Source organism: Neovison vison, chromosome 5 (genome assembly GCF_020171115.1).
Source record: "Neovison vison isolate M4711 chromosome 5, ASM_NN_V1, whole genome shotgun sequence".
In the NCBI taxonomy this organism is placed as follows: Eukaryota; Metazoa; Chordata; class Mammalia; order Carnivora; family Mustelidae; genus Neogale; species Neogale vison.
The window spans coordinates 114780877-114852965 of record NC_058095.1 but is presented as its reverse complement, the minus strand read 5'-3'; the positions used below and the strand labels follow the sequence as shown (position 1 = coordinate 114852965).

At 44.7% G+C, this 72089-nt stretch overlaps 1 protein-coding gene across 3 annotated transcripts; it reads left to right on the top strand.

The window, feature by feature from the left end:
• The first annotated feature begins 41193 nt into the window (after positions 1–41193).
• On the top strand, positions 41194–68935 carry CNMD (chondromodulin). 3 transcript variants are annotated; one of them, XM_044249837.1, is made up of 7 exons: positions 41194–41361; positions 41796–41936; positions 47269–47409; positions 54154–54267; positions 58196–58349; positions 62126–62292; positions 68623–68935. In XM_044249837.1, the coding sequence occupies exons 1-7, from the start codon at positions 41209–41211 to the stop codon at positions 68632–68634; spliced, it is 882 nt and encodes a 293-aa protein (XP_044105772.1). In that variant the 5' UTR covers positions 41194–41208; the 3' UTR covers positions 68635–68935. The 3 variants fall into 3 exon arrangements, with proteins under 3 accessions (XP_044105772.1, XP_044105771.1, XP_044105770.1); XM_044249836.1 differs by lacking the exon at positions 68623–68935 and adding an exon at positions 65867–66409; XM_044249835.1 differs by lacking the exon at positions 68623–68935 and adding an exon at positions 65864–66409.
• The last annotated feature ends 3154 nt before the right edge of the window (positions 68936–72089 follow it).

Below are 72089 nucleotides of genomic sequence, written 5' to 3'. Positions count from 1 at the left end.
TGCTCACAATAATCCTATAAGGTATCTTGTTACTCTTCCCCTTTTACGGGTTAGGAAACACAAACTTTCTCTGCATTATCCTTGCACCCTTTAGATCACCTTCCCCTTTCAAAGAAAGGAGGAATGTATTTATTCTTCGGACAGAATTCATACACACATAAGCCATCATCCTGTGGGTCGCCATCATGAAACACAGCAAGATTCAGGGAAGAAAATAAAATGTTCATTTAGCTATTATCGTGTGAGGTTTCCTTCTCTGAGACAACTCTCAAATATCTATGTAATGATCCTTGACTCTCACTGGAAGCTGGGTGATTTGAAGTTTGTCACTCTTCTTCATCAGTCTTAGAGCAGAACGCATCAAACAGTGAGGAGGGCTCACGCTTGACAAAGCACGGCAGCTAAAGGATGGCATTCCAGAGAGAAGTTGTGACTTCTGCAACTGAGTCAATCAGCCCCATCCATTACCCTCTTACTAAGTCTCTCACCAGGACCCAACCCAAAGGAAACTGGGCTTACCCTATGCACACTAAATTAGAACAAAGAAAAGTAAATGATGATGATGCACAGAGTTGGTGACATTATAGTGAAAATCCATCCTTCCTACAGAATATATATATATTTATATAGATATAGATAAAGATATAGAACTTATATATAGATAGATAGATATGACTGCAGATTGGTACAAAACTTTCATGAGGCAACATAACAAAACCTAACAATAAAACTCAGCAACCCCACTCCTGATCATCTACCTCTAGAAAACTTATCAATAAAGACAAGTCATACATGAAAATTGCCCATTGCAGCATTGTCTACAATGGCAAAATATTGGGGCCAACATAAATACACACACACACACACACACACACACACACACACACAGAGTCTTTTGGTATTCACTGAACACCTATTACATGCCAGGCACTAGGCTAGACCCCAAGATGAATGTGAGTCCTTGATGAGTGTGCTGAATATTGAGGTTATTTTGTTTTGGTTTGGTTTGGTCTATTTATTTTCAACAACTGGTATTCACAGTTGGTATTCACAGCTGGACTTCTGGCATTCCTATATATCACGAGGCTGGAAGATTGGAAACTATATAAAAACCTGGATCCTGACTCTGATTTGCATTCTGCCAACACGATGTGTTTGCATGAGATTTGGAAGGCAGAAAGGAGGCAAAAGGACGTATTATTCTTCCTCCAGCACCCATGGTGGTCGCATGGGCCTCATCATGTGCGGCTCTTTGTAGAAACCAGCAAAACTCTTGCCAACCACCCACCTGGGTGCTGGAGGCATCTGGGACCATTAGTAGCATTTTCCTGCTTTCTGACCTCTGCTTTCTGCAGTACTTCCTAATTCTCTGAAAGTCAGTCTTGAACCTGAAAGTTAAGGAGATCCACTCTCCACGCTCACCCCTGCTGCTAATTTTCATTCCTCCACCCTTGGTTTTGTAAGCACCTAATGCCCTGTGTTAAATCCCTCTCTGATCAAGATTCCTAGAGTAATATTTATTTTCCTTGATCCCTAACCTATTGCAAAAAGATAATGATCTAGAGCAGTCCTGTCCGGTAGAAAAATAATGCAAGTCACACATGTGAGCCCCATGGGTAATTTAAATTTTTTAGTAGCCATATTTTAAAAATAAAAATAATCAGGGGCGCTTGGGTGGCTCAGTCAGTTAAGCAGCTGCCTTCACCTCAGGTCACAATCCCAGGCTTCTGGGATCGAGCCCCAGATGGCATGGGGTTCCCTACTCAATAGGGAGTCTACTTCTCCCCCTCTGTCTGCCTCTTCCACTTCCCTTCCCCCTGCTTGTGCTCTCTCTGGCTCACTCTTTCCTTCTCAAATAAATAAAACCTTTTAAAAATGAATAAATAAAAATAAAAATAATCAGGTGAAATTAATTTGTTTTATTTAACCTAATATATCAAAAATATTATCATTCTAATATATAATCAGTATCGAAATCTTAATCAGAGCATTTACTTTTTATACTGTCTTCAAGGGGCAAGGTGTATTTTATCACTAAGTCATTTCTCAATGCAGACTGGCCGAATTTCATGCACTTAATGGCTACACGGGGCTAGTGGCTCTGATACTTCATAACACAGAACTGTACAAGACACTCCTGCTATGATGGCAGATTATTGTGTCACTGTTTAAATGAACTCTGGGGTTTGGCAGGGGACCTTGTTTCTGCTACTGTGCTTGGCTCATCTCTCCACCCGGTCCATTAGGTGTCTGTCAGGTGAGACCTGTTTCTCCCCACGTGAAATCAAAGGCAGCCTCTCCAATGGGAAAGAAGAGAAGCTGTGTAGGCACCCCCAAACTTCATCAAATCCCAACAGGCAAGAAGGGACCAGGTCTGGGGTGCTAGGCGTGGTCTGCCGGGTGCCGGAACGTACTCAGGAGCCGACCCATGTAGCTCTCTGCTGAGACAGCAGACAGGCTGGCGTGAGCTCCTCGGTCATGCCCACAGGGAAGGGGAGGCTGACAGACAGAAGAGAGTCAGTGGGACTTCTTTGCAGAGCTTCCGAGCTGGCAACATCAGCCTAGAACCAGAACCTTACTTCCAGGCATGCCCAACAAGCAGGAGCAAGAGACACCTGGCTCTGGAGACCGAATCTTGCCAATGGTGAATCTGAAACAGATAAAATCAGATGTGAGGCTGGATTCAAGAAAGAGAGCAGTCGCCAAGGTCAGGGCAAGCCAGGATGGACACGTGCTGATCGTGGACTGCAGGAACAGGCTGAGAACGACTGCAGACCCAGCCAGGAGAACGAGGTTAGGAACCAGGGTGAGTGCGGTAAGGCCTGGGTGTGCCTGCCTAAGGTGAGGAGGGCTGGGGTGCTCATCGGTCCCTGCTGGCTGCCTGTCCTCCAGCTTCATCCCCGAAGAGCTGTGTGCAGCTTCCCACGCACCCTCATAACAACCCCCCCGCCACCGCTGATTTGTGAGTTCTCTCCAGTGGGGGAGCAGTGCCAAGAACTTTCCACACATAATCCCAATCTAGTCCTCCCGGAAGCCGGATGAGGAAAGTACTATGATTAGCCCCATTGCATAGATAAGAAAACTGAGAGCCTCGGAACCTCACCTGAGGACTCGTACTTAGGAAATGTCGAAGCTGCGATTCAAACTGCAAAACTTCTGGGACGCCTGGGTGGCTCGGTTGGTTGGACGACTGCCTTCGGCTCAGGGCGTGATCCTGGAGTCCCGGGATCGAGTCCCGCATCGGGCTCCCAGCTCCATGGGGAGTCTGCTTCTCTCTAACCTTCTCCTCGATCAGGTTCTCTCTCACTGTGTCGCTCTCAAATAAATCTTAAAAAAAAAAAAAAAAACTGCAAAACTTCAATCCAGAGCCTCCCACATAATCGTGGGGCTGGGCTGCTCCAGTGAAAGTTTGGGGGCTTGACTGGAACTGGAAAAGGAGCGATGTAAAGGCAGGGGGCAAATGGTCAAACCCCAGTTTGGCCAAACTCGCAAATTGCATGCTGCGGTTGGACCTGGGGGGTGGGGGGACCGTGGGAAGCAACTGGAATGACACTTTGCCCCCCAAGGCTAGTGGCGCCCTCCGTTCACATTCCAGAAATGACCACCAGTGTCCCTGGTGCCCACAGGGACCCCACCTACCAAGCCCTGGGCTGAGGGGCAGGGGGGGTAGCAGATGCTGCCTTACTCTGAGAGAAAGGAATCATTCTTAGGTACAGAAGGTGCTGTTACCATGGCGACCACAAAAATCTTGGCCCAATCCTAGGCCAGTAGCTTGACTTCTAATTCAGAGAGGCTTGTTTTCCAGGCTTAGGGGCGGGCTGTGGGGATGAAATTGAATTTAAAAAGAATCAGAGTGTCTCTCCACACAGCAGCCTTGCACAAAGGGACAGTGTCTCTTCCAGGCTCAAAATCTGAACAGGTACACCACAAATACCCAGAGACCGACGGAAAGCCCCGTGCAGAAGGTGAGGCGTCCTTTCACAGTGGACAGTGTCCCAGCTGGGGCTCAGGGCCGACTTACCAAGGAACCTGCCAGAATAAATACGACTCCTCTGGAACAGGAGCCGCGTGCCCGTTGTGGGCTTCCTGCAGCAGTCTGCGGTTGGGCCCTCACAATGCTGGCTTTTTCCCGACCCGTCAACCCTCGCTGATGGGACCAGAGTCAGCCCTGGCAGCTGTGGGTGCTTTCCTACTCAGCCTCACTCAGCTCTGCCTGCAGCTCCACAGATTCCTAAAAACCTCCCTTTTAAACACAGCCTGGGTCTGTCCTTCCTCTGCAATGGTGGCTCACCCATTCCGTAAGAATTCTGGGCTGGGAGGAGGAATGCAGATGCCACCCAGATGCCACCTGTCCCTGGGGGTATTTGTTCACTGCCCCACCTCCACCACCAGGCAGGCATCCGTATACCATGCACATGCCGGACAGGGCACCCCCAAGTCCTAGGACCAGGAGCCCGGCCACAGGAGCTCCCCTTTCCCATCGATGGACCCACCACCATCGGCCATGCTGTTGCAGGCCATGGGGCTCCCCAGAGATTATACGAACCAGGTCTGGCTTTTTCAATCTTTTATCCCTGCACCAAGGAGCCAACAAAAGTCCTTAAAGATGCCTAGAATGGGAAAAAAACAAAAACACATACATAAAAAACCTTGCCTGAGTCCCAAAGTTTCCTGTACCTAGGAAGGGGTCAAAAATAGTAGAGCCAATTAGTGAGAATCATTCGACAACAGGTTCCATATGCTTGATGTTTCCATTTATATTTCAGTCATGCAAAAATTATTGAAACATTAAACGGAATTCTAAATAGGTGCAAGAAAAGCTTTATCTCATTTTTGGATCCCAGTTCAGTAAACTACTTTCATTTGTCTGCTTTCAGCTGCTGTTGACGTTTTCATCTTTCCGGAGGACGTTTATCATTATATCTCATCTGAAGTTCAACTAAGCACATGAAAAGAGAACAGGCATTATTAACCCCCATTTTATAAAACAAGCCCGGATGACCTAACCCAATGTGACGGGCTCAACCGTTCCCTCAAGGTCAACACCAGAGCACAATCTTAGCAAGTCTAGATCTAGGGCTCTGTCCAACTTTCCAGAATCTCAGATGTATCAGGAGGCTCGTGTCCTGGGTTGAACCCAGTGGATTAGAGAGATAAGTTTTCTTTCATAACCAGTAAGTGTGATTGCCACTGGGAAGGAGAGAAGGTAGCTGAAGCCATGGGTGAGGGGAAGATTTTCCTTTCACAGTAGACCCTTCTGTGCCTTTAGATCGTGTACCATATATGTGACCCAATGACCCAGAAAATAATTAACATTTAATTTGAAATGTTAGTTTAGATGTAACTTAAAATTCAAATGTAATTTTAAATTTCCTATTATAAATCAATGTTCTCTTACCCCAAATTAATGGAGTTGAAACACACCTTGTGATTATTGTGACCCTTAAGACTTGTGAGAGCCACACGTGGGTAGGCCCACAGCCAAGTTCACAAGAAAGAGACTTAGGTGAGAGACACTGGCCGCAGTCACCCCTCTGCGCCCGAAGCTGCATCATTCAGTGGAAATAAAATAGCCAGCTTGCAATGATCTCTTTGGTGAAGGAGAGTCATGGCGTAGGTACTTTAAAATGTGAGTAAAGATTTAAAGTTGCATCTAATTTATAGTTCACATTGGAATGTGTTTGCACACTTTGGAATATGAATCTGTTTTACTCCATGAACTTACAGCACTGTAAACTAAAGAAACCCAAAACACTGAAATATTGGGAAACTGTCCATATTTTCTCTCTGTATCTGTTAGAATGCTTCTGGCTACAGGAAACCAAAATGCTGGCTGAAACTGACCTAGACAATAAGGGAATTTACTGCCGCACAAAATGGACGGACCACAAGTCTGGGTCTCGGGCTTTGTTGATCTAGCTCCTCAGCAGTGGCATCAGGGTCCCAGCTCCTTCCAACCCTCTGTGCTGTGTGTTCTCAGTACCGGCTTCATCCTCGGCAATATGGCGGCAGGGCTCCAGACACTGTCTCCGACATGACAGATTCAAGCAAAAAAAAGGAGCCATTTTGTTTTCTTAGAACAAGGGAACCTCTCAGAATTCTCCCACTGCTACCCCACCCCCAGACATCACTGCCTGCCTTACTTCATCACCTGCCATTCCAGAACCAATCATTAGCCCGGGGGTGGGTGAGGATAATCAATGGGAGAAGAATGGTTGTTGGCCAAACACAATATCCGCTATGTACATCGTCCTTCTCCCAAGAAGCGCCTCCCTACAGTCACTCAGTGAGAAGCTTCACAAGAGAATGGACTGAGGGTTTTGACTAATCGTGAGCCTCTGTTTACATAGAAATGCCTGATTATCACCTCCTTCCTTTTCGGATTTACTCCTGCTGCGAAGTGGTGAGAAACTATGCATTTTAGTTTCAGGTTTCTTCTACCTGTGTGTACTATGTGTTAGAAATAAGTTTAAACAAAGATAATACTCACATCACTAAAAGACAACTTGGACTGAGTAAGTGGGAGTTCAGTAAGCCATTAAAAGCAAGATTCACCATGAGGGAACACCATAATAATAAGCAGCCAGCGCATGTTCAACGTGAATGTGTCTGTTCACATGGGTATCGTGTTCATTATTGTCCTTCCCAGAAATCTACGTGAGCCAAAGGTATTTTTCAAGGCTAATGATCAAATGAAGTATGTAGGATACAGGTGTCAGGGAAGAGTCTCATTGACTCAAATGCTCCTTATGCTGAGGTCTAACCCTTGGCTACTGCACCTGCCCTAGCAGCTCAGAAGTGGATGGACACTCAGGGAGTATTCTCATTAAAGGTATACGAACCCACAGGAGAAAAGATGGATTGATGTCACTAACTTGCTGAGATAATAACCACCTCGGCTGCACAAAGCCTCAGCTGGAGGTTAAGAAGAGAATTGCCTACAAGCAATTTACACAGAGCTGCTAAGAAATAAAACAGTGTCAGATGGGCCACTGAAAACCAGCGTGGGAATCTGTTCCTTTTTTTTTTTTCTGGAAAGAGACAGAAGGTACAGCCACTGGCTACATTTATTTTTGGAGCAGGGAGAAGGGAAAAAAAGATAAGTAGATAGAAAAAGATGTAGACATATGGACTGATCTGATTCAGCCCTGGAGAAAACATCCATCTCAGCATGTCAGGGTTAAGAAGGACCATACACTTGTGACATTGCCATCAGAAATGCACAGTTTAATAGCAGAAAGGGCAAGAATGCCAGGACGGGATCATTCTAGAGCCAAAAATTGAAAAAAGCAAACTCCTGATTCATCTTACAGCTTACACAGCTGCACTATGCTCTACGACAGTGTGGCGCCAGCTTCCTGAATCACCTGCGGTCCGTGTTCAAATGCAGATTCCCACTCAGAAGCTCTGGGGTGAGGTCTAAGATTCTGCACTTCTATCATGCTCCCTGATAATGCCCATACTGGCAGCCTGGGGACCACACTTTGAGTAGCCACTTTCTAAGCTATCTATGACAGGGCATAGCATTCATCTGAGTTCATGGTTGGTATAGTTTTAATGTGGTTTTAATATGTATAACTGTTGGAGTCAGAGGAGTGCGCGACTCTTGATCTCAGGGTCATGAATTTGAGCCCCACATTGGGTGTTGAGATGATTTAAATAAGTAAAACTTTTTTTTAAAAGAAACCAAAAAAAAAATGCATAAATGTTAAGACAGAAAGGAACCTTAAAAAGATAACAAGGGTTGGGGTGCCTGGGTGGCTCAGTTGGTTAAGGCTCTGCCTTCGACACAGGTCATGATCCCAGGGTCCTGGGATGGAGCCCCGCATCGGACTCCCTTTCGGCAGGGAGACTGCTTTTCCCTATCCAGCTCCATTAACTTGTGCTCTCTCTTTCCGTCAAATAAATAAATAAAATTGTAAAAAAAAAAAAAAAAGATAACAAGGGTTAATATCCAGAGCATATAAAGATGTCCTACAACTCAACAACAACAAAGAAACCATTTTATTTTTTTTTAAGATTTTATTTATTTATTTGACAGACAGAGATCATAAGTAGGCAGAGAGGCAGGCAGAGAGAGAGGAGGAAGCAGGCTCCCCGCTGAGCAGAAAGCCCGGTGCAGGGCTCGATCCCAGGACCCTGGGACCATGACCTAAACCGAAGGCAGAGGTTTTAACTCACTGAGCCACCCAGGGACCTCCAAAAAAAATTTTTAAAAGGGGCAAAACATGAGTAGACATTTCTCCAAAGAAGATACATAGATGGCAAATAAGCTTATGAAAAATATTCAACATCCCTAATGATTAAGGAAATGCAAATTAAAACCACGGTGAGATACCACTTCACATCAATCAGGATGGATATTATTAAAAATAAATAAATAAAAAATGTTGACGAGGATATAGAGATTGAAACTCTTGTGCATTGTTGTTGGGAATGTCAAATGATACAGCCTCTATGAAAAACATTATGGCAGTTCCTCAAAAAATTAAACCTAAAGAGAGGATTCCGGGAAGATGGCAGGGTAGAAGGGACCAGGAATTGATCTCCCCAGGTAGACAACAATTGCACTGGCAGAATCTATCTGATGCAACTGTTTTGGAAACTCTAGAGTCTATTGAAGGTTTGCAACTTTAGATTTAGATAACAAATGGATGAATTTCAGTCAATTTCGTCTCTTAGAGCCTAGCAGCTACCCATTCCCCCTTCCTCCCAGGAATGTGCCAAGAAGTTTTGCATGTGTTCCTGGAGTAACTTACACACAGCTTGCTAGAGTCACACTGGGCAACAAGAACCCTGTCCTTCAAATATCAAGGACCTGTTCTCTGATTGCTGATTGCTACTTCTTATCAGAGGGGCCCACAAAGAGGCAGGCAGCCATTGCTGGTGCACCTGTCCGCATTTGCTCCAAGTCACTCCCCCTCCAACTACAGTGACTTTCCAGGGATTTCAAGTGCTGCCATCTTCCCCCCGGCCCCAACCTTTATTTTTCTCTTTTTCCCCTTTTGGGAGTCAGACTTTTAAAACTTTGGAGAAAATTTATGGAATTACCATATGATCCAGCAATTCCACTTATGGGTATAGACCCAAAAGAATTGAAATCAGGGTCTCAAAGAGCTATTTGTACAGCGTTATTCACAGGGGCTAAAACATGGATGCAAACCCAACAGTACATTGACAAATGAAAGGACAAGCAAAATGTGGTTTATACATACAATGAAATATGATTCGGCCTTATAAGGGAAGGGAATTCTGCCATGTATTACAACACGGGTGAACATTGAGCTCATTATGCTAAGTGAAATAAGCCAGTCACTAAAAGACAAAAGCTGCATAATTCTACTCATAGGAAGTACCTGGAGTAGTCAAATTCACAGAATCAGAAAATAAGACGAGGGTTGCCCGGGACTAGAGGAGTCAGGGAACAGGGAGTTTGTGTTTTATGGGTGTGGAGTTTTAGTTTCGGAAGATGGGAAAGATCTGGAGTTAGAGGACAATGATGGTCGCACAACACTGTGAATAGTCTTGATGCCACTGAACCACACCACTAAAAGTAGTCAAAAGGGTGAAGTTTTATGTTGGATGTATTTTACCTCAATGCTTTTCTAAAGTCGGCTAATTTCACCATCTGGTTTCCTAGATGAAGAGGGTAAGGCAAAGGATTACTGTGAGGGAAGAGGAGAAAGGCACAGCTGGTTGGTGACGGAGACCAGAAGGAACCCCTGAAACTGAACTCCCCATTCCACGTTCCGTGACCTTTCGATTCTGACGATGGGCTGATCTGGAATGAGATACAGATGCCAAATGTTGTAGAGAAGAGAGAGAAAGAAAACTAAGTGCTAAGCATGACTCTGGCCTTGTGGCTGTGACGCTTTAGATAAATACTTAACTTCCCTAGGGTTAGACCCCTTGTCATAAAATGCTGAGACGGACAACAGTCTCACCAGGAAAATACAGAAATTGACTCCCCAAATATTTTACTTGCAATACTAGTCTCAAGAGAGATCTGTGGGAGCAGAGGATACAGATTTGTAGGCAATTATTTGGGAACTGCTGCAGACAGAATATCCCTTTTAAGTAGTCACAAAGCGCATTAGCATAGCAAAGGCTCTGGAAAGTTCTATCGTAAAGAAATTCATTCTTTTTTTTTTTTTTTTGTCTTTACCCAGTTATCTTACTTTGGGCTCCTGAAGCAGGATCTGAGATAGGGATTTGAGTGCAAGGAATTGATTTGGGAAATGAAGGGAGAACAGCAAGGAAATCGGGTAGCAAGACAGAGACAGGAAGGTAGCCTTGAAGAATGCATTATTAAGGCAGCCTTGGGGGGGGCAGGGGTTGGGGATGGGCAGCTGGAACAGAGTCCCAATGGGGAAACTGCTGAGCCAGTGTGGAGCACACGCCTCCATCGTCCCACCTGAGGGGCAAGACTGCTGGGATGTTTGTATGCCGACGCTCACGAGTGGGAGTTTAAGGGTTGCTTTGGGTGGGTGTCAAGTTTTTGGAACTCATGGCCCACTATGTGAGGGCAGATGGGCTTCAGGAAGGACCTTAGACATTCAGACAAGAGTTGCTGAAAGTCAGTGTCTTGTGCTGAAGCAGGACACCAACAGCTTCTGCTCCATCCAACATTTCTTAATCTCAAGTGGCTGTGGAACGCCTCCTCCCTCATTTCTGAACACCTAAAAATATCCCGCAGAACTTTGGGAAACAAGACAATTGCTAAGATCCCTTCTGGTTCTAATGATCTAATGTACTCTGATTTTAAGTTACTTAAAAATTACTTATGATGCCTATTCAGAACTAAATGGCCATTCTGTTTCTGAGCCTTGACCTTATGCCTGCAGGCTAAGCAAGGCTGGCCTCCTGTGGAGTGGGGAGGTTGAGGCAGGGGTGTGGGAGTTGTTGTGGGGGCAGACTCTGTCCAGGCCTGGCAGGTGGAAATCCGAGACTGCCATCTCTCAGATCCATAGGTATCTGTTTCTTAAGTTTCTTCCCAAAAAACTGAATGGAGAGTTGGCAGTCTTACTTTAAACACAACCATGCCATGAAAACACAGAGTTCTAGTCTAGGTTCCCAAGTTTGCACATCTGAATTTTTTTTTTTTTCCAATACTAACCTGACCACCTAAAATGTTTTCTTGGGCATGTGGGTAGCTCAGTCAGTTAAGCATCTGCCTTTGACTCAAGTCATGATCTCAGGGTCCTGGGATAGAGCCCCATGTTGGGCTCCCTGCTTAGTGGGGAGTCTGCTTCCTCTCCTTTCTGCCCCTCCCCCCACTTGTGCGCACGCTCTCTCCCTCTCTCTCCAAGTAAATAAAATCTTTTAAAAAATAAAGTACTTTCTTGTGTTCAAAAGGAGAAATCTTGTCTGAACCTGTGGAAAATTTGAGATTGGAGATTAATCACTCAGGTATAATATCATACCAGTTTGTGATGAAGAAAAGAAAGAACACATCTTTAACCAAGAAACTCAGCCAATCCCTCTAGACAGATGGGTTGTCTATAAAGAAGCGCTCTGACGAGCCCTCCCCCCAACCCAGGGCTGCTGTCAGCGTTCTTGCTCATAGCCAGGCAGTCTGAAGGCTTGCGTTGGGTGGAAAAAATTGCCTTGGCCTTGGTTCAAGTCTCTTCGCTCTCTCTCGCTGACAAGTCTTAAAAAGAAATCAAGAACCAGAAAGAATGAAAGGATTGCCCATTTTTCCCGATTTGGAGGGTTTACTGCTTCTAACATGCATCCTGAAGTTCTACTTTCGATCTTTTTCCCCCCGCACAAATCAATAGTTATCCGAACCATATTTACAAAATGAAAATAGTAATACCATTAATACATTAATAATTAGTTTTGGCAAATGATATCAACAGGGTGAACAAGTGTATAAATATATGTGAAAAATATATAAATATAATTTGTCATATGAATATGTGTTCATGTGAAGCAGCAAATCAGCCGATTTACAAATACCAAATGCCAACATGAAATCAATTGAAGTCAGTCCAGCCATGAGCCAGGCTCCATGCTGAGGACAACTAGACCCAACCCAACGGATCCGCCAATTCTGCAGGCAAAATAGGGTCAGATACTGGCATTTGACTATGATTCAACCTCAACAAAAAATGAAAGACATAAACCCAGGGTTCAAGGGGTTTAGGGGTCAGGAGGAATGATTAAGATGTTAAACACACAAGATTGAAACAAGGACTTAAAAAGTACAAGCAATGTGTTAAGGGGCTGATGGAGGAAGCAGAGAGATGTCCCAAGGAAGTAGATTTTCAGCCTTTTATAGAAAATAAAATAAAATAAAACAGGGGTGCCTCAGTTGATTAAACGTCTGACTTGGGCTTACGTCATGATCCCAGGGTCATGGGTTGAAGCCTACGCTGGGCTCCGTGCTTAGCAGGGAGTCTGCTTCTCCTTCTCCCTCTGCCCCTCTCCCTGGGCTCATGCTCTCCCTCAAATAAAGAAATAAAGTCTTTTAAAAAATAAATTAAATATTACACAAGTATCAGAATAATGAAAAAGTCCCTCATAGTGCGACCCTCCAAGGATAATTTACTTTATCAATAGTTTAGTATATTTCTAGACTTTCCCAACGTGTATGTTTCTATTTCTTCTACTTGTTTTTTAAAAAAATTTGTTCATACAACCCATATTGTTTTAGAACCTGTTTTTTTTGTCCATTTAAGTATATATCTGGAACATCTTTCTGTGTTTGATCTATCTCATTCTTTCCAAACTGCTGCACGGTATTCCACTGTGAGGCACTGGAATTTATTTCACTCTTCCTCGTGAATGGACAATCAGGTTGCTTTCACTTTTTGACATTTCAAACATGGTTGCAGTGAATATCCATGAACTTAGATCTTTGACTCCTTAAAATTAGTGTTTTCTAGCTTAAAACCCTAAAAGTAGAATCGTTAAATTGAAAGATACAAACCTTTTACTTCTAACGAACATTGTCAGATTAGAGGAAATGGATTTTAAATTGACCTTGGAGATCAGGAGGAAAAGGGGGCTAGGGTTTCCAGCCTGAAGTCGCTGCCTGGAAAAGGGCGCAGAGCTCTAAGAGTAAGCAGCATGCTGATTCCTGGAAACTATGATTTAGGGCACTGGCAGATGAGGCCAACATGCAGCTTGGGTCCAATTGTGCTTGGAAGGACCAGGCAGCCACAGCATCTCATTAGGTCTTAGTTTCTGTCCCTGTGATTTTTTTTTTTTTTCTCAAATGCCCACCCATCTTTGTTGTCGGTGACCGAGCTGTGATGGTGCTGAGGACAGTGGCTGGACAGTGGCTGTGGCTATGGCCCTGTGTGAAGTAGTGTCTCTCTATTTCTAGGCAAGTCAGTAGGAGGGGGACTTCCCCATCCCTCCACCCGATTCTGAGCCACCTGAGCTCTGGCCCTTGGCTGCCCATCAGGAACCAGATGGTCAGGGCTTGAATCCAGCTCCGGATGCTCATTCCCAGTAGGACCTCAGGTCAACCCGCTACCTCCCATGTCTCAACTGATAAGTGAAGATAATATCAGCCTTACACCCTGTGTTGTTGCCACAAGGACAGCGTGAGATTTTACCTACAAAACCATCGGAAGAGGGCCTGGCATTTACAAGAGCTCCTGGACTGTCAGTTCTTGGGGTGATGATTCAGTGACAGGTAATCTGCAGCCCCTCTCCTCTCCAATGACAGTGATCCAACACCTCTCAGTGTGCGGGGAAGGGAAGAGCAGGGGCTTTAGCAGCCAGTGGCCTCAGATGTAAAAGGGAGAAAACACTCTCGACTTCTACCTTCAGGCTTGTGGCAAGAATCCAGATGAGCTACGTGAGGGACCTTGCGCCCCGCTGGAACTCAGTAGCGCCTAGGTGGAAATATTATTCCTACTGATGTTATCAGAAGCGCCAATACACTGTTGTGTACGTGTCTCCTTCGTCTTCAAGGAGTTATTAATTCCCTGAGCCTCTCCAAGGTGGTAGGCAGAACCAAAGTCCATATGTGATGCTACTGATCAAGCAATAGAGCAGAAAGTGTTTAAGGTGGACAAGAGCTATTTGGAAATCACAGAGACAATGATAGGAACAGAAGCGAGGGGCCGTATTCCGTGATGGTTAATTTTATGTGTCAACTTGACTCAGCCAAGGAATATCCAGATAGCTGGGAAAACAAGGGAGCTGTTTCTGGGTGAGTCTGTAAGGGTATCTCCAGAAGAGATTAGCATTTGAATTTGCACACAGAGTAAAGAGATCACCTTCTCCAATGCAGGTTGGTACCATCCAATCCCAGAGCTTGAACAGAAAGACAAGATGGAAGAGAGATGATTTTGTTCTCTCTGCTTGAGCTGAGACATCCATCTGCTCCTGCCTTTGAACACTGGACATTGGTGCTTCTGGTTCATCAGACCCTTGGACTCAGACCAAGATTCTTGGACTTGGACTTACACCATCAGCTTTCCTGGTTCTCCAGCTCGCACAAGGCAGATTGTGGGACTTCTCAGCCTCCATAATTTCATGAGCTTATTCTTATAGTAAATATCCTTTTATATCTATCTGCCTGTATCTATATCTTTACCATACTGGTGTTCTTTCTCCAGAGAGTCCTGACTAATACAAGAGCGGTAGGCAATAATGATAGAATTAAGAGAGACAAATGGAAGCTTACCTTCCTTTTGCTTGGAGGCTGTGGAAAAGGTCTCCACTTGCATCTGAAGGGAGAGAAGCTGTTGAGGAGGAAGGGAATGCCCTCAGAAGTGGAGAATTTCAGAGACAAAGCATATGTGGAGAGGAGCAATGTTTAAATGAGAGAACCTGAGCCCAGGAGTACACAAAAGCTTTCCAAAGTGTATGTGGGCACAAATGGCTCAGAGAAAATTAAGTTTCACATGCTCCATTTCCTTACAAACTCTCTCCTAGAATTAATATTCCCAAGAACACGTCTGTGTCCCACTCAGGACAGGGACAGAGATTTTCCTGCCCTACCTTTCCCTTAACAAACACCCATTCCCCATTTTTAGCTATTAATTTGTTGTGGTGGTTGACTATTCCCTAAATGCATAGATTTTCTATATTGGGGCATGATTTTGCCCAGAGGGGAGTCTTGTAAGAGTCTCATGGGGAGATCAAGAAAAAGATATGATCAGTCAACATCAGGAAACTGGGAGAGGTGTCCTAACCCCTTGTGTGTGATGGAAGATACCAGATCAGAGCTCTCATTACACTTGGTCCAATCCATGTATCAGAAGGGATCCCGACACATGGTGGGCTGTATTCTGTAACCGATGGGAAATCGTCAAAAGCGATTTTTCCAATAAATTTCTTAGATGACATTGCACTTTGAGAAAAATGACCCTATGTTCAGAAAAAAAAAATCTCATTTTTAAGAGAAGCAATTGCAGTAGCTAAATATTTGAACGTAGTTAAATATTTATAGATTCACAACGTTAAATATTCAGGTTACCTCTGGTAGGCAGATGCTCCCTGGCATCAGTCACGGCCTCACAGATGCGTGTCTCTCTCATTACCTACTTCTTTCGTTATTCTTTTAAGCCCTTTCAAGTCACCTAATTGCTCCAGCAGCCAGGACATTTTTTATCAACCCCTGTTAATTAAAAGGCTTAACTTGCAGTGCTCTGTGCCTAGAGCCAGAATTCGTCTGGAATTCTTCAGCTTGGTCCTCAGCCAAGGACCTACTACCATGACCCTGTACCTCCAGCCCCGTCCCCCACCTGTTCATTCCTAGCCCCCTCTAAAGCGCCTACTTCCCCTGCCCCCGCCATCTGGAAAAGAAAGGGGCAGGCTCTCCCTGTGGGTCTGCTTCCTCTGTAGGAAACAGAGGACAAATTAGGGATTGTCCTGTAAATCTTATGGCTTGGGTCAAAAGTAATAGGACAGAGCTCAGTCATCTACTTAATCATCTTCTGTGACCATAGGTGACTCAAATGATTCTCCCCCTTCATCCCTCCCACTCCTTATCCTCCCCCCTAACCTTATATGTGCTGCTGTAGCGAGTCCTGCTTCCACCTTACCTTAAAGTTAACTCCCAGACAGAAACTAAATGAGATCCAAATAATGCCTACACAACACACAGAGCTGTCGATCTCTGTCTCTGAGGTCCTTGGGACTACCCTGGATAGTTCGTCTTCCTCCTCAGTTCTACAAATGTGTGTCCTTCCAACAAACCCTTTTCTGTCTAAGCTGGCTTGCACTGCGTTTCCTTTCACACACTCATTCATCAATGAACATGCATACAAATATAGAAATTTCTGATTCTTTATCATCACGTTGGTAGAACAAGGGGCCGCAGTTCTATTCTTCCATAAAACGATAAGGCTGCTCTGATAGGCAATACATACCAGGAATGCACAGATGGATACCGTGGCCATTCACCAGAATCAACAGATGTTTTTGAGTTCCAGATAGAAGTCACTGCCCCCATGGATTTGCTATCCAAAGAGGGCACTCACCACTAATTTTGACAACTGTTATAGAAGAAGGGCCAAACTCTTGCCATGATAGTTCAGGACAGGAAGAGTATTACTCCATTTGGGGACAGGGGAAAGCCTTTGTGAAAGAGAAGCCTTCTTTGCTGTGCACTGAAGGACGGTGAGAGTTCCAGCCGGCCAAGATCCCAGAAAGGAACATTCCAGCCAGAGCACTAGACACAAAAGCAGAAGAGCAACTAAAGGCAAGTAGGGAAGCAGCGGCCATGCTGTGCCTGCCTTGTGCGAAGCCAAAACAGCGTTCTCTTAATTTAATAAACAACCAGAAAAAGTCATAAAATGTTTCTGAGCCAAAGAATGACACGATCTGAGCTACACTTTAAGAAGATTAATCCAGTGGAATTATGTGGGATGATCTCAAAGGCAGAGAGAAGGCAGGCAGAGAAAGGAGGAAGAAAGCCAAGGAAATCATCTTAGGCGGCAGATAATGAGGGATTGAATTAGGACAGTGGGAATGGGAAGGAGGGGGTTGATGGACGGAAGGCATACGGCAGAAGTAGCAACTGACAGGCTTTGACAAATGTACGCATGAAATCTTTCACCAAAGTGTATATCGTTCTTATTTGGTGTTACTTAGGGTAGTCGAGATTATAGACCATCTGTCATCGATGCTAAGAAGTGAGACAGATTTGGGGCACCTGCGTGGCTCAGTTGGTTAAGCAACTGCCTTTGGCTCAGGTCATGATCCTGGAGTCCCAGGATCAAGTCCCACATCAGGCCCTCTGCTCATTAGGGAGCCGGCTTCTCCCTCTGCCCCTCACCCCTTTCCTGCTCTCTCCCTCTCTCTCTCAAATAAATAAAATCTTAAAAAAAAAAAAAAAAAGCGAGACAGATTTTATCCCCATCGAAAGCAGGCTGTTGGACACTCAGGGGCCCCTGCTTACAGGGGGTAGAGCTGGGAAATATCACAGGGCAGGGCATTTCCAGGGCCGGCCACCGACTCGGTGTGATGTCAGGGATCACATCAGACTCCTAGGCCCCCAGCACCTCCAGAAGCGGAACAGCCCGTAGGCAGCTGAATTATCACTGAGTTCCTAAGTTGGCTGGGGATCCTGCTGGGCTGCACTGTACTCAGAGACTAGCCTGCTTCCCGGTGCCCCCTGGGAGCAGACCCAGGACTCAGGACAGGGACAGAGTTTATATGTTAGAGGACAGTGAGTGAGGCTGCCTGTCTCTCACTGGCATCCCAAGCACCCAGCACACAGCCAGCAGATACATAGAGACGCCCAATAACTGAACACATTAGGATTTCTAGAATGTCCAACCCTACTATGGAGTCACCCCCACCCCCAGCTGCCACCCCTCTAATTCTGCTAGCATCCTGTCTGCCCCCGCTCCTCTCCTGAAGCACCCCAGAAAAACGGAGCTTCCTATGGCTTCCGCTGCAAGCTGAGAGGGGCCAGAGCATGACCCCCACTGCAGGGAGGGCAGCAGCGGGAGCAGGAGAGAGGGCTGGGAGAGGGCCGGCTTGCAGAGACAGGAATCCAATGCAGCCCCACCCCCGTCAACTGGGAAGGCCGAAACAGTCGCTCTCTCAGGAGCAGACAGAACAACTGAATACATTAAATAATCATTTTTTTAATTTGAGTCAGTAAAGCATTTGGGAATAGCAACAGTGTGAACAACCCTCACAACCCAATAACATTCCAGGCGGACACCGCGGTGACTGCTTGTCTCAACACTTGTTCCCCCCTCTTATCTCTCTATTGCTTCCAGCCACGATTTGATGAATCTCTGTGCCAGGAAAAAAATAAAACTTATTAAAATTATGCTGTCAAACTGTTGTAATTTTCTTTTATCTTGCTCTCAGCTGTTTAAAAAAAAAAAAGAAAAAGAAACAACAAACTGTTCCCTTCCAGGCCCCGGAGCCCTTGGAAACAGTATAGGTTTCAGGTCCTTCTGCTTCTGCCTTGCACAAACAGGGGGGTGTCTCGTGTTCTAATGGGGGTCTACAGAGGTCTAGAGAGAGAAACCCCTTGTGGTTCCCCTCCCCACTGCTGACTCTATATGAGTCGTCATTACATATGTGTGAGGCATTTTGAAATAGAGAAGTTATAATGATCAGAATTCTGCCCCCCGCCCCACACACAAACACACGCATGTTCAGGCAAAAAGCCTCGACCTCTACTGGGCGGCAGTCATGTCCATGATCTTGGTCCTACAGGTGAGGTCAATGGGAGCTACTCAGGAATTGCTGAAGCAATTACCTGGACTGTGGAAGGTAAGGGGCCTGCCAGTCTTCTTTGGGGGACAGGGACCTTCATCAAGGATGCCCTGGAGATCACATGGCCTGATGAGCCTCAGCCTTTCGTGGCCAGTGAAATGAAGACCACAGAGGTGGGACCTGCCTCAAGAACGAGCTGGTGAAAGCACCTCCGGGAAGCACTTTCAGCCACAGGCTGGGAAAGAAAGAATAGGTTTGGGGGCCTGGCAAGTAGCAGCAGCTATACTGGTGGAGCGCTGACCTTTCCTGAAGCTAAGATAAAGAATCAACTCTCTATGGTCACATGCATCGCCTCAACTCTTGTATTTCTGGGTTGTTTGCTTTGGATTCACCGTCCATGCATTTCCTCATAAGATTCTTTGGGGAAAAATCCATCCTCACTGCAGCTGAACAAAGGGAGTAGAGGGTATAGGCTGCTGGACCAATGTACCCATGGGTGGTCAGGCCACTGCTTGGCCACTTGGAGGAGTGGTGGCCAGGGCAGGCACCCAGGTGGAGGCCAGGCAGATGGGTGGGGGAGAAAAATGAAATGTGGGGGCTGGAGGTCAGAGACCCGTCCTCCTGGGGACAGCCCCCTTTCCCCCTTTACCGTCTCTGCCTTCTCACCTCCATTGGCTGTGCAGGAGAGTGTGGCTGGGGACTGGGGAAAGAGAGGTGTTTAGATCAGGGACTTGCATTTGGACAGAAGGGGCGCAGCAACTCACTCTGCCAGGGTTGGCTGAGGGACCTTGGACAGGATACTGAATATCTCGAAGCCTCAGTGTTTTCATTTGTTAAAAGGGAATAATGTTTTTGTTGTTGTTGTTGTTGTTTTTGAAGATTTTATTTATTTATTTGACAGACGGAGATCACAAGTAGGCAGAGAAGCAGGCAGAGAGAGAGAAGAAAGCAGGCTCCCCGCCAAGTAGAGAGCCCAATGTGGGGCTCAATCCCAGGACCCTATCATGACCTGAGCCAAAGGAAGAGGTTTAACCCACTGAGCCACCCAGGCGCCCCCAAAGCGAATAACGTTAATGCCTACCTCAGGGGCAGGTTGGTGCTGGAATTCAGTGACATATTCTATGTAAAAACTGAGCAGGATTTCACTGCCCCGTCAGCACATCACCCCTTCCTCCCCTGAAAAGCACCCTTCCTCTTTCAGGGAACTGCCTTTCCTGACCCCTTCACTCGGGTGGCCACGTGCGAGTTGCTACCTTTAACACGACCTGGACCGCAGTGACTGATGGAGAGGCAATTATCCTTTTTCAGCCATGCCAAAGCTAATAGACACCCTACAACTATAGTCATTAGTCCAGAGAGGGTGTGTGTCCCTAAGCAAGTCATTGGAACTCTTCAAAAGGAACAGGGTGTACAGATGTTCTAGTCCTTGGCTCTAGGCCCCCGCCCTCTGTGATTTAGCTCTATGCTAATTCTGTATTTTTATTATTGTTATTTCCAGTTAGCCACTGAATAGTATGTCGTGAATTTTTGATGCAGCGTTCAATTGTCGTCAGTTGCTTGTAACAACCAGTGCTCATCTCATCCAAATCATGTCAGGAGCAACCAAAGAATCCTACAAAAACCAGAAGTGGGATGTGGAAAGTGGCAGACCCTAAAAAGGGTCACTGGGTAGGTGAAGGTCAGGAGAGTGGTTTTGACATTCCCTTGAAACTGGGCCGGTCTTGGTGACTGTCTCCACAAAGCGAGTGCAACGGAGATGACACTTTGATTTCTGAGTTTGGGATAGAAAGAGCCACGGGGCTCCTGCAGGTTTATCGTGGGACACTCAGCCTGGGAGCCTTCAGTTGCCATGCACAGAGCCCAGAGCCCTAAGGCCACCAGACGGAGACGGCTCAAGGAGAGAGAGTTGCCTGAGGAGCCCAGCCATTGGAGTCTTCCCAGCCAGGCAAGCTTGTGGGATGAAGAAGCCTTTGAGATGACCCCAGGCCCAAGTGCTGTCTGAGGCTGTGGTCGAGAATGACCCGGCTGAGCTCAACCTCCAGAACCAGGAGCAAAATAACTAACTGTTATTGCTGTCACCATTGAAAACTGAGGTGGTTTACTGTGCAGCAACAGATGGCCAGAATAGCAAATGGAAGGCAGTCAGCATCCCTTCACTCTGCTAGAGATCTTACCCGAAGAGTCAGGTAAGCTATTTGTTACCAGATAATCTGCCAGGTCTGGGGACTCAGCCCACTGAGACCAAAGCTCTAGGGGCTTGAGTCAGTTGAGAAAGAGTAATTGTTCATACTGCCTGTAAGTTTCAGAATCACAAGAAGCTACACCTGGGGCACCCAGGTGGCTGAGTTGGTTGAACGTGTGACTCTTGATTTCAGCTCAGGTCATGATCTCAGGGTCCTGAGATAGAGACCCACAGAGGGCTGCCTGCTCAGCAGGGAGTCTCCCTCCCCTTTCTGCCCCTCCTCCTGCTCATGCTCACTCTTTCTCTCCGACTCACTAAAATAAATAAATCTAAAAAAAAAAGAAAGAAAGAAACAGCAGCTACATCTAGAACTAATGAAAAAGAATGATGTATAGGAGTGGACATGACTTTGAAACATTTCAGAACGTGAAGGAAAAAAGCATGTTTGTGGTTTTGCACAGGTGGATGCATTTTGTGGTTTTGCACAGATGGTGCACATGCACACCCAGGTTCCGAAGAGCCAATGGCATAGGATAGCAGACTTCCCTACCATGACCGATCAGGAGATACAAACGTGGCCCCCTTGCGAGCCATCCCAGGGCCTTCCTGGCCGTTGTTCATGCTTGAGCTGGGATGAGACTAGTAGGGCAGAGGGAAAGACCCTTCCTGTCCAGACTCGAATCTATAAAGACAGAGGATCAAATCTGACCGTGGAAGCGGTTCTAGCCTCATGAAGAAGGACGCCAGCACACAGAGAAGAGAACTGGGACAAACCGGGGAAACCCATCTGGGGCTTGAGGACCTGCGTTTTCCACCGTTATTTATGCCGGCCAACAATTCACTGCCAAAGCTGTTTAACTCAATCATCTGCAACCAAAAGAACGTTTAACACCATTCCAGGGACACAGAAAGCCCCAGTAAATGCTTTTCACACGTAGCTGTTGCCCTTTGCTGTGCTTCTAGCAAGAAGGGTAGAAGTCAACTATGTATGAGGAATGTATTCAAAGCCGCACCCCATTGGGGCTCAGTGGCCCATGAAGTCAGCTCACCTCATCCCCCTACTGGGAGCCCGTAAAATACAGGAATGCCCGATCCCGTCTCACACCCCTTAATGAGAATCTTTAGGGATGGGGCCTCGGTGTCTGTATCTTGTTAAAATTCCATTATTGGACTTCTGATTATATAAACACAGGTGTTTATCTCTATTTCCTCCCCAAACCTGATAAAATGACAGCAAAAGAATTAAAGAGCTAAAAATATGCAAACAAACAACAAACAGGAAAAGACTAAACAGATGAGAAATGTCAATAACATTTTGTACCATGGAAATTGTATGGGAAAGGCAGCAAAGAAAGCCGAATCCAAGTGCCTGCAGGGGAAGGCAACCAGAGGCAAACCTATTTATACTCCAGGACCCGGGAAAGCTCAGGAATTCATAATACTAGGTTCTCTCCTGAAGGCAGAGAGGCACAAAGCAGGTCCCCATGAGGAGGTCTGTGTCCCAGGGGCCTGCCCCACCTTGGTAGCCAGGCAGGAGCCCTTACTCTGCCAGGAAGAAGATGAGGTTCATTCGGAGAGGATCAAGGAGCCAGGTGCTGGAGTCTGGGCCTTAGGCACACTTGAGGGCAAGAAGAGCTTCATCCAAGAAAAGAAGAATGAAAGGAAACACCGCACAGACTCTTAGATGCAGAGAACCAGCTGGTTTCCAGAGGGGAGGGGGCCCCAGGGAGGGGCAAAGAAGGTGAAGGGGATTAAGGAGTACAGTCTTGCAGTTATAATATAAATAGGACATGGGGATGTAATGCACAATATGGGGAATACAGTCAATAACACTGTAAAACCTATTTCTGGTGACAGATGTTAACTCTGGACTTACCAGGGTGACCGTTTCTATGTTGTACACATGAAACTAAAATAATACCGTGTGTCAATTACACTGCAGTAAAAATTAAAATAGGAGGCCCGAGGGCTCAGTTAGCTGAATGTCCCACTCTTGGTTTCCATTTGGGTCACGATCTCAGGGCCATGGGATCGAGCCCCAGCTCTGTTCCACACTCAGTATGGAGTCTGCTCCAGATTTTCTCTCCCTCTCTTCCTCTGGAGCACGCCCCCCCCCTCAACCCTCTGGCACGTTCTCTCTCTCTAAAAAAAAAAAAATTTTAATAATATTAATTAATTAATTAATTAAAAATAAAGGCAATACTACAGGCTGAATGGAGAAACTTCTGCCCCCTTCTATTCTTGCTCCTCAAACTTAACTGAAACTCTGAAGGCAAGAGTAGAAACAGTGTTCCATTCTGAGAAAACTGCTAGGATCCAGAGAAGGACACACAGAAGAAAACGTTTTTATATCCCCAACAAACAGCCAAGTCCCCATCTGTTGACCATACCAGTTCGCAGTCCTGCCCACGCACACAGAGCTATCACTTCGCTTTGTGGGGGCCTCACACTCCAGTATCGGTGACAGTCAGATAAGTGAGGAAAACCACTGCAGGGGAAGAGAGGCCAGAAGCAATACACAAGACAAGGAAACCTAGAAGAAATAAAGACAATGCAGAGACTAGAAGAAAGCTTCTGTAGTATTTACAAGCATGTGTGTGCACACAGGCACACACATGTGCACACACACACACAGGGATCGTCTCTTCCTCTCACTTCTTCAGTAGCTGCTAACAAGTTTTACTAACTGCTTTTTTGGGGTTGTTATTTTACTTTTCAGAAAGATTTCGTCCTTTCTGCAGCTTCACAGTCTCAGTTTTCAAATAAATTGACCATTTTCTGCTTTTCATTTGGGAGCTTTGCACACAGAAAATGTCAGTCCTGGAGTCTGCCATAACCACTCTTATGGCCCTTTAACCTCCCGTCATTCTTTGGAAGTGAAAATCCCCTGGAAGAGAAATGCCAGCTTTTGTCCATTTGACTAGCTAAGGACCCGCTCGGGAGGGCTCTGCGGGGACACAGACAAGCACAAACGCCGGTACCTCACCTCCTCTGTGAAATGCAGAGACCAGCTTGGGAGCCAATATTGATAGATCTTGGGATAGGAACAAGACTGCCTTTCACCAAGGAATGTTTCATTTGAAATTACGAAGATAATGCCAACAGTGCCTGTCTTTGGACTTTTTCTGAAGAAATGGTATATATTCAGCTGGGCTGAGCCAACCCTCTCCTCATAAAGGCAAGAAACTTTCAAGATGCGTTGGCTGTTAGGCACAACATAACTGTGTTAGAGCACCCATAAAACGCCCCTCAAAGAGTACAATGTTGCTGCACAGCAAGAAGAGGATTTTCTTCAAAAATGCAAATATATGTGATTTCTTAAGTTCTATCTGTCCCTCTACGTGATCTCAACATGTTGGTTTCGACAGTGTCTCGAAGGCCCCCCTCCCGCTCTGCAGAGGTCCTGAGCAGCTCATGCCCAGTTTCTAGCAGAGATCACCTCTTCCAGAGGAGCGATGACGGAATTAGGACTGGCTCCAGGCCGATGTGGCCACCTGTATGTCGCTGAAGCAGACAGTAGAGAGATTAGGAAGCAGGGGGACATAACTACGCAAAGGAGAATTGATGGGTACAGTGATGGGCCAGTGGTCATGAAGCGGTTCTCCTGCGAAGTAGTTAAAAACAACTCTGTGGTAACATGAGAATATTATTTTCCTCAGCCACTAAATTGTATTTATGCCGTAAACCACCTTATAGATTATTAGAATACCGGAAACCACCTGTGGATCAAAAGAAACAAATGGCAACATTCAACAAGCAGTAGAAATCATTAAATCATCCCAAAGTGGATAATATTCAAGGTGTTTCACTTGACTATTTTAAAATTGTTCTCAATTGCTAAAATAACAAAGTCTTTTGCCATACGCCTAGTTTTTTTCCCCATCATTTCATTTTAAGCCTTACAATACTTTTAGGGAATGAATAAGACCTACCATTACTCTCCCCAATTTACGAAGGAAAATAAGGCTCAGGAAAGCTAGGAGGTTGTCAAAGGTTCCGCAATTAGCAGGAATAATACCTAACCTGGTACAGTACTTTGTAAAACGCGAAGCACCTTCGAAAACATCAGAGCCCCTGGAAGCCTCCCAACAGTCCTGTGAGGAAAATGTTACTAGTAGGTTCGTTTCTCAAGCAAACGGAGGCTCTGAGAGGTGAGAATGTTCATGGGGGCCAACACTGTCCACAAAGACCCAGATCCCAAATCCTAATCTCACCCTCTTCCCATTTGAACTCAAACCCAGGTCTATTGCCCACAAGGCAATTGTCCTTTCTGGTAAGTCATCTGCCCTTGAAGAAGATAAAGAAATAAATCCTTCTCCTCCTTGACTGGCAATAGTTTAGCCAAATGCTTTGAAAGCCTTAGCGTTCTTGGGTGCTACGTTGACCCTTTTAGCAACAGTCCACCCAACAGTCCGTGTAAACTGATTTACAAATAGAGGATTCCTGAGAACCTGTAGAAGTCTTAACATGTCCATGGATAGCACAATATTTGGCATTTTAGATCCAGCCAAGAAAGGCTGTGGCTTTAGAAGAGCTAAGTGTGTCTTGGCATGCCATCGCTAAGCCCTGAACCAAGCCTACGTCCTTGAAAAAGCATAGGTGAGGTAATAATAGCAAACCAGGCTATATTAAGTGTCCACCTGCAAAATGTCGAGCTGTCTGTGTGCCCCAGACACCCCCCCCCTTCACGGTAATCTCAGTCAAGGTCCCTGTGGGAGACAAGGCAGTGGGGAGGGGGATGCGTCTACTCACAAAGCCCAAAGGTCATTAGTCTTCACTTGGCATTTTGTTCATTTGGTTACTTCTCTTATTTTTCCATTCAAAGCTAACCTTAATTCGGCACTGATTTGGGTGTCTAACATATTTTCATTTTTCAAGCAAAATTTATTTATTTTTAATATTTTATTTATTTATTTGACAGAGAAGGAGATCACAAGTAGGCAAAGAGGCAGGCAGAGAGAGGGGGGGAAGCAGGATCCCCACTGCGCAGAGAGCCCGATGTGGGGCTCGATCCCAGGACCCTGAGATCATGACCTGAGCCGAAGGCAGAGGCTTAACCCACTGAGCCAACCAGGTGCCCCTCAAGCAAAATTAAAGACTGCCATTTCTACACCCCTTGCCCCCAGTAAGAAGCAACTTCAGTGACAACTTTTTTATGAAAGTTCCTCATGACCCAACAATGGTGCTTCATTCATCTGACTTGAAAGACAGGGTTGTCAGAAAATCTGTAAGCTGTTTCCACAGAAATCCCCGAGTGCTGTGAATAGTATGTCTGTCCGGCTCCAGCTTCAGCACAAAACTTGGCTTGGTGGAGTTCATAAAACCAGTCTTCAGATGCCATAAATGCCCCATGGGTTTTGTGTTGACTCTGGAAATGCCATACTCTGTATTTAATCTTTCCACACGACGTGCTCATGAGTTCAGTTTCCACATTCCTGAAATACCAGAAGTTTCTCATGTGCTTAGTGTGCACTTTTAGGAAATCGAAATGGTTTACTGCTTTTTAAGTTTTGTACAAATATTAACTACTACTTCTCCTTTCAACATTTTTACTTTTCCTAAACAAAGTGAAGGCAAAAAGAAAGAAAAGAACTGAATACTGCTTTGCAAAAGTCCAAAGTTTTTCCGTTTTATTTTATCGAATTCTGATGTCACTAAGAAACTAGTCTTTGAATTAATACTGAGTCTCAATGTCAGTGGAAATCTTGGTCCCAAGAGAATTGCTGGGGCTTTAAAACAGAAAATAGTTCACATGATACATGTAACCGCCATAAATCTGAGAAGGCAGCTTATTAGGGAAGCTTCTCTTTGAATTGCAGCATGAAAGACTGATCTAGTTAAGAGAGAAATCTTGACTTCGAAGAGAGAAGGTAGAGTCGGTGCCTATGGTGATTCTCAGATTATGCATTTGATTTTTTTTTTTTTTGCAATTAAATAAAAATGTAGGAGCCTCTTGATTGCTCATGTTTGCTTCTGTTACAGCTGCTCCCTGGGGAAACGGTATTTTCGCCATCTGTAAATTGGCAGTAACTCCCAGCTTTTCTTTATGTCACAGCATATGTTATCAACAGTTTTCTGTTTCGTCTGCACTGGATCTGCTCCTTTAAATCCTTACTTAAAACTCACTTTTCCTGTGCTTCCCTGTGTTAAGGCCCACCAGCCTCCTTCAGTCTGTCACTACCATGTGTCTCATTCCTTCCCATTTAATTCAGCACCTACTACATGCCTGCTTATCGCCCAGCTCTCCACAACCTGCACAGGTAGGTTCTGATGTCCCAATTTTACAGATGACCGAACTGAGGTCCCGAGAGATGACAAGTAACTCATCTACAGTCACAGAGGTTATTGGTGGGAAAAGTAGGGGGGCTACAGACCACAGAGCCTGGCCCATTCATTCCAATGTGCTCTATGTTAAATGACGTGACACGTCATTCCTGGAACAGGAAACAGCACAAGAACGTCTAAGAACCTCAACACCTTATAGGAAGGTCACACCGAGGGGCGCCTGGGTGGCTCAGTGGGTTAAAGCCTCTGCCTTCGGCTCAGGTCGTGATCCCAGGGTCCTGGGATGGAGCCCCGCATCGGGCTCTCTGCTCAGCAGGGAGCCTGCTTCCTCCTCCCTCTCTCTCTACCTGCCTCTCTGCCTACTTGTGATCTCTATCTGTCAAATAAAATAAATAAAATCTTTAAAAAAAAAAAAAAAAAAGAAAGGTCACACCGATCATGGGTGAGACTCATAGACTCAGCAGGTCCTTGAGATCATCAAGTTCAGACTTCTGATCAGCACTCCAATTAGCAATTCTCTCTGCAACAAGCCAGGTATATGATTTCCCAGCCTGTGCTTGAGCTGTTTTTAAATTAAAAAGAAAAAAAGTGGAGAATCGCTGTGGATTGGATCGCATTTATGTATCAATATCCATCCAGTGGTTGAGTTTCCGCAGCAACGTTGCGCTTGGGAACAATTGTGCAAACGGCCCTGCTCAGGTTGGATCAAAATATTCCCACCAGCAGAGCCAGGCACCCAGGAGAGACCTGGCAAGTGAGTGGACAGCGACACATGTAGCTGTTCATGTGCCTTCCAGGGACCAACGCTCTCGAAAGTGGGCCCCGAAAGAGCTAAACAGCATCCTTTCAAAACGGCACAAACAACGTGATAAACACCAATTCCAGAAGATGAGGAATCCCTCACGATCCCACCAGCCGAACTAATCTGTTTTCATTCTTCTTGCTTCCTGCTAGTCCTTACCCACATGTAAACACGATGTTTAGAGTTGTAATCAAGTATACGTGCAATTTGCTCTTCTGCTTTGCGTGCTTGACATTATATCATAGCCATTTTCTGTTGCTACACAGTCTGCATAATTATAATTTTTAGTGACTGTACAAGAGTCCATCAAATTGGCACAACATAATTTCCTTAACTACTCTTGTTTTAGTTTTTCTTTATTATAAATTACTCCACTATGATCATCTTGATTTTTATTGACTTTTCCCCCTTCTTTTGGATTATCTCCTTGGAGTCAAAAATTAGCATACTCTTTAAAAAACAAAGTCAGTGCAAATGGCCTCTGTTTTGAATTTTGTGACATGCTAAAGATCCCTGTCCTTAGCAGAACTGACATCAGGTGTGGCTGTTCTTTTATGTATTAATACTTAGGTGTCCCACAACTTTGTGTCATAAAGAGATAAAACTTTGCACTCCATGAGCATACTTTCTAAAAGAAAATAAAAAGAGAACTTTTTAAAGAAGAGTAAAATTATTTTCACGTCTTCCCCAAAAGAAAGTTTTTCCAAAAGTTTTTGTTATCTTGGGGTGCCTGGACGGCTCAGCCATTAACATCTACCTTTGGCTCAGGTCATGGTCCAGGGTCCTGGGATCGAGCCCCGCATTGGGCCCCTTGCTTGGTGGGAAGCCTGCTTCTCCCTCTCCCACTCCCCTGCTTGTGTTCCCTGTCTCGCTGTCTCTCTCTCTGTCAAATAAATAAATAAAATCTTTAAAAAAAACTTTTTTTTATCTTTCCCTTTTTAAAATCTGCTACATTCACCTCCTATACTCTTCAAACATGAGTTTTTCAGCAGGAGCTTGAGGTCACTGGATTTGTTATTCAAGGAGATCACTTGGTCCCCAACATGGGAGGTGCCTTAGACAGAGTTGAGGCATAGCTGGGGTCCGGTTGGGAGATCCCAGCAGTAGGTCAGTTAGGATAGCGTGAGTCTCCGAGGTAGGCATGGTAGGTGGAGTGGGGATGGCCAGAAAGGGGCAAATGCTGGTGACACTTCTTAGAATGGTCAGGACTTGAAGATCAATTTGGTGTGTGCATTGGACAAGTGCACCTGTTGGCCAGCTCTCTGGAGATTTTCAGAAGAATGATCCTGTCCCAGGCTCAGGTGAGGAAAGCTAGATCACTGCTAAGTCAGAATCATTTGAAGCACTCCAGAATCTCTGAGCGCACTTGCCCAAAATGTCTCTAGAGAGAGTCATTCATTGAAGGTGACATCCTGCCTCTCTGTGGGCCTTCAATTACAAGGCAACCTGCTCCTGAATGAATGACGCACTGTGACATGTTTCCCAATGTGGTGAGGAGGAAGCACTGGGCTGGGGAGTCAGAGAATGGAGTCCTAGTCCTTCATGTGTGGTCATGGTAAGTCACTTGATCTTGCCAGGCCTCAGTTTACTTAGCTGTAAAGTGGGGATAATGAGGACTGTCCCACCTGTTTCGCAAGCTGTTTTTGAGTATCATGTGAAATGACCTGTGTGAATCTCTTTGTAAACTCTGATGTCGGATGGCCTGGGGAGTAGAAAGAGGCAGGAAGTTGATCACATCACCGGTTGTTGCTGACTGATAGAAAGCAAGGCCTTAAATGAATGGGACATGGGACAAGTAAATTTTGGTGAGTGTGCCTGAAGGGTTATCTCTGTCTGCTTGGGCTGCCATCACAAAATACCACAGACTGGATGGTTTAAACAACAGACATTTATTTCTGAAAGCTCTAGAGGCTGGAAAATGCAAGATCAGTTTGCCGGCAGATTCAGTTCCTGGTGAGGGCCCTTTTCCTCAAGGAGGTGTTCTCCTTGCCAACAAACACCTCTTGCTGTGTCCTCATAAGGTAGAGAGAGTGAGCTTTGATGTCTCTTCCTCTTCTTATAAGGGCATTAATCCCAACATGGGAGCCACACCCTCGAGACTTTATCCAAACCTAATTACCTCCCCAAACCACTACTTCCAAATGTCATCACACTGGGGTGGGGGGGATGGGGATCAAGGCTTCAACCTCTGAATGTGAGGGGGACACAACATTCAGTCCATAACAAGGGAGAACACAGCACTGACAGGAACAGACCCACACCGGAGGCTGATGGAACTTGGAGTACCTAGTACAAGAGGATGCCTGAGGACAGTGAATGAGGGTGTGAATCCCAGCTCTGTCCCTTTCCAGAGCTCCATGACATGGACAAGTTACCTCTTTGTCACACCTCAACTACCTCAACCAAAATGAAGCCTGGTTCCTTCACCAAATATTTTATTGAATAGCTACTATGTGCCTGACAATGCTCTAGGTGCGAAGGATGAAAAGGTAAACGAGACTGGCCACGTCCCTGCCCTTGCGAGGTGCCCATGACCGTGGGGGATAGGGGTGCTCTGAAGTCCTGTGGGGGTCCCGTGGGGGTACTCTGAGGAGTTCCTGGTATAAACTACATGGCACGGTGGTTGTCAGAATAAGTGTCCTAGAACTGTTAGCTTCTATTATCATGTGTCATCATTTTTCCAGGGTTGGTGCTGTGAAGACACTATATGAGTAGAACAAATGAATAGAAATCAGGGGCATTAACCCCGAGATCCATTCATATATTCCGCTCTGTTTGTATTTGCTGTCATGGGTAGAACTTGCGGGGTCACCCCCACACCTCTCCTTCCACTGGGGAGCCAATATCTGCGCTGCTTAACCATTCATTCTCTGGGCTTCCTTCTCCACTGCGTCCAGAAGGGCATTGCTTATTTAGAAAATGACATGTTCCGAGTTATTAATACATTCCAAATATTAAAATTTCAGTGGAAGCACTGGGAAAATCATGGCAGGATCATAATTTAGGAAGGCCAGGTGGCTAATGAATGCTTGGTGCCCAGGAATATCTTGATTCCTCTGCCCCTCTCTCCCAATTAACAAAGGCGCTGATGATCTCGGGGCTGCTTCTGGCCAGCTGGGATAAATCAGCCTGCTGGCAGCTGCCCAAATGATGTATTTTAAGGGCACGGGCCATGTGGCTCTCTATTGCAAAGCAATTGGGGTCACCGTGTTTGCATATGGATTAACTTGCTGTGCAGGGATCCTACGCACTTACTGAGCACGCTGTGGGTTGACATGCGTTAGCGATTCAACAGTGATAAAGAGGAGGCAGACCTAACGACCCTTCAGAATGCCCCCATCTTCATTTCTCTCCAATCCTATTTTTAGAACTTCTAGCAAAGAGAATGCAATTGACTTTCCCTATCTATTTTCTCAGCCCCTATTCTTAGAAAGAATTTCCCACAATTGACAGAAAAAGGTATCTGGATGAGCATGGATGGAATAAAGAAAACCCATAAAGATCCATACAGATGGAACTTGAAAATTATCAGCGTGGCCCATATTCCTAGTGATTCTAAGGCAAGTACGTTAAAGTTATGGTCATGTTGAATACACTGTTAACTGGAGGAGTCATTCTCCAGGGGTCCCCAGGGCTAATCCCAGTGGGCTCAAGTGGTAATTGCTCTGTTGTGAACAGTCTAGAAGTCCCTGAATATTTTGTCTCGATTCCCCTGAGCAATCATGTGTGACACAGGGGAGATGACTAAATTAGTCCTTATTTAGCCATTCAATAAACTTTTATCAATGACCTACTATGTCCAACACACCATACTAAACATTGGAAGGATCCAAAGACATAGGAGGCAGTCCCTAGCAAGCCAGAAACCTGCCATCTTAGAAGAGCAATTAGGAATTCACAAAATAACCACCACACAAGGTCATACAGTTCGCATGCCAACTTTTCTGTGATTCCTGGGACCTGTGATCATAGTTCCCAGATTTTCTGAGCTAGTTCTGACAGTTCATGATCTATGTCATTTTCCCCTCTAAATCTTGGAGGTACTCCCAAAGTCAGAACCCAGCCTCTATTTCTCAGACTATCTCTTTGATGTGGAAGCAAAGCAAAAATCCTCTGATTCTTAGCTAAAAATTGTGGTCACTGAACACACGAGTAGCTTATACCAGAAGGCGACTGACCGTTCATAATTCTGCAACAAGCACTTAATGAGGAGCATGAGCCCTTTCAGCAAGGTTTTCTGAACCATGACTTGGCAAATGTTTTCGATGGCCCTTGCACTGATTTTCTTTTCATTTATTAATTAACTATGCATCTGCAAATGAACAACAGTGAATAAGACACAGTCTTGACCTCGCAGAAGCTTAGGTGACAGTCTAGTGAAGAAAACAGACTCCACCCCCACCAAAAAAAATAGGGAATGATGTTCCTGGGGAAATGGCCAGAGCGTCTTCCGTGCAGTCAAGGACTTTTTTTTTTTTTTTTTACAGATTTTATTTATTGGTTTATTTGAGAAAGAGAGAGAGAGGGCATGAAAGTGGGGGGAGAGACAGAGGGAAAAGCAGACTCCCTGCTGAGCAGGGAGCCTGATGGAGACCTTGATCCTGGGACCCCAGGACCCTGACCAGAGCCCACGGCAGACATTTAACCGACAGAGCCACCCAGATGCCCCTCATTCAAAGAGTTTAGACTTGACTCCGATGGCACCGCCAGCCACTCTGGGTTCCTCCTAAGCGGAGGTGTGAAGCGGTATGAGTTGCACTTTCGAAGAGCGGATCTTCAGAGGGTACCGAGAGAGAAGGGGGCAGGGTCGGAGGGAGGTGTGAGGATGGGGAGGATGGTCGCGTATCCTCCTGGGGATGACGGCCACAGAAAGCTCCATTGAAAGGGACGACAGCTCATAAGAGCGGAAGGCTGAGGTGGAGCCAACCAGCCATGAAAAAGCCCCTGGGCGGGGGGAGGGGGCGGGGGGCGGGCAGGAGCAGCTATCCGTCCAGTTACTCACCCACAGTTCGGTATCACTATGCTCTGAGCGCTTTCCCTACACTTTGGCATTTAGCTGAGGAGAAGGAAGCAGCAGCAGGGGGATGAGTAGTTAAAGATAACTTGAAAATTAACTGATCTATGTGGACGGACACAAATTTGAAAGCCTCAACATTGGCTAAATTGAAGGGAAGGAACCCTGCTTTGATAATCCCCAAAGGCAAACAATCCCTGCTACTTAGCATTGGAAGAGGAAGCTTTTTTTTCCTCCAGTGCATCTACCATCAGTGCAAATGCTTTTTATTATGCCGATACAGGAGTACTTGCTATATTCACTCCAGACTGGCCAGGTAGCAGAAAATGGGAAAGGAGAAGCAAATAGGACCCGTGAGCCAATTAGTTCATGAGTGCAGGGATACAGGGACTCTAGAATAATGCGCTAAAGTTAATTGTCCATGATAGCTTTACGTCAATGTCCTCTTCGTCTCTCTAAGCTGGGGAGTGTCACCATCAGAAATTTCTAGGAAGAATCCTGCCACCTGTGTGGAGTAATTCCATGTTAGTGGCTCTGTGGAACCCCCCTTCTGTCTTCGACGACTTGTCCCTAAACCGCTTGCCTTCTCCTCCTAAATGACCAAGTGTACAGAAGGAAGTCATGGCAGAACTAGTGGGTATGATGCCAAGCATAATAAGTCCGTCAGAGAAAGACAATTATCATATGATCTCACTCATATGTGGAATTTAAGAAACAAAACAGAGGAGCATAGAGGAAAGGAGGGAACGATAAAACAAGATGAAATCAGAGAGGGAGACAAACCATGAGAGGCTCTTAATCATAGGAAACTAACTGAAGGGGAGTGGGGGGACGGGGTAACTGGGTGATGGGCAGTAAGGAGGGCACTGGGCATTATGTAAGACTGATGGATCACTGAACTCTACCTCTGAAACTAATAATACACTATATGTTAATTGATTGAATTTAAATTTAAAAAGAAGAAGAAGAAGAAGTAGTGGCAGAAAGCTGTATGTAAAATCCTGATGTCAGAGCTCTGTGCCCTTTTCCATGCCTCTTCTGGAGGAGGGAGGCTCTGTGGCCTCCATGCCCCAAAGACAAGAGCAGGTTCTGATTGCCCTTGTCCATTCCAGAACTTCGTCTCACCACGTTCTTGCCACAGGCTTTTCTTCTAAAGTTCCCACATCCATTCATACGGCCTTTGTCATGCTCTCGTCAATGGCTGGGGAGTCCGTGGGGAACATTCTCCTGTTTTCCTTAACTACCTCTGCAATTCCTTCACGGTTTTCCTTTGCCACGTCCCTATCGAGCCTAGTTGCAACTTCAAACCCACAGGGACTCTGAAGCCACACTTCAGTAGCCTCAGGTCCTGGAAGCCATCATTCCCACCCTGCCTACACGTGAGACCATGTTCCCACACGGAGCCGGTCTACCTAGAAGATCTCAAAGACTAAGTTCTCCCTCTGTGGTTATCTCTGGAGCTCTCCCTTCTCCTGTCCCTCAGACCACGGCCATCAGGCCAGCTCTCCCCTCTCCTCCCAGTTCACCAGCCCGTCCCTACTTCACAACCTCCCCTCCCAGCCCACAGCCTACAATTACCCGGCCCCCCGACCTTCTGCCCTTCCTAAGACCATCTTCAACACCCAGGGTGATGGCTAATTTTTTTTTCTCAGCTTTACTGAGGTACAGTGGGCATATAAAACCATAGAATATTTAAAGTATACAATGTGAAAATCAAATAAAAATTAAAGTGTACATTGTGGTGATTTGATATACATATACATTGCGAAAGGATCCCCCCACCCCCACTGAGTTCATTAACACACTGTGATGGATAATTTTATGTGTCAGCTTGACTGAGCTTAGGGATGCCCAAAGGGGCCGGTAAACATTTCTGCCTGCATCTGTGAGGACGTTTACATAAGAGATTAGCATTTGAATGGGTAGACTGAGTAATCATTGTGTGAACCCATTCCTCATAAGGATCTCTCTTTCTGTATTCCTATAGGTATCTTATTGGTTCCGTTTCTCTGGAGAACCCTGGCTAATACACCCAATTTCCCCCAACATCATCCGTCATCCTCTCTCTTGCTCTGAGTTTGTTCAGTGCCAGTTGGCCAATAGCCAGTTGGTGCCAATGTCTTGTTCTCCAGCTGCAAAGGATCATTGCTTTTGTAAATTCCGTATTGTAGCTCTCATATGTTATCAATTTCTCCCCTACTTTGTAAGCCCTGCTTGGTCCCCTACCTTTCCATCTCAGCAGATGGCCTTCTCTGCCTCTTTACTGTTACTAGGTATCCCCTTGAATTTTCATAGCTCTCAAACTTAATGGACCCCAAACTTAGCCAATGCTTCCTATATCTACCTAGTTATTTGTGCTTGAAATGTGAGGGTCATCTTGACATCTCCCTCTTCCGTGCACCTCACACTCCTCAATCTCCAGAGTTTGTTGATTCTACCTATTAAACAAACCTCAAGTCTGTTCTTCCCGCCTCCATCACTTATGATTGTTTTAGCCACCATCATCCTACTCGGATGCCCAAATGATGTTTTTAAAATGCAAATCTGGGGCGCCTGGGTGGCGCAGTCAGTTGAGCATCTGACTCTTGGTTTCAGCTTGGGTCATGAGCTCAGGGTTGTGAGATCAAGCTCCCCATGGGGCTCCGCACTCAGCACCGAGTATGCTTAAGATTCTCTCTCCTTGGGGCCTGGTGGCTCAGTCAGTGAAGCATCTCCCTTCAGCTCAGGTCATGGTCCCAGCGTCCTGGGATCAAGTCCCACAGCATTGGACTCCCTACTCAGTGGGGAGCCTGCTTCTCCCTCTCCCTCTGTCTCTTTCTGTCAAGTAAATAAATAAAATCTTTTAAAAAACAAAAACAAAAACAAAACCTCTCTCCCTCTCCCTCCACCCCTCTCAAAATGAATAAATAAATCTTATAAAAAAATGACTTCGATTATTAGGAGGAAAACATTCAGCATCCTTAACATGCCCTAGCAGACCCCATTTGCTCTCTGGAGCCTGCCATTCTTTCCTTCTCTGCAATGCACACTTCTTTCCTTCTTTCTAGTGGCAAACTCTTCACCACCACATGGTAACACTCTGTCTCTCCACTCTTCCCACACCTACACTCATCTCCCCCTGGAAAATTCCTATTTGTCTTTCAGTTCTCTGCTTAAATGTCACTTCCTCAGGTGCCGCCTGCCTTCCTCACCCAGTGGAGTTAGATGTTATTTTGTCTTCAGTACACTGGGCTTTTCTCTCACATTGTTTATCACAAATGTAATGACACCATTATTTTGTGATTACCTGCTTAATGACTGTCTTTTCCACTGCCCTAGAGGCAGCTCAAGAGCTGGGACCCTGTCTCATTTGCTTGTTGCTGCATCCCCAGACCTGACACAGTGCCTGACACAGGGCAGAGTTGGGCTGTCACCTCCAAGGGAAGAGCCTATGAATCAGGTCCATCAGGAGGTGGGGGAGGGGAGCAAGTCTATGAAATGGGCACCCTTTGACCCCCTTCTCCACAGGACTCCCCTGTGCTGCTCCTCCCATCTTCTCATCACTGTTGACCATCTTCATGTAAACATATTCCTTTACAATTGTTGAAAATATGCCACTTCAACAGAATGAGCTCAGAGGGTGCCAGTGGTCTCCCCACCCACTGCTTACCCCCATTTGTTGTAAGAATGAGACAGAAACTTGCATTTCAGCGGAGGAGCAAGATGGCGGAAGAGTAGGAGACCTAAATACCATCGGATCCCAGGAGTTCAGCTAGATAGTTATCAAACAATTCTGAACACCTACAAAGCCAACAGGAGATTGAAGAGAAGAATAGAAGCAGTTCTATGAACAGAAAAGTGACCACTTCCTGGAAGGTTGGACGTGCAGAGAAGTGAATCTGAGGTGATATCAGAAGATGGACCACGGTGGGGGATCAGGGGGAGGTACCTGCTTCCAGTAAGTGGTGGAGACCCAGAGCACAAAATCAGAACTTTTAGAAGTCTGCTCCACTGAGGGACGTCACACTAGGGGCTAAGCGGGGTTGGAGCCCTCACGGGGACAGTGTGGTCTCAGGTCTCCGGGGGTCACAGAGAGACTGGGGGGTGTCTGAGTGCAGCAGAGCAGGGAAGCCAGCTACAGAGACGGAGCCAAGGAGTGAGCTTTCAGCTCGGGGTTACCTTAAACTGTGATCCAAGGCACAGTCAGGCCACTGCTCTTTGGGCAGGGACCCTACAAGCGGCAGAACCAGGGAGACTCACTTTCCTCCTCCAGGGGCAGGGAGCGGCGCATGAGCAGGCTACAGGAACCTGCAGGGGTTGGAGACTCCCAACGGCGCTGTGTGCTTGTGATAGAAATGCTCAGTCACAGGCCAGGGGAGCAGGGATCATGGGCCGCAGACCACAGAGGCAGGAGGGATTGACCACTTTTCTCCAAGGGCGCACTGAGGAGTGGGGCTCCAAGCCCTCAGCTCCTCCAAGCCAGAGATTGGGAGGCCGCCATCTTCATTCCCGTCCTCCGGAACTCCACAGAAAGTGTTCAGGGAACAAAAGCTCCAAGACAGAACCCAAGCATATTACTTAGCCTGGCCCCTGGCAAGGACAGTGCAATTCTGCCTTGGGGAAAGACATCTGAGAAATCACTGCAACAGGCCTCTCCCCAAGAAGATCAGCAAGGACAACCAAAAACCAAGCTCACTCATGAACAAGAACTGCAGAACAGCAGTGTTCGGGGAAAACAACACATAGAATTCATGACTTTTTCCCCATGGTTCTTTAGACTTTCAAATTTAATTTTTTTTTTAAATTTAAATTTTTAAAATTTTATTTTTTTATCCTATCCTTTTTAATCTTTCCTCATTCCTGTTTTAATGTTTTTTAACTATTTTATCTTATCAATACATTTTTAGAAAAATTTTAAAATTTTCATTGTTATAGTCATATTTTATCCTTTCATTGTATTTAACTTTATTTTTCATATACGTATAGGTTTTTCTTTCTTTAAAATTTTGGGATGAATTTCTTCTAATAGACCAAAATATACCATAAATCTAGTGGACGGCTTTATTCTAATCTCCAGCCTAATCACATTCTTTCCTCCTTTTTTTTTCCCCTCTCTTTTTTCAACCAAATTCTTATCTTACCAATTCCTTTTCTGGAATACTTTTTAATTTTCATCTTTACAGTCATATTCCATCCCTTAATCATGTTTGCCTTTATTTTGTGTGTGTGTGTGTATGATGTTTTTCTTTCTTTAAAATTTTGGGAGGTAGTTTCTACTAACAGACCAAAATACACCCCAAATCAAGTGTGTGGCTCTGTTTTAGTCACCAGTCTAAGACACACACACACACACACACACACACACACACACATTTCCCCTCCTCCTTCTTTCTTCTCCCCCAGTTTCGGTCTCTTCTGATTCACTTAGTATCTATTTTTCTGGGGTTGTTGCTACCCTTTTAGTATTTTCTCTCATTCATCTATTCTTATCTGGACAAAATGACAAGGTGGAAAAAGTCACCACAAAAAAAGAACAAGAGCAGTACCGACGGCTAGGGACCTAATCAATACGGACATTAGTAATACATCAGAACTAGAGTTCAGAATTTTGATTATCAAGAGCTGGGCTCAAAAAAAGCATGGAAGATACTAGAGAATGACTTTCTGGAGAAATAAAATCCTTTCCTAGAGAAATAAAAGGACTAAAATCTAATCAAGTTAGATTTCAAAAAAATCAAAATCTTGCCATTTGCAATGATGTGGATGGAACTAGAGGGTATTATGCTAAGCAAAAGAAGTCAATCAGAGAAAAAGTTCTATATGATCTCTCTGGTAAGAGGAATTCGAGAGGCAGGGCAGGGGGTTGCGGCGGGTAGGCAGGGAAAAAATGAAACAAGATGGGATCAGGAGGGAGACAAACCATAAGAGACTCTTAATCTCTGAAAACAAACTGAGGATTGCTGGGGTGTTGGGGGGCAGGGAGAGGGTGGCTGGGTGATGGACATTGGGGAGGTATGTGCTATGGTGAGTGCTGTGAATTATGTGAGACTGACGATTCACAGACCTGTACCCCGAAGCAAATAATACATTACAGTTAATTAAAAAGGGGGGCTCATTAAAAAAAAAAAGAAACCTGCATTTCTCCCCCACCCCTCACCCTTCCCTAGTGCACCTCTCTACAGAGCCCACGTGTCCCCAGAACATCCCTACCATCTCTTACTCCTACCAGTCCCTCTCTCTTCAAGCTTTATCTTCCTGCTTGCTTTGGCCTCACCCCCTCCTTCCCTATCTTTCTGTTCTCTCTTTCCCTGTGGCCCTCAGAGGTCTTTCCAGCTTCAGGGAACCAGTGGGGGTGTGGGAGTGGGTCAGGGAGAACTTTCTTGATCCTACAACTCCCCCTTTTTTTTTTTTTTTAAGATTTATTTATTTATTTGACAGAGAGTGAGAGAGGGAACAAAAGCTGGGGGAGTGAAAGAGGGAGAAGAAGCAGGCTTCTCGCTGAGCAGGGAGCCCCACAAGGGGCTCGATCCCAGGACCCTGGGGTCATGAACTGAGCCAAAGGCAGATGCTTAATGACTGAGGCACCCAGGCACCCCTATCCTCCAACTCCCTTGACCCAGCCCCCTTACTTTATTTTTCCCCAAAGTTCTTGAAAGAACTGACTTCATGTGTTACGTGCACTTCCTCCCCACCTCGCAGTTATTTATTATTTCATTCACTCATTTTTTGAAGTAAGTGAGTGTTCTCAATACAGAATTTGAACATTCCAGAAGACACACGGTGAAGTATCTTCCTTTCATGGTGTCCCCAAGCCACCCAGATCTCCTCAAGGGCAACCCCTGCTGTCAGTATCTTGTGTATCTTTTTAGAGAGCATATACATACATATAATCTTGTTTGCAATCTTTTTGATACAAAAAAGGCATTTATACACATTTCCAACTCTTGTCTTTTTTCACGTAAAATATGTTAGGAAGTGTTTTACATCAGGAAATCCAAAGCTGTTCCCTTCTTTCAAATCGCTGCCAAGAACCCTCTGTGAGGATGCACCATAAATTCTCCACTGTGGACACCCAGGATGTTTCCAGTCCTTTGTTCTAATGAAGATGCTGCAATGAATATCTTTGCATATATAGGATTTTTCCACCCTTGTGAGTGTGTCTGTGGGATGAATCCACAGAAATGAGACTGTATTTTGCATTTTGGAATTAAATTATTTTCCATAAGGGTCGTACCAGTTCACCCACCCACGACATTAGATGGGAGGCCCTCTGTCTCTCCAGCCCAACAGCTGCCAAGTCCTACAGATATCTTCTGTGGGCGCCGGTTCCATTCTTGCCTCCTTTCCTGGCCCCACTGCACCCTGCTTGTCACACGTCCTCCCTCTCCAGCATCCCAGAATGGAACACTTCCTCCTGCTGCCGCCCTGCCCATCCAATCTCCCTTCGGTCAGGACACCTGGGTTCTCCTGGACCCTTGCACCTGGTGACTCAGCCAGCAGAGGCCTCTGCACGAAGCTAGAACTCAATATGAATTAATGAAGCTGGGCTCCAAAATGAGGTGCTTTGTCATCCTAAGACTGGCAGATGGCATTTCCAAAAGTGAAAAATACTTTCACTCTTCTGCTTTTTAAAAAATACATGTTTCAGGTATTCCTTTGGACATAATGTTTTCGAGGTGCATGTGTGTTGCCATTGTTGATTTGTTTAACTCACGAAGTCGACCAAACATTGCACTGTCATTCTGGTCTCCCCAACTCCTTCCCTCCAGCTTCCTCTGCTTGGCTTTTGATTTGGCTAGCGCTCTACCCTCCTCCTAGACCTTCTAGAGACATGGGTGACCAGGGCCATCTCCCAGCCCTGCTCAGTGCTCTAGTCCCAGGGACCCTCCAGCAATGCCAGACTCTCCTCTCCACTCTGTCCTGTTCTACCAGCTTCCAAACCACACACAAAGTCAGGAAAAGCACCTCCAGCACCATGTCACAGCAGGGTCCTCTGACATTTAAAGAGATCTTTGGATGGTAGAAAGAGTCCTGGCACTGTCACATTTTTGGGATTGCAGGACTCGGCATCCTCTACCCAACCCTCCCCATCTCCATCCCCACCGTGACACACTAAGGGCGCTGGGGCGAGGTGGGGTGGGAGGTAGGAGACTCAGGAGAGGGTCGGGAATGCAGAACGAGGTCACACAGCAGCTGGGGCGGGAGAGAGAAGGGAGGAGAGAGGTGAGGCTCTGGAAGGGGTGGGGACCGCTGGGCTGGCCCGGGCGGGACAGGGCACTGTGTGTGCGCCGCGTTGAAATGCCCGGCACGTCGGGGCAGCGGGACAGAGCCCAGGGCGCGCGCGGAGGCTGCCAGGGTCTCGCTCCTCCGGCCAAAGCCATGACAGAAAACTCCGACAAAGTTCCCATCGCCCTGGTGGGGCCTGAGGACGTCGAGTTTTGCAGTCCCCCGGTGAGTAGGGCTCGGGATTTCCAGTCCCACTGCCGGGACAGTGGACACGCAGGGCCCGGCTTTTGCGCGGGGGTCCGAATCTACTGCCCGGAGTCAGGGATTCGCGCCCCCGAATCTGGGAGGCTGGTGCCCAAACCCCCGCGTGTGCAGGCTTCTCGGGTCCCCAGACGGCCGTGAAAGGGAGGGTGGGACCGGACGCAGGAGCGGGCGTCCTGTGGCGGGCGGAGCGTGCACAGCCGCGGGGCCCTGGCCCTCCTCGGGCAAAAGTTTGCTGATCGCACATCCACGCCTGAGTACAAGGGACCTTCGGGACGGAGCGCGGCGAAAGGGGACGCGCCGTTTCCCACCTCCACGGGAGGTGCGGGGTGTGGGGGTGCGGGCGGCGCCGACGTGACCGGTCCCCCCTCCCCGACCTCCCCGGCCCCGGCCCGCAGGCATACGCCACGGTGACCGTGAAGCCCTCCAGCCCCGCGCGGCTGCTCAAGGTCGGAGCTGTGGTCCTCATTTCGGGGGCGGTGCTGCTGCTCTTCGGGGCCATCGGGGCCTTCTACTTCTGGAAGGGGAGCGACAATCACGTAAGTCCAGAGGCGGCGCGCGGGGTGCGGACCCGAGTCTGGGTGCGCGGGGCGGGGAGGCGCGCGGGGCATCGGCGTCCTCACTGTCACCCGCATGTCCCCCCCCACCAGGTGGAGCCAGAGCGCTGGGCCGCGGGGGGTCGCCCGCCGCTGCCCGTGGGCCCTCTCGCCCCTACCCCCGCTTTTCTCTAGGTCCCCCGGGGCACCCTCTCCCTTCTCCATCCAATTCCACCAGCTGCTTTCCGCTCTCGGCAACTTCGTTGAGAAGCAAGTCGGAGTTTTAAGGGAGAATATTAAAACATAGAGTAGCGGGAAAACGCAGGGGACAGATGAAGGAAGGCCTTTTCCCGCGGATCTCAGCCTGACGCTTGCCGCCAGCGGCCCTGAGACTGTCGGTGAGGCCCCTCACCTGTCTGGCCTCGACCTTGGGGAAGAAATGGAGCTAAATCATCTCCAAGGCCCTTCCCAGACGAGAAAGGCTACGAATTTAAGAGCCTAGAACAAAGATGGGCCTGGGGAATAGTCAGAATAGTCTGCAGGGATGAACTTGACCTTTCAAGAGTTTTTCTTTCTTTCTTTCACTGCATGTGACCTGTCCATGAATGCGCCCTTCTCTCTTGCGCTGAGGAAAAGAAATGGGCTAACTTCGTTAAAGGTGGCAAATCTCTTTAAAAATCAATTCTGGCCTAGTCACGTGTGATTTAAGGGTAAATGTTTCACTAACTGCTGTCCTACTTTCTTTGAATGTAACTATTTATTTTAAAGCTCCATTGGCTCTCAAAGCATATACAAAGCGCTTCTAACATGACTGGGCAGAATTCCAGGGTGTTCTCAAAGTACTCTGAATTTTGTTCACCTCTCTAAAGGGGCGGGGGGGGGGCATTTTATCTTGATGACCATTGCCAGGCCTGGTATAAGCTTATTTCCACTAATGGAAAAGAATTCCATCTCCAGGATGCACACAAAGGGCTTTTTCTTAATCACTACCCTCCGAGGATCTGTGACTGCTGTTTGTCACCCCACCCCTCTCTCCCACCATGAAATTCAAAGCATGAACGAATTCCAGTACTTAGAGAAAATGGTGCTGAAAGCAATTCAACCATTTTACACATCACATCTTCTGCAGTCACTGCATAATTTGTATTTTTAACTCAAATGCCTACTGTAGATAATCATGCCATTTAGCACTGAGTCTGTTTGAGAGACTATATCAAATTTACGAGCATCGATTTGTAAGATCAGAACTGCACAGTATTTTGTGTATATTTGAAAAGTGCCTTAATGTATTTGTATTTTAAATATAGAAGTTAGGCCAGATTCTCATGTTTGAAAGCAGCAAATCCGAACAGGAGAACGATTTCAAGATCTCCATCTCCTTTAATAGCAGGGTTGAGATAGTCATCCCTTGGGAAATTGTATGGTATTCCACTGTAAATGCTATCTTTTAGATGACAAAGCCTCAGTGGTATAGGTCATTTGGAGATAAAAATAGCTTTGCTTTTTTGGGGGGGCGGTAGGGATTTTAGACATGCTGTAAATTCAAATGAATACTATTTGGCATTTAATTATTCAAGGCAAATACAACTAACTGACAAGCTTCTAAAAAGAGAGACTGAATGATCGTCCTAAGTGAGGCTCCGTCTTTCATCTCATACTTCACCACAAGAGTCTGGTTCAAGAGAGCGGTATTAAATTCTAAGACTACAGAGGAATAGTGAATCACATTTTATTGCCAACAATCAAAGTTATTTCTATTTCCTGTACAGGCAGAAGAATGCAGAAAATCATGTTTTGTTTTGTTTTGTTTTACTCCCAAAATATTTGGTGCTGCTCTAGATTACTTAAGTCTGAAAAGCAAATCACGAAACATGAAATCGGGTCCATTTGGCACCCTCTCCGCGGAGCACGTGCTCCGGTGTGCTTTCCCTGAAGACGAGTATAAACAGCCCAAACAAAACATAAATCCAAAGAGGTAAGTCTCCATCAGACAAAAGACACCCACCACTAAATGGACTTCCCCAGTCTTCAGGAAGGATCCACGCTCTGCTTTTCTATATTAGTTTTTTTTTTTTTTTTAAGATTTTATTTATTTATTTGACAGACAGAGATCACAAGTAGGCAGAGAGACAGGCAGAGAGAAAGGAGGAAGCAGGCTACCGCTCAGCAGAGAGCCCAAAGAGGGGCTCAAAGAGGGGTTCGAAGAGGGGCTTGATCCCAGGACGCCGGGATCATGACCCAAGCCGAAGGCAGAGGCTTTAACCCACTGAGCCACCCAGGCGCCCCTCTATATTAGTTTATAGAGGAGAACCAGCTGTCATTCCCCTCCTCTCCCTTTCATATGGGCAAATCCCCTCAGGACAGGTTTATGGGAAGTCAGCTGCGGGACTAGGAAGCATGAGAGTGCTCACAATTGGGGGACAAGTGCCTGAGCTCAAATATTGAGGCCATGTCTCAACCAAGTGACTGTACATGGAACAGGCATTGAAATATGAGGAAAGTCCCACCAAGAAGAGAGAGCCAGCAACCCTGCTCTGTGGGAGGAGGGGATGAGATCAGTGCTTGAGACCTTTATTCTCAGACTGATGTTTCTAGAGAGTGTCCCAAACATGATGTCATGAATCTTATAGAACCCAGGCTTCATTATAAACTCATTAGCAAATATTCCTGGCTGCAAAAAGCACTGTATGGAGCAGAATTTGGGCAAATAATAAACTCCCTTGTATTCAGAGAATCTCCTGAGGTGCCAACAGCTCTGTGGGCTCAGCAGACGATGTGACCACTGCTCCACCAGCCCAGCCTCCTGAGCTCAGGGCCCAGGACTTTGGAAAGAGCTTTGGACTGTGGACTCTCCCACCATTCACTTCACCAGGGCACAGGCCTCCCACAAGGCGCCCCCACCCCCGCCCTCCCCCTCCAGCACAGTGCGCTCCTTCTGTAGGATCGGCTGAGCTATGTTACAAAAGATGCAGGTCCTCTGCCTGGTCAGGGAGCTTCTTTCCGGGCAAAGGGGGTGGGAGTGGGGGAAAGGAAAATTAGGACCACAAATCACTCTTCTAGTATTCTAATTTTGTCTCCTTAAGACCTGCTGAGAACTTGGAAATGGTTCATTTGTGAAATTTTGCATTGTCTTATGAGTAAAAGCTTATGTGCAATGTTTTCTCAAACACACACACACACACACACACAGAGCCTCTTATTGTACAAGTGAGGGACGCTTGTTGCAGCAAGAACTCACACACATGTGGTCTGCCATACTCCCTCTGACGGTCATGCTTAGCCCGTGTGAGTGGTGGCTGCCCAGAGAGCCCAGGGACAGAACAGAGCCCGCTTTCTAAAGCTTACCTGCAGAAAGCACTGGCTCAGCCAAAGAAAACAGGTTTCCCAAACTGGGCTGATCACGAGGACCCCCTGAGATGCAGAGGCAAACAGACTGGTGGGCTCTGCTCCAAATTCTGGTAAATCAAAACCACTGGAAGTGGTTCTTGTGATCGGGCAAGCGTTGGGGACAGCATATCGCAGGGATCCCAGTGCAGGGCAGAAGGAAGGGCACTAGAGAGACGGTCGGCTGAAATTGTGTGCCAGGATTTTCTGTGCTGCGGAATAAAGGCCGTTGCCAGAAGGGGACTGCTTTGCAAAGCCATTTCTACATCTCTGCTGGTAAAATAAAACTGTGCTCTGTGGGTCTCGTGATAATGAGTTTTCTACAAGTAATGATCTGGTAATAACAGATACTTCTTCCAGGGTCTGTCCATGTAGCAGTCTTTCTTCATAATGAGGGAGAAAATCAGACTTGAATTGAATCTCAGCTATTTGCAGTTCTGACCTACTGACCTGACACTAAGTAGCAAGTGTCTCTTATCAGTTCTTGATCCTTCCTCTCTAAAGATTTTATCTTCTATGTTACATAAGATATATAGAGATACGCACACATACATTTGCTTCTAAGTTAGAAAAAGAAAGAGGGAAGATGAGGGAAGAGAGGGAAGGTAAGACCCACCTATTACCCCACAATACAGAGAGAGAGTTCAAGCAGGGTAGCCACACACTGAGCAGGAGCAATGGGAGTGTTATTTTGTTAGCGTACTTACACGATGCCTGAACTAAGCCCTTTGGGTGATCTAATTTAGTTGTAAACTAAAAAAATATTTCATGGAGTTATTTTTTTAAAGATTTTATTTATTTATTTGAAAGAGAGACAGTGAGAGAGAACATGAGCGAGGAGAAAGTCAGAGAGAGAAGCACACTCCCCGTGGAGCTGGGAGCCTGATGCGGGACTCGATCCGCGGACTCCGGGATCATGACCTGAGCCGAAGGCAGTCATCCAAGCAACTGAGCCACCCAGGCGTCCCCATGGAGTTATTTTTCTTAAGATTTTACTCAGAAATCCAACACATAACACAGATAGCAAGCAGAGCTGCTCTGCTAAATTGTAGGTCGACGGGAGAGAAAGGACGACCGTCACAGTCCCATCTCGTCTGCCACCGTCGCCTCTGGGCCACCTCTGTGAAGCCTCCAAGTTTGAAGGACAGAAATGAACACCATCTATATGGCCCAGCTTCTTCATTTTACACCCAAGGCACCTCCCAAGACCCAGGGATAAGTGGTGCAGCCCCTCGTTTTTCTGATTCGTGGACCGTTGCTCTTCTCCCATGCCAAGTCTCCCTCCCTTCTGCCCCCACACGTCTCCTAACAATATGCCCTACAACACCATATGCCTGTCCCATAGTCATTAAAATGACTAACTCCCACTTTGAGCTGAAACAGATGTGCACATTGACCTTGATCTCCACAAGCGCTGCTCTACATCCGGCATGTCCCAGCCCTGCCTGTACTCCTCACTCTATACCAGAGGATGTTGTAAAAATCTTTCAACTGAGGTGCCCCTGCAGGCTTGTTCAGTTAACAGCCCAGTTAACCATTTATCCATCCACGGCTCTCAACTTTGCGAAGTAGAACTGATCTAGGAAAAGAAAGATCTACATCCAAGCCCCATCCCCACAGGGTCTGATTCGACTCGTCCAGGCAGGACACGCATGCGCGGTAGCTGGAGCTTCTACCCAGACACCTGTAGGGCGCAGCCAGGATCGCAGATCACTTCGCTATTTGAATAAGTATCCGAGACTACCAGAGCTTTCGGTTTTAAGGCATTTTTAAAGAAATCATTGTATTAAGTGATCGGGTGTACAGATGAAGCCCTTATATGTAAATATATTAATGATGATTCGGTATATCTCTAACAGTTGTGAAAGCCACCTCCTATACTTCAGGTCTGAAGATAAGCCCTGAATTGCTCTAAAAAGGAAGCGTCACTGACTCCTGTGTTCCCTTCCAGATTTACAACGTCCATTATACCATGAGTATCAATGGGAAATTACAAGATGGGTCAATGGAAATAGATACTGGGAACAACCTGGAGACCTTTAAAATGGGAAGTGGAGCTGAAGAAGCAATTGAAGTTAATGATTTCCAGAATGTAAGTATATTTCATGCATTTAGAGAGTTTAACCAGGCAAGCCTGCAAGGCTCTCCTAATCCAGGCAGAAGCAACATCTCTCACACACAACCAAAGGGTAACTGTTCTTTATGGCAGTCATGGCGCCACTAATTCACATACATTAGGCAGCATATTCTCTCTGAGAAAGGACCACTCTTTGTCCTTTATATTTTCTAAATGAAAAAAACAACACCTTGGCACTGAAAAGAACAGGTACTTGGAACTCTATAAAAGTCTTGGCAGAAGGACTCGAAAGAGCTATTTCTTTCCGAGCAGCTTTCACAGTGTATAAAATGCTCAGAGCACCCCCAGAATGTTCCGAGGTCTGAAATGGGAGCCTGCGGAGAGGAGGGAAATTGTAATGACCTGGCGATTTCATCAACAACTGGTGGGATCTACTTACGTACTGCTCTCCGTTCTTCAGATTTCCCATTTAATCCAGAAAATTAGCATGGAGAAATTCCCCTGCCATAATCCTATGTTTTCTGACCATGGCCAATTACAGATAAAACATTCAAGTCTCCTTTGAAAGGGGCAAACACGTTTGTTTTCATAAGTTTAATTTACAGGCAATTTGAGACATCAAGCTCTGTGACCGTGCTTCAGCGTAGGACCTCAACACAGCTGCCCTCGGGGCCCTCTCTCCTCTTGGTCCACGTAAATATTTTATTCTCTTCATGTTCAAAGATGAGGAAAAGGCATCACTGTTTGTGTTCTCCTGTTAAATCTGTAGATGGAGTAGGTGAGACTTGATAATGAAAAAAGGCACTTGAAAATAATGTCTCTTCTGATAGTTTATTGGCCTACGAACATCTCATCGACCCGCCTTGCTCCAATTGATGAGACAAACTAGAGATGCTTTTCATTTGAATGAAAGAACTCCCCTTGCTGTTGCCAAAAGGCATTTCGCAAGTCCCTTTGAATACCAAACAGATGCTAACCTTGGAGCCCGGGGGATGGGTGATGTTAGGTATTCCTTGCTGTGACAAGGACTGGCTATGTTCAGAGTCGGCTCTGGCTGGGGGTTGGGGGGAGGGGTGGGCTTTGCAGCCCTGGATGTGACCATTTAGTCAGAGCTTTGTGAATGGTTCTGGTCAGTACACAAAGATAATTTCTCTGGATGTATTAAAGGGTTTTACTGCTAGACCCAGGACAAGGTAAAAGCATTTTTTCTTTGTACTGCCCAATGAAAGATGACAAAATGTAGCCCCCCCACACACATCATTTAATCCAGAACAGAACTGAATACCTACGATGTGTCACAAGATCAAGATACGCAAAGGGAGCTACACAGATGAATAAGAAAAGATCTATGTCTCTCAAACGTGCATGAATCAGGAATACACTTTTAAAATATTTTAATCCCAAACCTATATTTCTGTTTTATAATCCTTTGGTTCTAATAATGGTATTGATTGTGTTTTGTTCTCGTAGGCCAACAGGACCACAAATATTTTATAAACTGATCAATTCTCTTTGATAGCTTCCACATTTCTCTAAGTCAGAACTGGTGAGTAGGACATTTTTTTGATGGATGGAACCTGTTAGGGGTTTAAACAAGCCTGGACTTTTGAAAACACATGAATCAGACACTTTGGCACATGCACTATTACTTTCTCCTATATTTTAAACCATCCATCAGATTGAAAAGGTGTTTATCGAGGCCTACTGTATGCAAAGGACAGTGCTAAGCACGAGGGATGCTCTGACACTCGGTCCCTCCCTCAAGGACTTTGCAGTCTAGGCCAGGAGGCAGACATGCCACACAGAAGTGACTTCAGGCCCACCTGGGAAATGTGCTATGACAGAGCTGTGAACAGAATGGAACATACCAGTGGTGGGGGGTGAGGGGTTGGGGGACAGCTGTTGGCAACTTGGAGCTGAGGTTTTACAGAGGTGATGACAGCTGCATCAGGTTTTGAAGAATGATGAGGATTTCCACCAACAAAGAAGTAGGGGCAGGGCTTTCCAGATCCAGAGAGGAGTCCTGAATACAAATGCACAGGCCCACTCTTGAGTTCTAAGGAGCCCAGTGTGGTGGAAGGTGCGGAAGGGGAGTAGAGGGGTAGAGCCAAATTAGGAAAGGCTCCAAATTGTGAACAGTGAACAGTCTCCCCTGCTAAGCTAAGACCCCACCTAGGTTTTAGTAGAGCCATTAGGGGAAAAAGCCCTTGCCAAAGAGAATAGCCCTGCACAAAGGGCGCTAGGCTGTATACTGTGAAAGAAAAAATTACCCAGGCCACTTGTTAAAAAGGAGAAGGCAGGCCTATTCAAAGGAAGCTACTACAGTGGGGTTTTACAGTAGAGGAGAGAGAGATTGTGTTCAACTCTGAATTCTGAATATGATAAGGAAATGTGAGCATTTATAACCAAGGAGGAGGGTAGGGGTATTGGTGGATAGAAATTTACTAAGCTATGGAGTAGTTCTTTACTAAACTGAACCAACAGGATTGTTGCTAAAGGCAAGCGAGGGTGATCATGTATCAAGGGTGGTCAGATCTAGGCCAAGTCAGCTGGATTCTCGCTCAAACTGGAATAAACTGACCAAGGCAGAGCCCACAGTTGGGGCCTGGTCAAAAGGAGGACTCAGAGGAGACTGACTTGAGGTGAGTCAAGGAGGGTCTTTGTCAGTACCCTCAAGGAATACAAAGAGGGGTTTGTTCAGAGTGTATGAGTTACATTCTAAAACATTTTACCCTCAGAAGTGTAAATGCTGTGGGCTTAAGCCAACCCTTTCTGGCCTAATGACTCATTTATATAATGTAAACCCTGGTTAGAAATTAAGATAGAAACAGCTAGTGGGTATATAAAAGTGTTCACTCCCCAATTCTTTTAACTCTGTGTATATATGAACATTTGAATTTAAAAAGCCGAAGGAAAGGAAAAAAAAAAATAGCATAACCTACCTGGTAGGTAGGTAGGTTAGTGATTTAAAAAATCAATATAACCTTTCATCAAAAAATTAAAAATGAAAATACCATTTGGTGCAATAATTATAGTACTAGGTATTTACCTAAAGAATATGAAAACATTAATTCAAAAAGATATATACACCCCTATGTTTATTGCAACATTTTTTTACAATAGCCAAGATATGGAAGCAATCCAAGTGTCCATCGATAGATGAATAAAGAAGATATGGGGTGTGTGTGTGTGTGTGTGTGTGTGTAGTGGAATACTACTCAGCCATGAAAAAGATGATCTATTGCTATTTGCAGCAAGGTAGATGGACCTAGACAGATTGATGCTAAGTGAAATAAGTCAAAGAAAGATAAATACTGTATGATTCCACTTACATGTAGAATCTAAAAAACAAATGAGTAAACAGATAACAACAACAACAAAAACCCAAAAAGCAGAATCAGACCTATAAATACAAAGAACAAACTGATGGTTGCCAAAGGGGACAGGGATGAGGGGATAGGCAAAATGGGTGAAGGAGAAAGGGCGATACCGACTTCCAGTTATGAAATGAATACGTCACAGAGGCGAAAGGCCCCCCACAGGGAATATATTGTGCATGTAATAGGTTGTACGGTGACAGATGGCAGCTACACTCGTGAACAACACCACATGAAGACTTGTTGAATCACTATCTTACACGCCTGACACTAAGGGAACATTGTCAGCTATACTAAAAAAAAAAAAAAAAGGTTTACAAAAATCAATATGGCCCCAACTATAACATCAAAGAAACATAAGACAAAAGCAATTCATACTATAACTGGGACTTCCGTGTGCAAACGCTCAGCCTGATGCATTTAGAAACATCATGACGTCATGCGCTTGCTCCAAGAGGTGGGTATCCCTCGCAGTGCCACAGCCGAAACTACGGACTGACTTAAGTGTGTGTTGGCAAATTAAATACCAGGTTATTTTCTCAAATAGTGAACAAACCACCATTTTCTGTCCGTTTTCACGGTAACTGCATTCCTTAGAATGTCCTCATGCATTGAGACTGTGCCGGAAGTCATGTTGTATCGATATGTAAAAGCATTTTAGATTCTAGGCACAGATCCTTCAACCAGGTTTTCCAGCCAGGCCCCAGGGCACTCGGTACTGCAGGACTTCCCTGGGCTCTGTGGGATCCGGCCCCCCTGGACCCTGCCCACAGGAGGCCAGGAGAGCCCCCCACCACCCCGTCATTGTGACAACCAAAAACTCCCTGTAAGATTTCTAAAGTGCCCTCTTGGGGGAAGGACCCCTTCTTGGAAACTTCTAGTTTAGCCTGCAGAATTCCATTAGATCCTCTAGACAGAAAAAAAACGGGCAGCTAAAATGAGATCGCTGACTCTTATTTAAAAAAAAATGCTAGAGCATTGGACTCTGCACTCATCAACTTTGCTACCAAATTTCTTCATTAGCACCAGCTTCTAAGGCCTTGTTTGTTTGCAGAAACAGGGGTTTGCTTGGCTTTCCTGTGCTTTCCCATTCCCTCTGTTTAATCTCTTAATATATCTGGCTGCTTGATATGGATTTGTAGCCAGACAAGTTGGTTAATATGTGTGAATTCCTTCCCACAGGACCCATCCCTGTGGGGTTTCAGTTCTCTTTGCAGCGTGTAGACTGTCAGAACTAGCTCAATACTAGATTCACATTTGGGGCTGAGAATCTTTCAATAGACTCAGCCCCGTCCTTTGGGGATATGGTCGTGGCGATATGGTGTTTCCTCCCTTGCAACTTACCTTCAGAGAATGTGGGGGTTGCAGGTGGAGGGAACATATCAAATGAAAACGGCAGTCACGCCCCCCACCCCCAGCCACCACCTTCTGTTTTTCAAACGGTGAGCCCTAGATTCACATGCAGAATAAGAGCAGCAGGCCTTCAAGGAGAGAGCAGGGAGCAGTGGTTCTCAAAGGTGTTCCCCGGGCCACCAGTGGCAGCAGCACTGAAGAGGGGTGCGTGGCCCCCATTCAGACCTACCACGTGAGAAACTCCGGGGGTGGGGCCCAACGTGGTTTTTATTGATCCGGTCTTCCGGGTGAATTTGATGCCAGGGGCAATTTGTGAGCCGCTGGTACAGAAGAAACTTGGATTCGAAGACTGTGTCTTAGTCTTTTCAAGCTGCTGTAACAAACTCCCGGAGCCTGGGGGATTTCTGAACACCAGAAATCGCTCACAGCTCAGGAGGCTGGGCAGTGCGAGATTAAGACACACCAGCAGGTGAGCATCTCTTGGGGGCCTGCTTGCTGGTTCGTAGTTGGACCATCTTCTCATTGTGTCCTCACAGGGCAGAAGGCGTGAGGGAGTTCTCCGGGGTCCCTTTCAGGAGGGCACTGATCCCATTCTCGAGGGTGCTGCCTTGAGGACACCATCACCTCCCAACGGCCCTCCCTCCAAATCCATCCCACTGCGGGGAGGTTTCAACATAGGAATCTGGGGGAGGGGACAAAAACATTCCGTGTAGAGCAGGCTATTTCAGTCATTTAGCAACTTTGTTATCCGGAGTAAGTTCTTTTCTCCCTGAACTGGTGCTCTGTCACCCTGGCTATACCTTCTAACCATGTGGGGAGCTTGGAAGCTTGGAGCTTGCTGATGGGCCCTGGCCCAGGCCAGTTATGTGGGAATCTCTGTGGAGAGCCCCAGGCATCGACGGTTTTCATATCTCTCCAGGTGGTTTTGGTGCAGGGAGTCCCTCCTCCTGGAGAGAGGGCAAGGATATTGCTACCCCCTCTCTCTGGGTGAGAGGTGATGCTAGGACTCATGTGTCACATATGTGACCAGGGCCCATGAGGCCACAAGGCAGAGCATGAGGGGCTTTAGGAGCAAGGAGCCTTTCTTTCTCTGTGCTCCGGCACATCGCCCCTCAGCCGTAGGGCTGCTGGCTCTCAGAATACATACAGGAGAACTGGCCGTCAATGCCCTCTATTCTTCGTGGAAGAGGGCTGAGTCCTGAGTCAAAACCCCGAGAGATTTCTGAGTACTTTTCTTTCCCCCCACCCCCTGCAGCATTGATGCTGAAACAAGTCCTAAATCTTCTTGACGTTCGTCTCAACTGAACAGAAGATTAACAAATTGAGATGTTTGGATTTCTGTGGGTGTCTGTTGTTAGGGCATAAAATATGGAGGCGTTTACCTCTGTTTTTGGCCACTCACTCATCATGAAAGCCACAGGTTCTCCACCAGGGTGGAAGTAAACACCCTTGGGACAGAACGTGCTGTCAGGCTTTGTGCACCTGCTGTAGATTCGGGCCTGAGCTGTGAGCCAAGCCTGGAGTCCTGCGGCTGATGTGGCCCTGGAGGCTGGTCCCTAGCGTGACAAGCAGGAGACACTGCTTGTGTCTCACAGGGGACAGAAACAAAGCATCCAAGTCCTCCTGTAAGGTCTGGGAACAAAGGTCAGCTCCTGGTGATATAGGGAGCTTTGCTATTTCCCTGCCTCCGTGACTTAGCAAAATCTGAATTCCTGGAATTAATGAATTGGGTGCACATCTTTGGAGAACATTTGTGGGATCACCAAAAAGAAAAAGATTCAGATACTAATGTCAAGAGGCTTATAACTGAGTTGGGACAGAACCTTGATAAGGAGTGGCATGGAGTTCTAAGCGCCAGATTCGGGGGAAGGAAGGCTTGTGGAAGGCAGAGGAGGAGGAGCCCGTCACACCTGGGAGTCCTTTCTGTTCATCTCTATACCCGGTTCCTGGAACAGGGCCCATCTCGCGGTTAAATACATTGAATGAACGAATGAATGCCTAGCAGGATGGACAAACTTTTCTTTCCTAGGGCATCACCGGCATCCGTTTTGCTGGAGGAGAAAAGTGCTACATCAAAGCACAGGTGAAGGCTCGCATTCCTGAGGTGGGCATCGTGACCAAACAGAGCATCGCTTCTGAGCTGGTGGGTACCGGTGGCATGCTTTGACAGACAAAGGGGCTTGGTCTTCACATGGCCCTTGTTTGCCTAATGTTGGGGAGGGAAGTGATTAGTGATGAAAACAATGTAAAGGACTTCTCATTATAGAATCTTCATGAAAGGGGCCTTGGGAGCTTTCTAGCCTCAGTTCCACTCAGTGTGGGAATTCCTCCTGGAAATCTCCAGCAGCCGATCACCACGCCTGTGCTGGAAAACAGCGACAGGCATTTCCCTTCCCTCGGCACCAGGCAACTTTGCGGGGGGGTGGGGGGTTGATTAAACCATTGCGCCTATTCTGAGCCGAGCTGGTTCCCCCTACAGTTTCTTCTCCTTGGTTTGAGTTCATCCCAATGAAGCTCCTTAACATGTATTAATTCCTTTCCTATGGGTCAGACTTGTGAGATTTAAAAAGCATAATTCTTCCATTTATTATTAACAACTTGCCTTTGAGCTTGATTTTATAAAAATTTACTTTAAGAATTGCACAGAATTCTAAAGACACATCTACTACCTTACATTTATTCGATGCTGTAGGGCTTACAACGTGGTCACACACGTCATCGTCCTCTACTTAAGTTGTGGCAGGGTATGGTGGGGAGAAAATCAAAAATCGAAAAATATGGGTTCAAATCCCAGCTCTGACACTATGGATGTGGCTTCAATTCTTTGAACCTCAGTTTTGTCACCTACAAACTAAGGGCCTGCCTCCTGTCCCCAGGGCCTTAGAACCTACTGGATAATGACTACACAGCTGCTGCTATAAATTACTAATTCCATTATGATCAGCTTTGGTCCTCCCTGTATCCCTGAGAGGGAGGTAAAGCCAGCATCAGCTCCCTTAAGGCAAAGGAAGAAAAATAAGAGTAAGCAGAGGTGCCTGGAAACTGCCTAATTGTTTGCTGTCTTAGGAGCAGCAGCAGGTGTCTCAAAACAAAACAAAAGCTACAACAAACCGTGAGTTTTTAAAGCTGGCCGTAATAGGACATACTATAAAAATGACACCCAGACCTCCTTTGTTCTGAGCCTTGAGCTTCTCTTATCACATTACCATTTTGTTAACAGTCCTAGCACTCCGTTTCTGTAACACAGAATCCTTTACATGTTCTCTGTAATCAGCCGTAGAAGCAGTTCTCCTCTCCTGGCTTCCGAAAGGGCCAGCTCTCCAGCCACAGCCGACCAAGATCTAATCCTAAATTTGCAGTACATTTCTGGGGCTTTATAAAAACAAGTACTTTTTGTTTGTTTGTTTGTTTGTTGATTTTTATTTTTTAAGGATTTCATTTATTTCTTTGAGAGAAAGGAAGAGCACAAGCAGGGGAGGGGCAGAGAGAGAGGGAGAAGCAGCAGGCTCTGGGTTGAGGAGGGAGCCCTATGTGCGGCTCAATCCCAGGACACCGGGATCATGACCTGAGCTGAAGGCAGACGCTTAACCGACCGAGCCACCCAGGTGCCCCGTTTTTTTGATTTTTTAAAAACAATACTTGGTCATTACAGAAAATTTGGGACATACATGAAAGAATAGAAAAGAAAATCACCCACAATTGCTTAATCCACAGATGTTCATGTTAATACTAATATTAATGTTTTGGTGAATTATTTTCGTGTGTGTGTGGGTGTGTGTGATACTCTTCATGATTAAAAAAGTTATATTGCTCTGCGTTCTTACTATCTTTAGTTCTAAAATGTAGATTATAATGGATATATCATATGTCATCAAATGGTTATAATTTAAGTCTTTTGTTCTTGAATACTTCAGCCATCTTCTGTTTTTCACTATTTCAAATAGCAATTCAAAATAATTATTTGAATATAGAAATAATTCACGGTGATGAACAGTTTAGTATTTTCAAGCTTTGTCTGCATTTGATTCTTTTCTTTAGACCATAGAAGCGAATTATTTTTCCTGTGTTGTTTCTATTGTGCTTGGTGGGTCCTCTGGTGGACAAAGCCAGATTCAGGCAACATGTTTGTGTGAATTGGGAATATGTCCAGCTGTCAGTAGCAGAAAACTACACTCAGAGTGACTGAAACACAAAAAGACTTGTTTTTCTCCATAGTAGACTATGTTAGGAGGGGGCCAGCATTGCTGATGTTTTTGGGCTTTCCTCCCCAGCTCCAGCCATCAACCACACATCAAGGAAGGAAGTCAGGAAGAGGTTGAGCAGTGCCAACCGTGACTTCCCTTTCATCAGGAACAGAAGGCTTCTCAGCCCCCCAGCATACTTCAGTGTGAACTGCGGGGGTTTAGAACTGGTCACATGGGCAGCCCTAGCCACTGGAGGATCTGAGCAAGGGAGCAGACAGCGTCTCTCCTGGGGGCGGGGACACTGCTGCCTCACACAAAAGCAGGGCTGTGTGGCAGGGGCAGGGAGAGGTGAGGCGGGGTGGGCAGCTGGGACTATGTGCTGCAAGCTGATTGCACATCGCCAGCTTGTAAGATGCCTAGGTCTGAGCACCCCACGCTTTCCCTGCACGCTTTAGCTTATGATGGGGTAGATTTATGCACCACTTGGTCTTATAAATTTTTCATCAGTTTTGTATAACTTTAAAATGCTGCTATACCCAAAGAGCATTCATTTCCTGGATGGAGCCATTTAATTTAAGGTGTGAATAAGTGGATTACCTGAGTGTTAGCCTCCTCCAATAACTTTAAGTTGTTTTAATGCAGCCATAAGCCTGGGGGAGAAGGTATAAATGAAGTGCTGCTTTTAGCTAAAAATAGGGAGAAAACATTTTAATTTCTCCAACCTATTGCAAACTAATAAATACATGAAAGGAACAACCTGGCAAAATAAATTTGTCTTCTGGGTTATCAGACGGTTCTCAGCATCTCGCTGTAGAAGAAAATCCAGGGTTTAGCTTTGAAATCTCAGTGGTGTGGTTGATGCGAGGGACACCTGAAATGTGTTTTGTTATAGCTGGGAAATGTAGAAATGGTTTATGTTAAATAATACTTTGAACTGAAGACATTAAAGAACCAATCACTTGCTTTTTTCCATTGTTGTTCAGAAGCTGCAGAACAAAACCCCAAAGGATTTTCACTTCAAATGAAGGGCTCCTCTGTCCTTTATAGGATTTCAGAGACTATTCAATTGCTTTTCCTCAAAAAATCTTTGATCAAAAACATCAGATTAACCTAAGTCTCAAAGTTGGTATCAAGTAATTTTCACTTCCACTCAGGACACTCAGTATTCACACATTTCAGTTATCCAAAGTCAGGGCGACAAGATAGGCAAAGACAATATTGTGCAGAGAGTTACAAAGACAAGACACATACCACACTACACCCCGACCCCCCTACACACCACATACATAACACATATATACCTCACAACCTCACACATACCCCCTACAGCCACCCTACATATCCCCCATATACACCACACATCCCAAATCCCCACTCATCACACACATACCACATACACACACCACCCCACACATACCCCCTACACATACACACCCCCACACCCATCCCACGCACCCTACATGCCGCCCCATATATACCACACACACACTCCACACCACATACCCCAAATCTCCACACACCACACACACATCCCACCTTACACACACCACATACACACCCCACAACCCCACACACACCCTCTACACTTACATACCTCCAAATCCACCACACAATCCTACATATCCCCCCACATACACAAATGCCCACACATACTACAGACAACACACACACACACACACACCCAACCCCACACATACCCCCTACATGTACATACCCCCACACCCTACATACCCCATACACATACACAACTTCCCGCTATCCCACACACACATGCAGTTCTCATTAAGTTTTTATTAGGTGAAATAATCTACCAGCACGTGACTCTAAATACATAGCATGCTTCATTGTCCTCTTTGTTCAATGCATTTCATTTTTACTTACTTGCAGGAAGGCAAGATCATGCCAGTTAAATATGAAGAAAATTCTCTTATCTGGGTGGCTGTAGACCAGCCTGTGAAGGACAACAGCTTCTTGAGTTCTAAGGTCTTAGAACTCTGTGGCGACCTTCCTATTTTCTGGCTTAAGCCAACATATCCAAAAGGTAACATTTTAAATTCTCTTAATGCTGCTGGGAATTTCCCTGTTTGGGTGAGTTTCCTGTGAGCCTTCCACAGGCCTGAGCCTGTAACAAGGAAGATACATCAGGATGCGTGCCGTGCCACGGTGTCTCAGTAATTGGCAAGAAAGATCAAAGAGAAGGAAGGTGACAGCCATGAATGTTTCAAGGAAGGGACTGAGCAGCAGGGTTAACAGGAAGTGGATCACGGAGACAGAATACCACGGCATTATCTGCCATTTTTATTTATGACACCCCCCCTTTTCTGCTCTGCCCCTTAATCTAAGTTGTTTGCGCTTTCCAATTTTACATTTTTTTATTCCTATGGCAGAGAATCAAGGGACTAAGAGGCCGTCATACTGCTGAATCTTTATTATGTTCAAACCTAGAATTATGGGACAGCCAAAAGCTGCTGTGGGTATAGTCTGAGATTCTTTAAGTTCAAGGCTCGAGCATCGGCTTCCAAGTCCCTTGAAAAGTAATGAAGGGCCCCTCGGGTTCAGAGCTAGCTTGGAACACACCTTCGAGCTCTCTGTGGGTGGTGAAGGCCGGGTGAGCCCTGAGGGCCAACTCTGTCGTGAATTTCTCTGTACCCAGGGGTCCTTTCACTCTTCACCACCAGTCGCCCCACTGCCCCCCACCCCACCCCAAAGGCCTACTTTGGAGCTGTGGCTCAAGAGTAGAAGAAAGGCCTTTCTCCCGGCACAGCTGAGATATACTCTGTCTTCTGAAATATTTTATGGGATACAGAAGAGAGCAGCATGATAATAAAATACAGGCACTAAAACCACCAAGTTTAAAAGGGACAAGGGGCAGTGATTACTGAAAGGGAACAGTTACAGTTTCACAAGATGAAAGAACTTATGGAGATAGACAGTTGCACAGCAATGGGAACGCACGTAGCACCCCTCAACATTAAAAATGTTTAAAATAGTAAATTTTATATTTTACCCCAATTAAAAAAAACAAAAAGCAAAAAACAGACAGACAAACAAAAAACCCTCACTAGGCTTAGAGAGTCCAGGCTTCTGATTCTGTCACCCCTAATTTATTCCTACAGGTCACAAGTCTCATTATGTCCCAAAGCTTGGATAAGATGGTTACTTTCTGGCCCAGGCAAAGCCAACAGGATCCAGTTTATAAGCCATTAGCAGTGGCTTCCTGGAAGAGTGAGTTGAGACGGATCCTGAGGCCACATGCAGACTGTCAGGAATGGCATGAGCAGTGGCTGTCACCACTGGAGGGACTGGAGAGGGCGGCCAAACTGAGTCACTTTTGCTGTCCCTGCTTTTGCTCCGGTGGGCGATGCAACTCACAATCCTCTGGTCTTTTGCCAAGTGCTGGCTTTTGATTCCTCACCTGCCCCCACATGCAACACGGCTTGCTTTCCACCTCCCAAGAACTACTCCAATGCCTGTCCCTTGTCCAGTCAAGGACGAAAGCCTCTGACTCTGCTACCATGTAGAGCTCTAATCACTTTCTGTTTGAGGAGAAGCCTCTTACCCAGGAGCTCATTCATTTACTCCGCACACACTTTTCTGAAGGCTTACTCTGTGCCATTTACTAGCTCCGTGGTAGTTGGGATGCATTGGTGCAGAGCAGACAAGAATCCCTGCCCTCAGGGAGTTCATGCTGTAGCAAGGGGAGACAGTAAACAAACACTAAATTAAAATAAGAAAATCATATGGCAGCCTATGCAGTGCTATGGAAAAATAACAGAGCAGCGTATTGGGGGGTGGGGATGTGACTACAGAGTTAGTGTGACTGATGGGATGAGAACCTTCACCCTTCGGCAAAGCAAGCTCTGTACTTCCGAGATGTAGCCTGGCCCCTCACCGCCCAAAGCATTCAGTCCTCACGACACCCACCCCAGAACTACATGTTAAGTCCAACACCAGAAAAGTGGAAACCACCTAAATGGGGTAAATAACTGTTGGGGTCGCTAGAGGGCGAAATATTACACACATTAAAGACGGAGGATATTTTTTTCCCAGTCTTTCATAAATGCAGTCACATTTAACAATAAAATCGAGGAAATGAGACCCGATCTGAGGATGCCTGGTCCCTAACACCTAATTCTATTAAAAGCTCCCCAACTCCAAGGTCCAGCAACACCTGTCTTGGATCCTTAAGCAGGCAGGTCATTAGTGTCACACGGCTGTGTTTTCAGAGACAGTGGCGGCTGGACACGGTCAGGGGGAAGGCTGAGCACTGGCTGGGGGCCAGCTGCCAGCCACTGTGCTACAGCTCAAGGCTTTATCCTCAGTCATTCTTTGCCTACAACTGTCCAGCTAATTACAAATATCCCCATTTTATAGATGAAGAAACCAAGATTCACGGAGATTTAGTAACCTGCCTGAAATCATTCAGTTAGTTAAAAACAGCGCTGAGATTTGAATCCAGGGCTCCATGATGCTTCTCCAACCATGAACTCAGAAACCTAGAAGCTATCTGTGGAAGCTCACGTGGCCGTAAAGCCCATCTAAGTTCTCAGAACTAACACAGCATTATGTAGTCATCACCACCTAACATTTGAGTACTTATATGCCAAATGCTATGCTAAAACCCTTAGACACAGCTCTATTCTTTATCACTACTCTGTGAACTGGATACATTACCTCCATTCTACAGATGAAGAAAGACTCAGACACCAAGGCCAAAGCTGTGTGCGACTTCCCACGTTATTGGGCAGGCATGGGTCATGCCACAGGCCCCCTGTGGTGGTGTGAGGAACTAGAGCACTGGGCTGGGAGCCAGAGAAGTTCACCTTTGGCTCCCGTTTCTGTCACCCATTCTGTGATCTTGGCCAACTGTCTTGGTCTTTCTGAGTCTTGATGCCCTTATGTATAAAAGTATCTGCTTTTTCTATCCTCCTACAGGATTTCAAAAAAAAATTAGCCAAGATAACAAATCTAAAAAGTATAAAGCTTCATACACATACAGTCTACTCAGAATGCACAGGGCTAGGGTGCCTCATTGGCTCAGCTGGTAAAACATGTGACTTTTGATCTCAGGGTTTTGAGTTCAAGCCCCATGTCGGGTGTGGAGCCTACTAAAAAACAACAACGAAAGAAAATGCTCAGGACTGCAAGTAACAGAATACCTGATCATTGGTGGTTTCAATAAATACAGGGTTTAGTCAGAAGTCTGGAGGTCGGTTTCTGACATTAGCAGCTACTCAGCGAGATCACCAAGGCTCTTTCCTAGCTTACTGTTTGCTACCCACAGCCTACTGGTTTATCACCCTTGCGCCTATCCCTTCTGGTCACAGATTGGCTCTCATAATCCAGATATATCTATGTTCAAGAAGACAAGCAGAGAAAGCTGTTTCAGTCCTCTTTTATCAAGAAATCAAAAGCTTTCTCAGAAACTGCACCAACATATTCTGCTTACATCTCACTGGCCAGAAATGTTCCAACTGGTCTCTCTTAATTGGAAGGGAGGCTGCGGAAACAAGTGGTATTTTACTTCCTCAGTCCCTCTAGTAGAAGCATGTAAGGAAACAGAATTGAGAATGGATTTTTGTCAGCTCACAGTGTCTCCCTCAGTTAGGACTATAAAACCAAATCTTGGTTATCTGTATCTTTAAGTATTAACCTAAGACTCTGAAACTATTAAAAATTCCTCAATACAAATTTCAATAATGAAACAAGAATGTGTTTTGATACCTCTTTATGCTTTTACCTTGATAAACATAATACTTCCTCCGTTATCCAAATAAATGAATTAACTTACAGCAAAAAACTTTTTTTTTTTTTAAGAAATCCAGAGAGAAAGAAGAGAATTGGTAAGAAAAACTGTTACAACTACTACAAGAAGACCACACAGCAGACCACAGGGCAACCCAGGCCCTGGAGGACCAAGTAACGGAACCAGACCTAGTGTTCAAGAGGATTCAGAACCCTTTAACCCAGACAACCCTTACCATGTACGTACTGCTGTTTTCATGACTGCTCAGACATATCCCTTGAACAGAACATTGAAGTGGTGGTTATTTCTACTTGAGGTTTCAAATGAGCACTTAATAATCAACTTGGATTTTTATTCAATTATTTAAAAAACACATATGAATTTGTCACAAAGTTTATAAAATGAGGGTAAGGACTTAAGCATGGTCTCTCTAGTGCGAAATCCAGTTCTGTTGTGACCCTTATTCAAAGTTTTTTCTGTGCTCTCCCCTTTATTGAGTTGTAGGCAAATCCATGAAGACAAATTCGTATCAGGAATTTGATTATTCAAAAAATATTTCCAAGAATGTGCCCTGGGGACAGTACATGGAATGAAAATATTCTCTTCCCCCCCTTTTATATCCACTTTATTCATCCATTCAGCAGACATTTGCTGAGAACCTGCTCTTTTCCAGGCCCTGTGCACGCAGAGAGGAGTTAGCTTCTGTCCTCAGGGGCTCTCAGTCCAGGTCGGGGACAGACTCATACACACAGATAAAACACTTCAGACTGAAACGCTGGGCACTGCTATTTATAAGGATGGCACTAACGTGCTAAAGACTTCTCAAATCTTCAAAAAAATTTATTTACCATAAGGGAGCAAAAGAATAGCAAATTTTTGTAACTAGTATTTTAAATGAAAAAATAATTCATGCATTTTTTAAAAGTTTATAAAAGGGTAAAAAATGCGTTACCCTTCCATCTCAGACACCTTCCCTACAGCCCAGTTTTCTTTGCACAAGAGTGTACCGCACTAACACATTTTTAACACCATAGAGCATACAAACTTCTATACCTTGCTTTCTTTCCAGTCACAGTATTTTGGAGATTGCTCTGTCTCCTACATACATATACCTCATTCATTTTAATGGCCACATCATCATATTCCATTGTGTGAATAGATGTACAGAAATTTAATTAGTCTTACTTTGGTGGACACGTAAATTATCACCCTATCTTTTGCTCTTAGAAAATACCATTAATAGTACACAACATTGTATATGCCCCACACGGTCACGGGAAGGAGTAAATGAGGTAATGCAGGCAAAGCTCTTAGACAGTGCTTGGCACACAGTAGGATCACCTTGCTCAGCTTAACTATTAGTCATATATGTATATCTCTTGTACATGTGTGGGAATTTTTTTTTAGCATAAATATAGATGTATGGGTCTACTGAGTCAGAGGAGATGGTAATTTTACATTATTTAATGGAGGACGCTAAATTGTTTCCCAAGGAATTATACCAGCTTCATGTCTTCAACTGTAATGAACGGGTCTCATTTATTATCAAACTTCAAAAAAAAAAATCTTTACCAGTCTCTTGGATGTAAAATTTTATCTTCTCATTGTTTCATCTTGCGGTTTTTAATTATGTGTAAGGTTGAGCATCTTTTCTTAGGCCAATTCATCTATTTTTTCCTGTGTACCCTCTTCCGTTTTATAGTGTTTCACGTGTTGCAAATTTATTTTCCAGTTTTAGACTAACATATTTTAGAAAGATTTAGAACCAAACGTATTTTTTAAAATGACCCAAGCTTATTGGAAAATTCAGGACCACCAGAGTACTTCATTCCCTAAAACTCAAATAGTAAAAAGAGAGAAATATATCTGAATAGGCAAACAGAAAATTTAATAGAGTTTAATCTCCAGGTAGCTGAGCTAGGTAAATCTGGCTCAAGGGAGAGGGCATCAGCCCCTTCACAGGGGCAGGATGTGACTTTGCCTGTCTTGCTTCAAGACTTGAGTGATCCATTTTCCTTGAAAAACTCCAATTCTTTATCAGTTTTTCCTTTATTTTGTGCTCAGCTTTAAGAAACATCTCCCTAGGAGCTCAGTCCTTCACATGTTCCTTTCAGGAGAGATCTTGGGGTAATAACCTAAGATTTCCTCCCAGCTCTCAAATCCTAACAAACCTTTGTTGAACCCTCAGATGAGGAAATGCCTCAACCGACTGACTTTTGACTTCTCCCACCCTGGAAAAATCAGCTATAATCAATTAATGAGGTGGTTTTCTTTTTGCTGTCCCAGATGAACATAGTTCGAGAGATAAAGAGGGGGAAAATGGAAAGAGTCTGAAGAATAAAGAAAAAAATGGTTTAAGAGTAAGGGAAATATTTTGATGATTAAATCTGAACATAAGTTCTATTAGATGGTGTTAAGGAATTGTCAATTTTGTTAGGTATGATAATGGCATTGTAGTTATGTAGGCAAATACTGTTTTAGAGGCACCCCCTAATGTATGTATGTGTGAAATGTCACAATACCTTCAATTCTCTTGAAAGTCACTTCAAAATTTAAAATACTTCAGAAAGGGGCACCTGGGTGGCTCAGTGGGTTAAGCCGCTGCCTTCGGCTCAGGTCATGATCTCAGGGTCCTGGGATTGAGCCCCGCATCGGGCTCTCTGCTCAGCAGGGAGCCTGCTTCCCTCTCTCTCTGCCTGCCTCTCCATCTACTTGTGATTTCTGTCAAATAAATAAATAAAATCTTAATAAAATAAAATAAAATACTTCAGAAAAGATTAAGCAAATTTGACAAAAGGTTAGTGGAACTGTCAAAACTAGATAGATGTTCAGTTCAGTTTTTTCCCCTTTCCAGTATGTTTGAAATTCCCATAATAAAAAGCACCCCCCCCCCACCAAACGGTAAGACTTGTTGATGTACCAGAAAAGGCGATAGCATTCCAAGGTTCACTTTGCTCAAGCCTAATCTATATTTGGTGCTGCATCTCCCCAGGTTTGAGCCCCTCAAGGAGAGATTTCAAGTGAATTAAGAATACACATTAAGGGCTTCTTGGCAATGTAACTCAGTAACAGAGAATTCAGAATCTAAACCCCTGGGAACCTATGAAAAGGAAAACCAGATACACAGATTGGCAGAGGTCAGATTCCTTCCAGTTCTGTGATATCTCCAGCAGTGAAAATGGGGATTGTGTAGGTGATTTTTACTGCATCCATAATTTTATTTAGGTAATAATAATGGCACATAGAAACTAGAAAATAAAGTTTAAGGTCTTGAATTTTTAGACATTATATGGTGCCTTTTCCTGAGTGTTACAGAATCCTTAAGGTTGAAATGAAGGCAGAAATCTAAATGATGCCAGCATTCTCAGCCAGTGCAATTGTAACAGCAATCTATTTGCCTAGATCAATGAATTTCCGAGACCTGGAAGTCATCAGTACAAAATGGCATCAGTGTTCCACTAACTTAAAGTCAGTAGTTACAGAAATGTTACTTTCCAATGTCTCCTTTTTGTTTGGCTAACTTAAAACAAGCTGAGTCACTACTGAGTGGGAATCCTGGCTCATTAAAGGCATGGAGAAACTTTGTAATATTAAAAACAAAAAACAACCTTCTTGCCAGTGACAGATGGAGGTTCCTTGGTATTTTAGAAGGATTCTGAATTATAAGGGTCTAATAAGATTGAAAACCTCTTACAGAAAATTATGCTGATTTCTTATACCAATGAAACATTCAGGATCTTATTTTAGAATAATGTGCATGCTACAGAATTTTTATTATGAAGGAAAAATAATTGCCTTTTATTTCACAGCAGCAGGAGGGGGAAGGCATGACATTTGACCCTAGACTGGATCATGAAGGAATCTGCTGTATAGAATGCAGACGGAGCTACACTCATTGCCAGAAGATCTGTGAGCCCCTGGGGGGCTACTACCCATGGCCGTATAATTATCAAGGTTGCCGTTCGGCCTGCAGAGTTGTCATGCCATGTAGCTGGTGGGTGGCCCGCATCCTGGGCATGGTGTGAAATCACTTCATGTACCTGGGGTTTGTATCATTAAAAACTCAAGAGACAACCAGAGTATGAGGCATCGTGATGCTGAAGGGACCACAAAGTATTTCATACTCAATTTGAGCAATGTTACTCAAGATACCTTTTCCAGAAGCTCTCAACTGTTTTACAAAACTTTATCCAGAATGTGCAAATGTACTGAAAGGGTAGTTTAAAATGTCATAACAATTTTTTTATTACTTGCTATTTTTTATCTGCTTTGCTTTGCGAATAGGCCTACTTAATAACACTAACTTCCCAAGCTACTTTGAAATAAACATGAAAAATCACTTACAACGTCAAAGATCTCAGTTGTACACTTGAGTTCATTTTAATCAAGTCACTGAAGTAATTGTTTTTGGTTGCTATTTATACAGAATTCCTCCATTGTTCTTAACCTTTATTGTTCTTCCCAATCTTGCAAATGTGCTCCAAAGTTCCCACATAAAAATATATACAAAAGAGTAAAACAGGACATATAATGGAATTTACCTGAAAGCAAGCAGTATCAACTTCAAGGTGGAGCTCACAGGAAATCTGTAATTTATAGCTTGTGCAGGCAGGGGATTAACAGGGGGCTGCCCTATGTCAGGCATCACCCCATGGAAAAGAGCATTAGGATAGAGAGGGAAAATGAAGATAAATCTGACTTGTGCATAAGGACTTTCACTAACATTCTGAAAACCAGGTCTTCACACCCTTTTCAATCCGTTCAGTGGTCAATGGCCATGAAGAAGCAGAGTGGTATCTACCTTTATAGTATAAGTCAGGCTGGTGATGTACTCTCATAGGGATAGGACTGACAGTGCTGCCTGGCAGATCTGGCTGAGAGGAATGGCTTATTTATTTATAATGACAGAAAGGCTCTTAGGAACAAGGACTGTCTTTAGAAACTGGAGTATTACATCAGGTAAATGGGCAGGTATTTCGTATATTTGACATTTCAGTTTTGAATCTCAGTTTGAGAGACAGAGAACTTTCTTAAGGAAAAGAAAAGTTTTCTAAATACAATGATTTAGAGGGATGACAGAAAGGTCTTGATATCATGACTCACAGTGCCATATTCTAAATAAACCGCATTACTGTAGGTCTAGTTTGCCAATTTAAGTTGGTAAAATCTTAACAGTTTCTTAAACCTGGTTATCAGATCATCATTCAGATGTCTGCATTTAATGGAATATACAGTTAAGTTGGGTCTCTACATGAAAAAGATATGAAGGAAAGACACATGCAGAATTATATGTCCAACGGTCACACTGTTCTCAGGCAGCGGCGACTTTTGGCATAGATGGGAATTTTCCATGTTTAGTCTTTAAAAACGGTTGTTACTCTATTAACTAAGCAAATGTGTGTCAATGGTTCTGCCTATCATCTCCAACCTCACTGTACAGCAACAGGTACTTGATTCTAGAACAGAAAGGGGAAAAAAAAAAAAAAAACAAAAAACACCACAAAGACTCAGTGATCCCAGCCCACAAGAGCTTGTGGTCTCAGGAGAGACAGAGATAATCAGGACTCACAGTCACAAGCAAGCCTTGGCAAGGATGGGAGCACTGGGCTTCTTGGAGGAGGAGAATGCCTTTGCCAGGTCTTCAAGGATGAGTAGGGAGTAAGCTGGGTAAAGGTGACAGAGGAAGGGCATTCTAGGCAGAGGAAGGAGTTCGGTAAAGTCAGAGGTATGAAGATGCATGATATAATCAGGCAAACAAGCATTCTGGTTGAGGAAGAACATATTAAGGTAGAAATGTAGATAGAAGAAAATTTGCTAGCACAGAGGGAGCTGATAAGGTCTCCATTTTTAGACGGACCAACCTTGGTAGCTTTCCTTGAGAACGGAGCAGGTGCCAGACTTAGTAAGGAGCAAAGTATGTCTTGTGAAGGAAGGCTGTCTCTTGGAAAGGTACTCTCTTCTCTTCAGAGTACCATAATTAAACAGAAGAAATATGGGAAGTGAATAATAATAGAGTTATGTTGTGTTATGAAAAATCACAAAATACCCAAGGAAGTCAACTTAATAGAAAAAAATACTGATGTTTTAAGGACAGAGGGGAGATTCAAGGTTGACTAAGGGTAGAAATGACAGACTCAAATAAAATGAAAGGCCTACTTTGAAGGAGGAGAATGAAGTATACAAATGAAGAGCATTTGGTAAAAGAAGACACACCAGAATATAAACTTTTCACAAACTGGTACTAATCCCCAAATTACCTTTAACCAGGCGAATCTAAAAGCTGTAAATGTAGCCCAGTTTGCTCTGCTGAATCTTTTTTTTTTTTAAGATTTTATTTAATTGACAGAGAGAGAGAGATCACAAGTAGGCAGAGAGGCAGGCAGAGAGAGAGGGGGGAAGCAGACTCCCTGCTGAGCAGAGAGCCCGACATGGAGCTCTCAATCCCACCACCCTGAGATCATGGGCCTGAGCCACCCAGGCACCCCTGCTGTGCTGAATCTTAACTCTGTGTATACTCTGTGTATGTATATATTATATAAATGATATGTGATATTTTATTATTTTACAGGTACTCATTTAATTTTCAGCAATGTTGTAAACCAATCCTATGGACATCACAGGTTAATATTCAAAGTCCTCATTTGACTCAGACTGGAAGGACTACTATAGCCTTAGATGTGATAGCTGCTGCTACATATGCACAAAGAAAATGAAGAATGGTCATGATGGGTTCCAGTAGTTTCTTTCTATGTTACATTAACATATCTCACCAAAATATGCCAACATATGTCCACTGCAATTTTAAAAACTTGTCAAAACTTCATCCTTATGATGTCTAAACCTCCTTCCACCACCACCTCAAATAAATGACAAGAGAAAAGTAAATACATTCAGAATAATCACTTAACCCACTCAACAGTTGTTTCTTACACCAGATTTTATTGCACTCTGATATACAAGCTACATTCTTACAAAATAGAAATTTCTTGTGTGTAGGGGATAAATTTCTGTATAATTAATTTATATAATATAAGCTATATAAGCTGAATATGCTGATGTTTTGTGAAAATTTTATAGAAAGGGTCACAGTATTTTTTAGAGTTAACTGCCTTACTGAGCGGGGGAAGAGGGAGTGGACAAAAGTCTACATGCATAGATAGTATTAGTAGCGTACCTCAAACAGGAAGGTATAAATTTGAGTCAATGATGCAAATGTTAGCAAAAACATTTTACAGGCACAGCTGAATTTTAGTGTTTATAAAAGGAAGGTGAACTCCTTCTGAAGGGCTTCTGTACATATATGCATGCTCGTATCCTATATGCATATACAGATTACACTTTGAAAAAGCCCAATAATAGTATTCAGAATCAAATTTACAAACAGTTTAAGTTAGTGTTGCCTGACTTTTAACAATAAAAGGAATTACTACAGATTTTATTTAAAACTGTTTACATTCAAAAGTAATCAATTTCCATATAGTTTTTAGGTACTTACCCCGTAGAGGTAAGTACATCTAATATATACATTTATTGCATGATTGAGCTAAACCTAGCAAACAGCCAATTTTAGGCTTCCTGACTCTTTTCCTTATCTTAATAGTTTATAAAGTCAAATATATACGAGTCAGTCATTATTGGGGTATATGTTATCATCAAAGTGATAAAAATCAGTAATGGGACCGGAAATAGTATATCCACTAAGCTATAACTAAGTCCTTAGATTAAAACACCAAATTATTAAAAACTATTAAGAGGTATTCCCCACAAAGTTCCTTATATGAGCTTAGTAGTAACTTTACAGCTGTTCTTGTCATAGTCCTATTCTCTCTGTGCCTGCTCCTTTACAAAAATTCTCTTTGCATCAAATTCCTACAATTAGAACCCCAGAAAATTCAACCTTTTTCTCAGATGGCTACAAAAATTTGAGTAACAATGAGACAGATTGAAATAACCTCTATATACTTTTTAAAAACTAGGATTGTATTTGTAAATTCACTTGCAATTACTTAAAAAACAAACAAACAAACCCACAAAAAACTCCAAACATGATTTTGGTGGTTTCCTGCCCTTCAGACTTCCAAGGTGTGGATTATTTCATTGCAAACAGTTCTCTTTTCAACTGTTATATTCCACTAACCTAGATTATTATCCATTTTTTATAATGAATTCACTTTATACTGACATAGCTAAAGACCTTGGAATAAACTAGTTAAGCATAAACTTTCCTTTCAGAACACAATGCTTTTAAATGCCAGTTGTTTCTTTTCAATTAAAACCATATTCCTGCCTGTTACTGAGTTAGCTAGACAACTACACGGTAAAAGAGATCTCCACAGGATATAAGATACTCAACCTAACACACATGATACTCAACCTACTCAACCATCCCCATAATTTTTAATATTCACTTAGCATCTATGCATAATTAGGCAGCATCTGAGAACATTCCAGTTGCTAAAGTAGAAAGTGTCTCATTATACACCAGTACTATGCCATTGCTCTCAATGAATACTGAGTTTTCTAATACTGTCTGCTCAATTTTACTAATATCTCAGCAGTGACAAGTTAGCCTCTTGTCCAAATATTCTCAGTTTGTTTCACTTCGAAACATATTTCCTTTCATCAAGTGTAATACCACACAGTTACATAAATTCAATCAGTTTACCGTAATGACCCTAAGGTTCTAATGACAGAGGAACAAAAATAATCATTCAGCGTCTCTCCTCTGCCTTTACATCCACGTAAGAGGGAAACAAATTCTACAAAGAACAAGCACCCAAGCAGCTGAAATTTGTAGGAAATAAGGCATTAGAGAACATTAAATGCTAACATCATTTCTTTGGTCTCTCCTCTACCCCCCGAAATCGGGTGTTTAAGGGCAGTGCCCTTCACAATTCAAAATTATCGGGTCGTTAAAAACATGGATTTTTCCCAGCCCTATTCCAACCTACAGATTCAAAATCTCAGGAGGGAACCCAAGAAAGGCTATATATTAAAAAACAAGCTTCCCAGGTGAGGGTTATTCACCACTGAGAACTACTATACTATGTATTATACAGAATATCTGACTACTGCTATAATTTTGAGTTGCCTGATAACTTGGGGCAACTGCCAGAAAGTCAGTACATGTTAGGGGAAATAAAATTTTAGGTGAGTTAGATTTGGATTCTGTCACCAACTATGTGTGTGTGCTGTGTTAATGAATTGTTATTAAAAAAAAAAAAACAGTATTATGAGTGCACTCTGGAAAAAAAATGCTCCTGTAAAACCAAAGGTTTGGACTAGACAGTATTTAAGATTCACTCCAGCTCTAAAATTCTGATTTCATTTTTCTTTGCTTTGTCTCCTTGTATTGACAGGGGATGAAATGCAAATACATGTTTAAGGGAGTAATAGGTATCAAAGCTATTTCTAGTCTTGGCAAATGGGCCATAAAAACATGCCCTGCTGATCTGATTTTTACAATTCTATTAAAACATAAAACTACATACCACACTTATTCTTAAGTCCCTGTTCACAACGAGGCATTTTATTTAATTCAATTTTGACTCCGTATCTACTCTGCTATAAACTATACTTATATTCCAGACAAGAAATAGCTTTGCTAAACAAAGATTACATTGAAATGTGATATTACTGTAATTTAACATGTGAGGAGAAAAGGGCAGGTGAGTTCGGAGACTGAAGGATTCCCATATACCCATTAAGTCATATACCAAAACGGAAATTCATTCGCATCAGTACTTCCAGATATTCAGAGTAAAATCCCTATTAGATTTATAAAGTAAATTTAACTGGACTGTATGAACATTGGTAAAAATAAAATTTTCAAAAAGAATGACAACTGACAGAATTCTGAGTGAGGACAACAGGATTTTCAGCTAGAACAAGCTCTGGCTTGGCAACCATCGTCTCACTTGTACTCCCTGCAAGCCCTACCCAATCCCGACCTCCCCTCTCTCCCTTGTGCCCCCAGTCAGGAATCTCAACCCTTTGTTCACTCCTGCATTGGGCCTTCCCATCTGCCATTCCTTC

What these genes read in the sequence shown, in the direction of transcription:
- CNMD (XM_044249835.1), top strand. Translation starts at nt 41,209, where the DNA reads ATGCCCGGCACGTCGGGGCAGCGGGACAGAGCCCAGGGCGCGCGCGGA. An exon ending in TCGAGTTTTGCAGTCCCCCG is followed by an intron (nt 41,362 to 41,795) that starts GTGAGTAGGGCT and finishes CCCGGCCCGCAG; the next exon opens with GCATACGCCACGGTGACCGT. An exon ending in TAAGCCAACATATCCAAAAG is followed by an intron (nt 58,350 to 62,125) that starts GTAACATTTTAA and finishes TTTTTTTTTAAG; the next exon opens with AAATCCAGAGAGAAAGAAGA.